At 36.2% G+C, this 50,864-nt stretch overlaps 4 protein-coding genes, 1 long non-coding RNA gene, 1 other non-coding gene and 2 pseudogenes across 16 annotated transcripts; 1 reads left to right on the top strand and 7 right to left on the bottom strand.

Annotated features, from left to right (window-relative positions):
* Positions 1 to 536: 536 nt before the first annotated feature.
* LOC113284894 lies at positions 537 to 640 on the bottom strand. Its single transcript, XR_003328421.1, has one exon. It is a non-coding gene; the product is annotated as a small nucleolar RNA R71 (small nucleolar RNA).
* A 20,974-nt stretch (positions 641 to 21,614) lies between these two features.
* LOC113284035 (F-box protein PP2-B10-like) lies at positions 21,615 to 22,841 on the top strand. The gene has a single exon (XM_026533433.1). The coding sequence runs from the start codon at positions 21,679 to 21,681 to the stop codon at positions 22,585 to 22,587; it is 909 nt and encodes a 302-aa protein (XP_026389218.1). The 5' UTR covers positions 21,615 to 21,678; the 3' UTR covers positions 22,588 to 22,841.
* Positions 22,842 to 22,913: 72 nt separating this feature from the next.
* LOC113284032 (uncharacterized protein At3g49140-like) lies at positions 22,914 to 28,160 on the bottom strand. 8 transcript variants are annotated; one of them, XM_026533427.1, is made up of 13 exons: positions 27,979 to 28,160; positions 27,490 to 27,614; positions 27,181 to 27,409; positions 26,740 to 26,842; positions 26,574 to 26,638; positions 25,977 to 26,081; positions 25,797 to 25,895; positions 25,321 to 25,468; positions 24,616 to 24,672; positions 24,403 to 24,512; positions 23,750 to 23,899; positions 23,387 to 23,482; positions 22,914 to 23,118 (listed from the first exon to the last, which is right to left on the bottom strand). In XM_026533427.1, exons 2-13 carry the CDS (start codon positions 27,591 to 27,593, stop codon positions 23,005 to 23,007), a joined length of 1,380 nt encoding a protein of 459 aa, XP_026389212.1. In that variant the 5' UTR covers positions 27,594 to 27,614; positions 27,979 to 28,160; the 3' UTR covers positions 22,914 to 23,004. The 8 variants fall into 8 exon arrangements, 7 of the variants coding, with proteins under 7 accessions (XP_026389212.1, XP_026389209.1, XP_026389210.1 ...); XM_026533424.1 differs by having other exon boundaries at positions 27,181 to 27,415; positions 27,795 to 28,159; XM_026533425.1 differs by having other exon boundaries at positions 27,181 to 27,415; positions 27,854 to 28,159.
* Positions 28,161 to 29,170: 1,010 nt separating this feature from the next.
* LOC113284036 lies at positions 29,171 to 29,658 on the bottom strand. The gene is made up of 3 exons (XR_003327881.1): positions 29,592 to 29,658; positions 29,386 to 29,458; positions 29,171 to 29,297 (listed from the first exon to the last, which is right to left on the bottom strand). It is a non-coding gene; the product is annotated as an uncharacterized LOC113284036 (long non-coding RNA).
* A 1,307-nt stretch (positions 29,659 to 30,965) lies between these two features.
* On the bottom strand, positions 30,966 to 34,001 carry LOC113284033 (poly(A)-specific ribonuclease PARN-like). 4 transcript variants are annotated; one of them, XM_026533429.1, is made up of 7 exons: positions 33,644 to 34,001; positions 33,415 to 33,545; positions 32,275 to 32,597; positions 31,994 to 32,113; positions 31,655 to 31,769; positions 31,378 to 31,560; positions 30,966 to 31,289 (listed from the first exon to the last, which is right to left on the bottom strand). In XM_026533429.1, exons 1-7 carry the CDS (start codon positions 33,985 to 33,987, stop codon positions 31,147 to 31,149), a joined length of 1,359 nt encoding a protein of 452 aa, XP_026389214.1. In that variant the 5' UTR covers positions 33,988 to 34,001; the 3' UTR covers positions 30,966 to 31,146. The 4 variants fall into 4 exon arrangements, with proteins under 4 accessions (XP_026389214.1, XP_026389217.1, XP_026389216.1 ...); XM_026533432.1 differs by having other exon boundaries at positions 33,415 to 33,565; positions 33,644 to 33,776; XM_026533431.1 differs by having other exon boundaries at positions 33,415 to 33,565; positions 33,640 to 33,729.
* Positions 34,002 to 34,388: 387 nt separating this feature from the next.
* On the bottom strand, positions 34,389 to 37,770 carry LOC113280364 (annotated as a pseudogene).
* A 15-nt stretch (positions 37,771 to 37,785) lies between these two features.
* LOC113280363 lies at positions 37,786 to 39,620 on the bottom strand (annotated as a pseudogene).
* Positions 39,621 to 39,926: 306 nt separating this feature from the next.
* Positions 39,927 to 47,370, bottom strand: LOC113284031 (phospholipase A(1) LCAT3-like). Its single transcript, XM_026533420.1, has 15 exons — positions 47,017 to 47,370; positions 46,503 to 46,598; positions 46,217 to 46,420; positions 44,430 to 44,685; positions 44,153 to 44,244; positions 43,528 to 43,576; positions 42,868 to 42,946; positions 42,567 to 42,702; positions 42,417 to 42,468; positions 42,233 to 42,333; positions 41,888 to 42,067; positions 41,534 to 41,691; positions 40,588 to 40,642; positions 40,344 to 40,397; positions 39,927 to 40,252 (listed from the first exon to the last, which is right to left on the bottom strand). The coding sequence occupies exons 4-15, from the start codon at positions 44,653 to 44,655 to the stop codon at positions 40,085 to 40,087; spliced, it is 1,350 nt and encodes a 449-aa protein (XP_026389205.1). The 5' UTR covers positions 44,656 to 44,685; positions 46,217 to 46,420; positions 46,503 to 46,598; positions 47,017 to 47,370; the 3' UTR covers positions 39,927 to 40,084.
* Positions 47,371 to 50,864: the final 3,494 nt, after the last annotated feature.

The following is a 50,864-nucleotide window of genomic DNA, read 5'->3' as shown; positions in this document are numbered from 1 at the left end:
GGCTAAAAAAAAAAAAAAAAAAAAAGAATTGCTTTTAATTTCAAAAACCAAATTTTTGCTCCCCATCTTTAAAAACCAAAATGGGCTTTGCCCCTTGCCTTTAAAAACCAAATTTTCATCAACCAAATAGTGGGCTTTGTGTCACACTAGTTTCCTTTTTTTCAAATATGGGTCAACCTCATGCTCTCCATGAATACATGTTTCCCACAATAAAAACTCCATTATCATGTATTGTTTTACCTCAAACCGATAACTTTTTTAAAATAAATGCAAGCATGATACAAATACTTCCTTTATTTCGAGGGTTCGATTCTGAGAACCCCTATACTCATGTAAGAGAGTTTGAACAAATTTGTCGGAATATGCAACCTGATCATATGTCCAAAGACTCTCTGAAATTGCGTTTGTTTACATTTTCTCTAAAGGAAAGGGCCAAAACATGGTTTTACGGTTTGAGACCACAATCAATCAACACTTGGGACCAACTCACAGATCTATTTTTTAAAAAATTCTTTCCACATCATAGGACCATCGCTATTCGTCAAAATATCAATTGTTTTGTCCAGTTGGATGAGGAAACTGTTTTTGACTATTTTGAACGTTTTAATGATTTGTTGAGCGAATGTCCACACCATGGATTTGAGAAGTGGAGACTTGTCGCTATCCTCTATGAGGGACTAGACTTTAAATCTCGAGTCATGGTTGAGTGTATGTGTAATGGTGAATTTCTTGATAAAACTGTGGACGATGCATGGAAATTTTTAGCTGAGATTGCAGAGAAAACCCGTCAATGAGAATCCATTAGGGAAACTGAGACACTGCCACATGATATAGGTGATAATGAATTGAACTTTGAAAATAGCATGTTTAGTCCTTCCCATGTGTATGATATTGAATATGAACCTAATCTAGAGGAACATGAGTTGACTAATGACACCACAACTGCTAATAGGGACAAATATGCATATTACTATGATGATGATGATGATAATGTTATGTTAGAAGAACATGTCTATGCTGAAAATGTTGTGGAACCTTTGGTTTCAAATACATTAGGCTTTTCTGCCCCGACCTTCATGAATGATATTTCTTCTAATATTCCATATGCATGTGATGTTGATACTGATTTAGATATTGTGCAATTATCCTGTGAAGAGCATGACTTAGGTAAATCTTCTGTTGACACTAATGATCCTATGCATGAAAACATAGTTGATGTGTCTGATTCCATACTTAAGCCACAATATATTGCTTCTGTTGATGATAATTTGAATATATCGGATAACCATGATTCTGAATTAGGACTTGTGCAAATTTTTTGTGATGAACATGCTACACATCTTGAGTGTGACTTAGATAATGCTGATGTGACTGATATTATTGATACTCTTGATCTCATGCATGTGAGACACTTAGATGTCACTTTCTTGCCTAAGTCACAATCTGATAGCCTTGCACCCTACCTAGATTTGGTTTGTAACAATATTTTCAAGCCAATTTTCATGAGAATACCTAATCTAGGCCTGGAACAGTGTGCCTCTCAAGTCCTCTTGGACTATTTTGCATCCAAATACAATACTTTCGAGGAGCCACAGTTAGGATATGCATGTTTGCCCGTCCCTAGCAAAGTTCACTTTGAGTTATACCTTGTACATGATGAACCCCCAAAACTGCGAGATTTTGTTTCCAAAATTTTATTCGTTGAAAAATCCAGGTTTGGGGGTAGCTCATTTTGTTTCACAGCTTCACTTGCATGCCTATCATATTATTATTGTGTGAAGCTGTTTAAATGTCTACATTTCGTCTTTTGGGTTGATCCTCAACTCTTTAGACTGTATGTATATAGTGAATTGTTTGTATATAATCCGGTAGGTAATGTTTAGTGGAATCATATGTTTCTTGTATATATTGTGTTAACCCAATGTGAATTCAGTTGAGTTACTGTTGGGTTTTGCCCTGAATAACGGAGTTCTAATATTACTTTCGCCGAAATCGGGTATTCTCTTTCCTTTTTCTCTACTCAACATGATCCTCTTCATATGTTGTATTATAATTTTGTTCATATTTTGAAACATTGAGGACAATGTTTAGTTTAGGTTTGGGGGTTAAAAGTAGATACTTTGATAATATGCCATAATTGAAAACAAGAACTCCTTCTTTTTGAAAAAAAAAAAATTCCAAAAAAAAAAAATTAAAAATAAAAAATTAAAAAATCATAAAAAATGGAGCTCATTTACCTTGAAATGTTGACTCTTGTGCAAATATGTAATTTTTAGGAGTCTTAGTCTAGATATTTAGGCACCCTGATTCTAGCACAATTCACATAGTGATAAGAAATTTGCACGCGCACGATCTACCAATACATGTATAGCCTCGATCTTCAAGGTGTTTGATAGGAAGTTAGATTGTCAATCACTTTAGAATACTGAATGAGACTTGACTAGCTTGTTCTTTGGTTGGCTGGGATAGAAGTTGGAGGATATGTTAAGAAAAGCAACCATAGAATTTGACCGGATGCATTCGATAAGGGCCACCTATTGCTAAGAGTCATGTAATTATGTTTTTATTTTTGTTCATGTATCAAAAGTGTCACTATGTTGTAAAGATCAAAGTTATTTCTTACAAAAAAAAAATATTCAATCAAGTATTTATTCCATGTTTTGTCATGTTAAAGACAATATTCTCTCTTGTTCCAAAAATAAAAGAGAGTAATCAATGTAAATAAGAGTCATGTAAAGAGTCATCTTTTTGTTGTAAATAGTCTTGTAATAAGCAAGGAGGGTGCAGCCATCGATGTATAACGCGGGTAAACTGAAATATCACCAACTCATTGGGTGAACATTCACAATTCTCGTAAAGCCGGACAGCTAGCTTGGCTTAGAATTCGGTTCTTAGACTAAAAACTATCTCTTGGTGGTTAGTAGTCATAACTTCAGGTCATTCTAGAAACATGTGTAGATACACTTTACACTCTTATCACATGTCTTTATTTGTTATCAGTGCTAGGATTGTGCCTTTGATAGCTAGATTGACATCTTCATTTTGCTGTGAGCTTAAACTGACTTGCACATGTCACATTTGATGGAATCTGAGCTTATATTTTGACCTAGAACTTTGTATGTACGTTCTAAGCAAACCTTCACGAGACTTCACTCGTCCACTAGGGACACTTAGTGGTTTAAAAGGCTTAGTGCATACGCTAAATGCATTCGAGAGACCAGCGACAGTGGTATAGGTAGGATTTCCTTAGTTTTGTTTTACTTGAGGACAAGTAAAATTCATGTTTGGGGGTATTTGATGAGTCCTAAAAAGTGCATATTTCTATATCTTTTTGTTGGCATTTAACTCATCTTTTGTGCATTAATTCTACATTTTATCCCATATTCTGTATTTTCTTTGTTTTCAAGAATAAATATTTTTATTAACTAATTTTGCATTTTTAGGTAATAAATAAAGTTTGGATGAATAGCGGAGCGAAAAGAGCAGAAAAGTAGTGAAAAGCCGGGAGGAATTACACAAGGAAGCCGCGAAGAATGTTGTGCACAAGACCAAAAGGCTAGAAGTGGGCTTGAAGAGGAAGAATTGTTCTTAAACAAGATATGGGCTTGGCATACCCAAGGCCCAAAACCCTCACCCAAACCCATTACCAATATCCATACCCGCATTCATCTTCAGCCGTCAGATTGGATCATCTCAGCATCCTACGGTCGCTTCATCGTCGTGCATCGAAGTCTGAAGCTCCTGTCAAACACTACAACACCTAACTCCATCTTGATCCGTCAGTTTCGTTGTATCAGGCATCCAACGGTCGCTCAAGACCTGCTTCCATCTTGCCGTTAAATCCATTTCAGAAGTGACAATCCAACGCTCATCTTCATTGTTCATCAAAATTTTCTGCACCCGCTCAACACCACAATACCTAACCCTACCCAAAACAGAACCAAACACACCCCAACCTAATTCCCATCGAGTTTCCTTCTTCTCCATCTCTTCTCCCTCACCCTCAATGCATAACCCATTTCCACCACCTGCTCTGCCTCTGCCACCACTACCAACTTCGTCTGCACCTTCCATACCTCCACCACTATAAACCATCATTATCAACACGTTCACCATCCTTCTATCAACTTTTTTCATCATTTCCAAACCCTATTTTTCTCTGAACCCCTAGGATTAGGGGATGATGAAATAAGTTAGGTTAGAAAATCAATTGGGAGTAGCAGGAGACGCAGGAGAAGAAATTGAAGAGTGGGTGAAGATAATTGATTGGATTCAGAGATTAGGTGAGACCTAATTTCACTTTTCATGAAACCCTAGTTTTCTGATTTTGGGTATTTTTTGGGGGAAACTTGCATGTATAAATTGGGGGACTTGGGTGTTGATTTTGGGGCATGCCTGGATTAGCCAGAGCACCACCTTAGAGGCCTGGACTAGCCAGTGCTCTCTACTGTTACTTCTTGTTTAATTTCAAGTTCAGTAATTTCAATTGTATTTGTTCACCATGTCTAGTATGTTCTAATTACTCTTGCTAGGGTGTAGATGAAACCCTTAGTCATATGTTGAGAAAATTTCTGTTCAATTTAATGTTCTTATGATGTTCACTGTTGTATGATGATTACTAGCTAAAGCATTCAAATGCACTTGTGATGAGTTGTACTGTGAGAAGACAGTTCATGCTAGGAGTGAATTAGATAACATAGCTAGAATTATTATCCATTTTATCCTGTTAGGGATGATAGTTAGCTAAATTGATCAAATGAACCTGTGATAGGCTGTACTGTAAGAAGACAGTTTATGCTAGGGGTGAGTTAGTGAGAATGGTTGGCATATTATCCATTTTATCCTTCCCTGGAAAGGAACAAGAACATAAGTTGAATAGGTATTGCCTTAGCTTAGGATTATTGGGTGGATTCAAATGCCCTAGTGTTTTTAGTCACTGTCACTAGAAAGATTTAGGAAACAACACCAGCTCCCTCCTTGTCCCTGTGGACTTCCCCTGCTTATTCAGTATCTACTATCTGACCCTGTATACTTGCAGGTGTAAATATAACCATAGTTTTAGGACTCATTCCTTGAGCTATCAAGTAGCACCTAGTCGTGTTTAGTCGTGGAAAATTTTAAATTGATCGTGTCCCAGCTATTTTGTACAACCGTTGACCTGGTAAAGAGAGTGATTTCTAAGAAACAGCACCTAACATGGTACGAGTTGCAATATACGCCGGGAAATACGAGTTACAACCGCTTTATACACCAATCCAACTCAAAGATCATTTCAACCTATCTTCCCGAAATCACTTTTAATAGCATTTTAGCTACTCATCATCGTCATAGTAGATTTCCATGCATAATTTCAGTTTCTGGAATTTCATCGTCGTCCAATGTGTTATCAACATTTGGTTCATATATATATATAGTATGTCTGGATACCAGAAATATATATGTTTTTGCATTATACAGAAGCAAAGATTTTGCGCCTTTTGTTTGTTGAAATCTTTTCTGAAGTTGTATCACCAAATTAATTTTGGACTTTTGTGTGGAAATCTGTTAGAAAAGTAGCATATAAATAATAGCATGAGTGTTCGTGTGTGTGAATGTGGAGTGTGTTGAGAGTGTATTACAGATTGTGAGTGTGTGCCAAGTGCACGTGAGAGTTATAAGAGAGTCCGTGAGTCTGAGAGTTTAGAATCTCAATATATAATACTCCCTCCGTTATTTTTTAATAGGTCAGTTTTCTTTTTTTTGAGAAAAATTAAGGAAATTAAGAGAACTAATTATTGAAAGTGGTCCTCTAGACACTTGTCAATAAAAGAAGTGAAGTGAAATGGTCCCCATGACACTTGTCAGCCAAAGAAATAAGTGAAATGGTCCACATAACACTTGTCATCAAAAGAAGTTAAAAGAAAAGTGGTCCCAGAAAATTAAAGTAACATTTGACTTTCCCAATTAGTAAACTGGCCTATTTTTTTGAAATATTTATTTATAAAAACTGGCCCATTAAAAAATAACGGAGAGAGTATATACTATATATTGTTAGAGCATTAGTGTTAACTTGTTCAACAAACATAAGGAATCCCTTAGTGTTGAGGAAATGTATTTTTGCCCGTCATAACAAAATTCACCAATTTTAGATCACTTTTTTCCCTCTAATCTCTGCAATTTGAGAGCTCAAACTGTTATAGCTTTGAAAACCTGAAATAAATTTAAGAAAAATTGATCAGAAAATCAAATTAAACCATGTGTTCATTGAAACTGAATATTTATATGTTTTTTATATTTTTGTGTTGACATGGTAAAGTTGAGCCGGTCAGTCGGTCACCCGGAACTGACCAAGCTAGCAATAATAAAACAGCGCCGCTGCTAGGCTATTACAGTTGATTTGAGCAATAAACAATAGTGGAAATTGAATTATTGTCCCTTTTTCTAATATGCCATCATAAATATCCCTAACAGACTTTATAAATATCCCTAGTGGTATAATGGAAATTTTTATTAAAAAAAGAATATCAGTAATTCCACATTGAACCTTCGATGTTTTTTTCTTCTGTATCTCTGATAACAGAAAAGATAAAGCTCTGTCGCCTCCATCGCTCTCACCACCATCATATTCATCGTTCTCATCACCACCACCATATCAATCGCCGCCACCACAACTAGCAACACCAATAGGTATATTTATTAGTAAAGTTGATCAACATTTTCGTTTTATTTTCAGATCCGATACAGAAAAATCCCTCTATTCTCTTTCCTCCTCTCGACATCAACCATCACCACCTCTGCAACTACCACCACTTCGCCCGCACCGTCACCTTCACCTCCGAGAAACAAAATGATCATCCAAGTAAATCAATTATATTTTAGTTCATCAGATTCATATAGATTGAGAGATCTGGTTTTTTTGGTTTCGATTTTGGTAATTTCGAGTTGCAGATAAAGAGAGTATAAGTTTTTCATATTCGGTTCATCGAAATTCAATATTGATTCAGTTCATATGTTCATCATTTTGGTTGCATAAAATTTTGATTTCAATTTTTGAGGATTTCTGGTGATTTAGTTTCATTTCAAATGATTCAACAAATTATATGGGTTCAGGTAATGATTCAAATTTGTGGTTTTTGATATTTTATTTTGGTGTGTGTAGTTGATGTATAACCATTTTTTTAATGTTTTTGAATGTGTTCTTATTGACCTGTATCTGTTGGCGGCGGCGGGACGGTGGTGGTGGCAGCGGACTAGCGGTGGTGGCGGCAGTGGTGGTGGTGGTGACGGACTGGTGGTGGTGGTGTAATGGTGGTGGGGTGGTGGCGGTTGGCAGGTGGTGGGTGGTAGGTGGTGGTCGTTGAACGGTGGTGGTGTAATCGTAGTTGAATGTTGGTGGTGGTGGTGGTGGACGAGTGGTGGTGCTAGTGGTGGTGGTGTGGGTGAAGTGGTATAGAATAAATTTTGTTCCATTTTTTGAAATAAGGAATAATATTATATGAGTGAGGGTATCAAAGTAATCTAATATTAAATGGATAATGTTATTAAAAAGTAGGGATATATTTATTGGTGTATAAGGATATATTTGTAGGATGTTAAAACTTGGGATATATAACGTGCCAGTCCGGCACTGCCCGTCACAAGAAATCGCGTGCTTCACGTGCCATATGTCGTGTTGTGCCAATGATTTAAACGTGTTGTGCTTTACTAGTCAAAAGCTGGGCACAACACACGAATAAACGTGTTGTGCCATGCTGGCACACGTGCTATAAACAATTTGAATCACTTAATATATATATTACCTGGTTAAATTGGGGCCTATGTCACTTAATTGGGGCCTATAGCTACATGACAAAATAGGGTCATTAGGAAGTAATTCATAGAAACCTCTTAACCAACTATTTTTTAGTGGCTAATTTACCCCTGATCAATTAGTGTTAATTCGGCTGATTAGTGGTAAAATATCGTGTTAGATGTGAAATTAACTTGTGTTAATGAATAATCTGAACATCAAAAAAATTGAAATTTTGAATTTGTTTTAAGAACACCAACTCAGAATCGATATATGTTGTCATTGGTATCAACCGATTGTAACCTCAAAAACATACATAGAATTTCTGAAACTTGCTTCTACCCAGAATCAGTTTAGATGGACATGAAAATCAACCGATTATCCAGAATCGGTTTATATGGGTATGAACATAAACCGATTGTGAATAAATTTTTATGTGTTTTTAAACATCAAATAAATTAAAATTCATTATTGAGTATGACTTCATACTCAAATTAAGAAGTTGTACTCGTTTTGAAAACGAGTATAAAGTTATACTCAAATTAATAAGGTGTACTCGTTTTGAAAACGAGTATAAAGTTATACTCATTTTAAAATCGAATATATAGCTATACTCGTTTTCAAATTGGGTAAAATCATGCAGAATTATTTTGGGTTAACCAAAATCGGTTTACACGATACATATATAAAAACCGATTCCTAACATTGCATAACAGGAATCGGTTTTTATATATGTGTCGTGTAAACCGATTCTAACAAAAAAAACACAGGAAAATTCCATACCAGAATCGGGTTATGTGGGCGTTAACGTAGACCGATTCTGGTTCAATTTCTTCCAACCAGAATGCCATCCAGGACAATCAGTCTTTGTGGGCATAAACAACAACCGTTTCTAAATGAAATCGGTTTACAAGTGCATTAACGTAGATCGGTTGTTATAAACCCAAAAAACTTTGATTTAAAAAAATTGGATTGTTTGAGTGATTACATGTTATTGAAACCTACTCTAGGGGATTGGGTTAATAGAAAAGTACATGATTCGAGCTAAAACGAAAAATTACCTATTCTAGTGATTATCAACAATTTTTTCATTTGATTTTGAATTCTTAATTTTGATGAAAATGGAAATGGAAATGAAAATGATTTTGATTTGATTTGATTTGATTTAGTTTTTTTTTTTGTTATTAGGATTTGATGAGGATAAATTAGTAGTATTTAAATTTCATAGAGGGTAAAATGGTAATTTCATCAAACTTAGACACCCCTTATCATTCTCTTTGGGGTGGATGAAAAAATCCATAGGCCCCAATTAAGTGGCATAGGGTCCAATTTATCCAGGATATATTAAATAGGACATTATCACAAGAATTTAAATAGACAACATATCATTTGAAATTGTTTCAAGTAAAATTAACAAGTTTATTGAATAAAAAGAAAAACTCATCAAATATATAAAATTGGATCATTGCCATGTAAATTAATGTTCTAATCAAATATAGGTAACGACATTATAAAAAATATATTTTCCAAATATTTAGGTATTATATGTGTCATTATAAAGATATGCCAACATAAAATGTCAAAATTAGCGAGAATAGTGACTCTTTTGTGAAATATACACAAAATATGATGTATTATGCCTTATTATATGGTGTACTTGTGCATGCTATGACGTGCTTTCTTAACGTGCTGTGCTGGGATGGGCCACGTGCTAATCCGTACTGCGTGTTGTGTTGGGCTACTGTGCCAATTAGTTAAAACCAGCATGTCCCATTTAACTAACGTGTTGTGCCGTGCTGGGCTGAGTTACATGCTGGGTTGGGATGTGCTCATATTTTGGCGTGATGTGCTGGGTTGTTCTCGTGCTGGCACAGTCCAATTTACACCACTAGTTACACCCGTTGTTAAAACCGATACACCCCAAAGATCGTTTCTAGCCTCCGAGAGGCCAGAACAACATAACATGTTACAAAAAATCACTTAGCACGTCATCGTCACGAGAGATTTCCATACACAATTTCAATTTCTAGAAATTCATCCTCCTCCTAGGACTTAAGAAGACAAAAAAAACTTATGATCAATGGAAGTGTAATATATACACGTTGAGAGTAAAAACTATTGTGCACGTGACTGGTGCACGGATCTTCTAGTCAATCTGTCTGTTATGACCCCGGCTCTTCTTTCCGAAATTCGTGGTTGTTAATTTCTAGTGTTTGCTTAGATCTTGTACTAGCCTTGGTATATGATCACACTAATATTCATGTAATCCCAACTTCCATGATATTGAGTTCAATGAGATGGATAGTATTGTTGGGATATATGTTTTAAAATAATTTTTTTATACATTTATATTAATAATTCGAGTTTGGTCCAGTGGTTAAACATTTTGGGTATGGAGGGTTAGGTTTCAGGATCGAATCCCTCCTCCTACTGATTGTGTGCATATATATATATATACATATATATATATATGACATTAGTCCGGGAGCGAGGTCTTGGGAGGTCTCTTGAATTTGGAAAGTATTTTTGCTGTTTTTAAAAGATTTTTTTCAAACTGTTTTTTACTGCACTTAATTATGTTTTAATTGCGCTAATTATGACATGATTTATTTGCCCGTTTTGACTGTTTCGAATGGAATTTTAATTACAGCAATTAATACAATTTATTCTCCATTAATCTGCATTGATTGCCTGGTTATAAAAACAGTTTTGAGAACAGAAAAAAGATACAAGTTTTTACACTATTGTTTTTCTGAGAATCAAGAGACCGAAAATACTGAGCAAGAATAGAGAGAGTAAAAGTAATCGATTTCTCATTGTGTGTGTGAGAGATCGAAAGAGATTTTTTCTCGGCTGTTTTATCCTGGAGGCGCTGCGACGGAAAAGAACTGCTTGCAAAAAATTCAAGGCAGAGCCACGAAACGTCCTAAAGAGAGCGACCTGGTCGTGACTCATCCTTCACTTTGTTTTTTGTTTTAATCTCTTTTTTGCAGGTGTGAAATCGGCAATTGTTCCAACAATTTTAGGACGAATCTTTCTGCCATGGAATCTGAAAAGAAAACAGTTGCTGATATCAACAAGTCGTTCAAGTTTGAAGGACTTCACTTCAAAAGATGGAAGCTAAAGTTGTTTTTCTACCTCAAACTGATGAAGTTGCACATGATGGTGACCTCCATCAAACCAGCTGATCCACAAGATGCAGAAGCTGCAGAAAAAACATCTCCATCCGCAACAAGTGCAACTCCTCAACCAACTGAAGAACCTGTTGTGACCCAAACTGCTGAAGAAAAACAAAAAGCCTATGAAAAATGGATTGATAATGACTTTGATTGTAAAAACTATATTCTGAATGCTTTGTCTGACGATCTATATGAATATTACTCCACATTTGATACTGCTAAAGATGTTTGGGATGCCTTACAGAAGAAATATGATACTGAAGAAGCCGGATCGAAGAAATATGTTGTAAGACGCTACCTGGGATATCAAATGGTGGATGAAAAATCAGTCGTTGCTCAGGCTCATGAACTTCAGAAAATAGCTCATGAAATTATGACGGAAGGTATGAAAACTGATGAACAATTTCAAGTATCTGTATTGATTGATAAATTACCCCCATCTTGGAAAGGTTTTCGTAATTCTTTGCGTCATAAAATTAAAGAATTTTCTCTTGAAGGTTTGATTGTTAAGCTCAGGGTTGAAGAGGAAGCACGGAAACAAGACAGAAAGGAAGAGATTCTTATCGTTTCCAATAATAAGAATCAGACTCAACCGAGTTTGAAAACTAAGAAAAAACCGATGAAACCTGACCAGAACCAAAAGAAAAGGAAACCTAATCAAAACAAGAACCCACACCCATCAAGGAAATTTCAAAATTCTGATTCTGAGTTCCTTTGTTATACTTGCGGTAAACCAAACCACATGGCTAGGGATTGCAGGAATAACAAAGGAAAAAATAACGCACAAGCTAATGCTGCTGAAAGCGTTATAATTGCCATGGTTTCTGATCCAGAGATTCACATGGTTGGTGGAACCGATGGGTGGTGGATAGACAGTGGTGCTTCGCGCCATTGTTGTTTTGATAGTTCCCTATTTAAGAGCTATGCAGAAATCAAGGATAAGAAAGTATTGTTGGGAGACTCCCATACCACTATTGTGAAAGGTTCTGGTACGGTAGAACTGAAGTTTACCTCTGGGAAGACAATTATGCTGAAAGATGTCCTCCACACTCCAGAAATGAGAAAGAATCTTGTTTCCAGCTATCTTCTCAACAAGGCTGGGCTGTATCAAACTATTGGATCTGATGTTTACACAATTACTAAAAATAGAGTGTTTGTAGGAAAAGGTTATGATGCTGATGGAATGTTTAAGCTTAATGTTGAAATGAATAAAATTGCATCTTCTTCTTATATGGTGTGTACTTTTAATGTTTGGCATGCTAGACATTGTCATGTGAACAGTAGATCAGTAGATACCATGAGCAAGCAAGGTATTATTCCAAAACTATCCATGCATGATTTTGAAAAATGTGAATCTTGTAGTCAAGCTAAGATAACCAAGAGTTCCCATAAATCTGTTATTAGAGAATCTGAACCATTGGAGTTAGTGCATTCTGATTTTTGTGAATATGAAGGTATATTAACTAGAAATGGAAAGAGATATGTCATGACTTTTATTGATGATTATTCTAATTGTACCTATGTTTACTTGCTAAGTCATAAGAATGAAGCTATTGAAAAATTTAAGGTTTTTATTGCTGAAGTTGAAAATCAATTTGGTAGGAAAATTAAGAGATTTCGTAGTGATAGAGGAACTGAATAAGATTCTAAACCATTCACTAAAATTTATGAATCTTCTGGAATTATACATGAAAAACTGCTCCGTATAACCCTGAAATGAATGGAAAAGCTGAAAGAAAGAATCGTACATTTACTACTCTTGTGACTGCATGTTTGCTGAGTTCTGGTGATGCCCCTCATTGGTGGGGAGAAATTTTGCTGACTGTTTGCTATGTTTTGAATCGTGTGACAAATTCAAAAACTAAAATTTCACCCTATGAACTTTGGAAAAACAGAAAACCAAATGTATTTTATTTTAAAGTATGGGGTTGTTTGCCTTATGTTCGTATTCCTGATCCTAAAAGATCAAAACTAGCTAGTAAAGCTTATGAATGTGTTTTTATTGGGTATGCTCAAAACAGTAAAGCTTATAGATTTTTTGATCTACATAATAAAGTTACTATTGAATCTATTGATGTTGATTTCTTTGAAGATAGATTTCCTTTTAAATATAGAAATAGTGGGGGTTCTCTATCTAATACAAGTTCTGAACATAGAATAGAAGAACCTAGAACTGCAGAGACTAGATACGCTGAAATTGAACCCAGACGTAGTAAAAGGGCTAGGGTTGCGACAGACTATGGTTCTGACTTTGAAGTTTATACCCTAGAGGAAGACCCTTCTAGTCTTCAAGAGACACTTAATTCTCCTGAATCCGATTTTTGGCAAGAATCCATAGATAATGAAATGGACTCCCATAATCTTAATGGGACTTGGCATCTAGCAGATTTACCCCTTGGTTGCAAAGCAATAGGTTGTAAATGGGTACTTAAAAGGAAGTTGAATCATGATAGTTCAGTAGACAAACACAAAGCTAGGTTGGTAGCTAAAGGATTTAGACAAAGAGAAGATGTAGATTTCTTTGATACTTACTCTCCCGTTACAAGATTGACTTCTATCCGTGTTTTGATTGTTGTTGATGTTGTGCATAATCTTGTTGTTCATCAAATTGATGTTAAAACAGCTTTTTTAAATGGTGAATTAGAAGAAGAAATTTACATGGAACAACCTGAAGGTTTTATTGTTCCTGGTCAAGAACATAAAGTGTGTAAGTTAGATAAGTCATTGTATGGTTTCAAACAAGCTCCTAAGCAATGGCATGAAAAAATTGATACTTTGATGATTTCACATGGTTTCAGAATTAATGAAAGTGACAAATGCATATATTATAAGTTTGAAAACAATACATGCATCATGATTTGTTTATATGTGGATGATTTGCTTATTTTTGGTTCAAACTTGTCTGTGGTTGAAGAAACTAAGAATATGCTTAAGTCTAACTTTGAAATGAAAGATTTGGGTGAATCTAGTGTAATTCTGGGAATTAAGATTACTAGAACTAATGATGGTATTTCTTTGGATCAGTCTCATTATATTGAAAATATTTTAAAGAAGTACAACTATTTTGATTGTAAACATGTGAGTACTCCTTTTGATGCCAGTGTTAAGCTGTTTAAGAATACTGGTGATAGCATTATACAATCTGAATATGCTGGTATAATTGGTAGTCTTCGTTATGCAACTGATTGTACCAGATCAGACATTGCATATGCAGTGGGGTTTTATGCAGGTTTACCAGTTGTCCTGGTTTGGAACACTGGAATGCAGTTGAGAGGGATATGTGGTATCTTAAAAAGACCGTTAACCTAGGATTACACTATAAGAGATTTCCTGCAATCCTTGAAGGATACTGCGATGCTGATTGTAACTCTCTTTCAGATGACTCCAAGGCCACTGGTGGATATTTGTTTAATATTGTTGGTGGCACTGTGTCTTGGAAGTCAAAGAAACAGACAATTCTGGCTCAATCTACGATGGAGTTTGAATTGATAGCACTAGCAGCAGCTAGTGAAGAAGCAGGATGGTTGAGAAACTTGCTTTCTCAAATTCCTGTATGGGATAAACCGATACCAGCTATTATGATCCATTGTGATAGTACCGCGGCTATTGCAAAAGTACAGAATTGTTTTTATAACGGTAAGAATCGACAAATGCGTCGAAAGCACAGCACAGTTAGATAATTTCTCAAAACTAGTGTTGTACGTGTTGATCATGTTAGGTCGGAAGAAAACTTAGCTGATTCTTTGACGAAAGGATTAGCTATGGAAAAGGTATTATATACCTCTAAAGCCATGGGACTTTTTCCCACTAGAAGTTGAGTCATTTTGTGATGGATACCCACCTAGAAATAGGTTCAAAGGGAATAACGATTCACAAATGATATAGAGATAGAATCATGCACCTTTCCTATGACATGATATCCTGAAGCGGGTTAAGGTTGAGTTTTCTAACTCTTAATGAAGTCTATAGCTCTGTATAGAGTGGAGTACCAAGCTACAGGAGTACCTTTGATAGACTCACCTATGTGAATGAGAAAGTGTGGCCGCTTTCTATGAGAACATGGGAAGTTCTCTAGAAATTTCATTGAAACTGGGATAAGCACAGGGTCGTAATGTGCTGGCATTTAAGACTTTACTCTTAGTATAGTTGTGTGTGTGTGTTAAGTAATCTGTTCTCTCCATAAAGTTCAAAGACATGTGTTCACTCTGTGACAGAGTTCAGAGAATTTAATACTATGTAAAGGTTCAAAATCGAAAGATGCCTTTGCTTATGCACATAACTATACGAATCTTGCTCAATGATTTTAAAAATATAAGTGCGGGATTGTTGGGATATATGTTTTAAAATAATTCTTTTATACATTTATATCAACAATTCGAGCTTGGCCCAATGGTTAAGCATTTTGGGCCTGGAGGGTTAGGTCTCAGGATCGAATCCGTCCCCATATATATATATATATATATATATATATATATATAACATTAGTCCGGGAGCGGGGCCTTAGGAGGTCTCTTGAATTTGGAAAGTATTTTTGCTGTTTTTAAAAGATTTTTTCAAACCGTTTTTTACTGCACTTAATTATGTTTTAATTGGCTAATTATGGCATGATTTATTTGCCCGTTTTTTGACTGTTTCGAATGGAATTTTAATTGCAGCAATTAATCCAATTTATTCTCTATTAATCTGCATTGATTGCCTGGTTATAAAAACAGTTTTGAGAACATAAAGAAGATACAAGTTTTCACACTATTGATTTTCTGAGAATTAAGAGACCAAAAATACTGAGCAAGAATAGAGAGAGTAAAAGTGATCGATTTCTCATTGTGTGCGTGAGAGATCGAAAGAGAGTTTTTCTCGGCTGTTTTATCCTGGGGACGTTGTGAAAGAAAAGAACTGCTTGTACAAAATTCAAGACAAAGCCACGAAACGTCCTAAAAAGAGCGACCTGGTCGTGACTCAGCCGTCACTTTGTTTTTTGTCTTAATCTATATTTTACAGGTGTAAAATCGGCAATCGTTCCAACTATGAAACTGACACCCCTTGGATATGCAAACTTGCTATATGATGCATGGTTGCATACTTGTGACATGAATGGTGCTATCTTTTTATTTTTTTTTGTGATAGTAAAGAATTCGGGAAGACATTACCAACCACGAATTTTTCAAATGTGTACATGATTTACAACCACTTCTCACTGTGGGACAGTTGGAAGACTAACTGCCCGCCATAACAAATGTCCTACAAAATTGAAAAAAAATAAAAGTCACCAATTTTAGATAAAAAGTTTTCTTGAAATCTCTGCCATCTGAGAGCTCTTAATTGTATAAACTTAAAATTATTCCCTCTCCTTTCTCCCATTCTGGTACGGGCGATTTCCGGCGGGAAGAAACTTTTTGGGATGTTAGTTTTTCTTCTCATATCTACTTCTTTTGAAGTAGATCTGAGCAGTATTAGAGTTTAGGTTTATATTTAGGGTTCTATTTACTGTTTTCATAGGATTAGAAGTTAGGGTTTGCAATTTCCTTTTGATTTTGCCGTTTTCCAGTGAGATCTTCTTCCTGCCTTCCTGCAGTTTGACTGCACCTTCACGGCGTTTCTATCTACGTTTTTCGAAACATTCTTTAATAGCTATTCTATTTTGGTTGCTTTGTGGTTTAAGTTCTCCAACGTCAAGCTCCGGTCACCGGTATATGAAGCTCTCAGGTCAAGAATGAAGCTAAAATACTACTGTGTTAATGGAGTATCTCTTTCTAAAAAAGACATCTTATCAAATGGTCTGATTATATCTAAAAGACCATCCTTTACCGATTTAATCGGTTTTTCCATACTTGTAATTTATCGATTTCCGGTGTTTTTTCTCTTCCTCTTGTCGAAACACTCGGCCTTATACGTTTTACAGTATGTTTAGCTTGTGCTTCAATGGTGTATCGATGTTCTTAACCAGCCTGTAATCATGGTTTGCTATTAATGAATGAATCTTTTATAAAAAAAAAAAAGCTCTTAATTGTTAAAGGAGCTCTAAGAAAAGTTATAATAACACCGCTGAATTGGGGGCCCTGGAAAATAATTAGGGGCCTCTAGCTACAGGACAAAAAAGGTCATGAAAATGTAAATGATGGTTATCCCTTATCCCAATTTTTTTTAAATGGCTAAACTACTCCAAATCATTCGTGGTAATTAAGTTAATTAGTTTAGTTAGATTCAAATCAGATTTAGGGTTAAAATTTTGATAAAAGAAAAATTGTGTTTTTATGTTGTGGAGAAGAAGAAGGTGAGTTTTAGGGGGGAAACTTAGGGTTATTTGAAATGAGTGATTCTAGTGGAGGAAGTGATGTTGGTGAAGGTTTAAACAACACGCATGATTGTGTTGATGGTAATGGATTGGATATACGATGAAGACATGTTAATAGAGGAAGCTTTGAATAATGGTGCACATGAATATCTTATTGCTCAAAATGAAGGAACCAATCCTCAAAATGAAGAACTCGAAGCTCAAAACAATCAGGTAAACTTCCTATACTCTTCAAATTGTATGAATGATGCTCCAAGTTGACAATTCATGTACACTATGCAACTACTCAGAGTGAGAGTCTTTAAGTCGAGAGGGTAATAAACGAACGACTTTAAGGAGTCGTCAATTACTTGACACAACCTTTGACGACTCAAACCTGCGACTTTTGCAGGTTATCAAAAATCGTCAACCAGATGTGATATAATTGACGACTCCAGCTAGTTAGGTCACATAGAGTCGTTAACTTAATATGTTTAGAATCCAACTACTCTAAAACATTTTACTCTCTGAAGATGTTACTCTTAGGGTCGTTAATTTGGCATTCCTATATGCTGACGACCCTAGCGAGCCATTTCATAGTATAGTCGTCTTTTCATAGATCAAGGGTCGGCAGGAAAAACTTATAAAACCAAACGACCCTTCAACATCGTTAACGACTTCAAAAATCTGATATGACGACCCTTCAACATAGTTAACGACTATAACCATTTGACATGACGACCCTTCCTATTTTTTGAACAGAGAAAAAATTTTGTATCATATAGAGTCGTTATTTTCATAAAGGGGTCGTCAAACAAAGAATCGTTAATGCTTTAGAAATATATTGACGACCCTATCACTATTTGGGACAGAGAGGTGGTTCTGCATAAGACAGAGTCGTTCGTATTTAAAAAGGGTCGTCGAGAAGAATCGTTAGAGATTTAGAAATTCCTGGACGAAACTATACTAGGGATGAAAACCAAGTTTAAGGTCGTTATCTACTACACCCTAATGGTTAACGATTTTTCATCAATTGAACATGCATATCAAAAATCGTTAAGCAATAAAAAACCGTGGTTAACGACCCTGGAACTGTAACTGCAATTTTGCAGTTGAAAACCTAATTTTTCAATCAACAAATCAAATTAAACGCAAACCCAACTTAGATTAGGGGGTTTTAGTTCACTTACGACGATGAATCGGTGAGAATTTTTTTTCTCAGAAGTTGTTAATGGAATGGGAGACAGAGGGAGGGAGCGGAGAAGAAGAAGAAGAAGAAGAAGGAGGAGAAGAAGTTTTGATTGAAATGAAGATTGGGGCCAAGATTAGTGGTTAATGAGATTTTTAAGGTAGTTATTAGAGAAGGCTAAATTGGTGTTTCCACCAACATTTTAGAAACCCTCTATCTTTTATGAGGTGGATATAAATTGGATGAGGCCTCTAATTATTTTCGATGGCCCCCGATTAAGCTTTGTATAATAAGTAGAATAGTTGAAATTTTGCATAAGGAACCGGGTCAAAAGCGTGTATAGAAGAAAAGGTAATGCGTCAGGTTCCATTATTATGGGGATGATAAGGAAAGTTCGAAGTAAATGCTATTGGAGTCGGAAGCACTTGTATCCGCTGCTACTGCTAGCCTTTTCATTCATGAGAAAAGATAAAAAGGCAATGAAAACAATAGAGAATGAATTTAGCAAGATATATAGGCCGTGAATTCAAGCGGCAAATGATAAACATACGACTATATGATAATTTCCATGATACAATTAAGCCGCATAAAATATTAATAGTTCAGACAGAACTACAAAATACATTGGTGGTTTGAAACGAAATACACAATACAAAAGCAGGGAAGAAAACTTTGAACTCATGATGGATCCAATTGGCAATTTAAAACAAGTTAGCACTCTGGTAGTTAATAAATAACCTCATCCAGGAAAGCGATTTGGCCTACTGCAATTATTTTCGACCGAATGGCTTTGTGAAGCCGTAAAGGTTCCATCAGGAGATTGTACATCTGTGTTATAGGTATCCATCGATGGTTCACAGTCCTGTGCAGATACCATCTCTGACAAACCATGCGTATTTACAAATTTATAAGAGAAAAACCAAAAGAAATATAAGAAAATCCATATACTTACGTGAAAAAACCGCAGTGGTAATCAACACAAGGAATAGGAACTTGAGAAAAATACTGATGATCTTTGCCATAACTGACTAAATGATTATTATTTCTTCTTCGGTGAATCGTTGATCGATACTAGGTTTTGTTTCTTGAATAAGTTTTTTATTTTTTTATTTTTTTTATACGAAAACACCTTTTCATTACTAAAAGTTTAAGCACATAACTTAAAGTGACAGATTGTAATCAGTGGATACTAGTTTCCTAAGATCTTCTGGGAAATTACAAGTGAACTAACTTATAACCTATATTAATAGGACGAGTACGATGATTCAAATATTCTTAAAAAATGGGTAGTCGTGCTTTGGTCGTGTTCCCAACCATTGATTTTAAAATAGAGAATGATTTCTAAGAAACAGCTCCAACCTGATAGCGAGTTACAATAATGCAAGTAAATTCAAAATATGCATTATAGTGGTCGGTATTTTCTATCCTTGCATTTCTAGTGTTTGCTTACTAGCATTGGTATATAATCATACCACTCTATTATTCTTAAGAGTTTGTAGTTCCAAGCTAACGGGAGCATGAATAGGATGAAATCGAAACCCCTTTAAATAATTATTGGCGTATGGTTGCCAACTGTTTTGTTGGTGTTAGGACATGATGGGGGATAATGCTACGAAACCAGACCAAATTAACAAAATATTTTTTTGAGTTTTTTTTTAAAAAAAAAAAAAAAATTTTAATGAGTTAATTTGTTTGACAAGTACAAATTAAATTTTGTAGTTTGGGGAAGTGACATTAAATTTTTTTTTCCCCTTTTTGGAGAAACAATCTACTGATCTAGATATTAAAATTGAAGGTAAACAGTCAACAATGGAAAGAGCAGAGAAAAAAAGAGGCAAATATAAACAATCTCGAAAGACTACCGGAAGAATGTATATCTGACATCTTAGAACTTAGACCCAAGGTGGACACATATATACTGTGAAAGTACTACAATTCCTATATTTATACTTCGGTTGAAAAAAAAAAATACAAACATATTGTGGAAATTTTATTGTAAAGTGTCTTCAAGAAAAGTACCTACGAACTGTGTTTAATGTTGCGAATTTTGTCAGTGAAATCAGCTGAAAATTGTGTTGGGCTGCAGACTTTTGTTGCGGATACCAATCAATAATGACCTAAGTTCTGGTGAAAAATTGGCAGTGATTTATGATCTCACGGTCGACAGTTCACGATCTGCTATATGGTGGCCAGTATCATCAGTAAAGAGAGATAGATAGATAGCAAGCAATTTTAACTTGAGCAATGCTAGGTTGACCGCAAGTTTACACCGTGGAATGTACCGGGAGGAAGTGAAGGGCACCCATATACGCGTTCTTAACATCAAGATGGTGAATAGTCAAAATTTTGTAAACCCTCTCCTCCCACGGTGTAAACTACCGTTTATCAAGAAAAAATTTAGTTTTCTCTCCCTCGGCGGTGCCCGACACCAGGATCATTTCGCAAAACCAACTGGCAGTCAAGCAAGTTCTAAATCCAGTGGACCAATACTAAACCTGAGTGCGCAACATAGGAGGACTGGTCTAATCATAGCAGCTCACTTTCCAGAGTTTAATCTCGAGGACAATGATGTTTTGAAGAGGATAATGTCTTGTCCCTTTTTAGGGAGGAGTGATACGCTTACCGAGCTGTATCCCGATCTTTCATCCCGATAGTGCAATCGACGGTTCTGGCAGCGTTCTTAGTATCAGGTTTTTGCTCGGGACTCTTTCTCGGGCAAGCTATCATTTCTCCTTTTTAGGGGCTCCATAATGATGTTTCCTAATGACATTAGTTAAGATAATGATTATATATATATATTAAATTCAGGTGGATAAGATGACACCTGGTGTAGATAAGATGACATGTTGAACAGTAAAGTGATCAGATGATTATGATTTAGGATGTTTTGCAACAACAAAAATAACAAGCTGGGTTACTGTAAACTACAGCCAATTTTACGTGAAGGCACCTCAACTATGCCAGAAGGTTAAGGTGCATTAGAAAAAACCTTGTCATGGTAGCCCAGCGTTGAGGACTGCGGAAAAACAATTCAGTTTTTTGTTTTAGTAGTAGGTAGGAGAGCACACCACTGCTCTCTTAAAATATGTATTTTCTCAGCTGGCCAACCATGTGGCAAACATGTTTAGAACTCCTAATAATAATATGATGATAATATATATATATATAGTAATAATCAGCAAATGTGATACGCGTTTAGTGGCAAAAGATAAATGTTACAGTTCGATACGTGCACGTCTTCTTGTAGACTTGTCTATCTATATCTGTATATATGCCAGCCAGAAACCATCTAGATAACAAAGAACCCAAAGCAAAGTCAACAATGGGAAGAGCAGAGATAGAAAAGATGGTGGAAAAATCAGAAGACATTAACAATCTGGAAAGACTACCGGAAGGATGTATATCTGACATCCTATCTCTAACAACACCGGCAGACGTGTGCAGGTCTAGTCTACTTTCAAACCTTATCAAATCTGCTGCTGATTCAGATGTTATCTGGGAGAAATTTCTGCCGGCCGATTATCAGGAGATCATTTCAAGAGCATTTTATCCTTTTCCGTCAGCTGCCGCAACATCTAAGAAAGAGTTATATTATCGACTGTGTGATGACCCACTTCTCATTGATGGTGGTCTGAAGAGCTTTCAGTTGGAAAAATCTAGTGGAAAGAAATGTATCATGCTTGGAGCAAAGGAGCTTGCAATTGATTGGGGAGATAATCCTCACCACTGGTATTGGCGAGGTTACCCTGGCTCCAGGTTTGCTGAGGTGGCCGAACTGAAATGGTCATGTTGGCTGGAAATCCGCGGGAAGCTCGAAACTCGATTGCTGTCACCTGAGACCTTCTATGCAGCTTACCTTGTGCTGAAGTTCAAGCAAGACGTTTATGGATTTGATGACGAACCTATAAAGGCCAAAGTCGAAGTCGTTGGAGGAGCTGGTGGTGACACCAGCCAAGAGAGACTTATCTACTTGAGTCCCAATGGTGGCAAGGATCAGTATGTTGCACGGAAGAGAGGAGATGGATGGATGGAGGTTGAGATGGGTCATTTCTATAACGAAGGAGGACCGGACAACGAGGGCGGGGAGGTGCATATGTCTGTGATTGAGACTGAGAATTTAGAAGCCAAGTATGGCATTATTGTGCAAGGTATGGAACTTAGACCCAAGGCGGACACATAAATACTGTAAAACATGGAAATGCACTTCATTGTAAAAATGTATCAAAAAAAGGTTATTGCTTAGTAATTGGCAGTGATTTGTGAACTATGTCTAGCGTGTGAATTTTGTTTGTCAAAAGGGAAGCTGTGAATTTTCTTGGGCTTGTCAATAAATTCGCCAGAATCAGTTAGTTATACGGAGTTCACATTCTCAACTCAGAAACAGGCAAAACCAGTTCACAGGAAAAAGAAGAAGAGAAAAACTGAGCTGATGATTCATGGGCAAGGGTGCTCAGCCGGTCAGTGAGAATTTGGTATGTGGCCTGTCATGCAGTATCATCAGGAAAGAGAGCAAGGAATTTTACTTCTATTGATTTATTAAGAAAATTTTATTTCGAAACTACACCAAACCTAGTTATCAGAAGCCGAGGGCAACATGTCAAACAGAATCAGGGTCGCATAATCCATCAGTATGCCTTTTAACATTTCTCCGTTGGTACCTTGGGAATAACATCCGCTCAATCTTTTTTTCTGCTGCACTTTCAGATTTAGCCTGCACATTTACAATATACGTTTAAGTAAAAACAAAAATGTAACCAGTATTATCTTCAATTTTCAATCATGTCAAAGAAAAGAAAAGACCAGTAAGTGTTTTGCTCTCATCAGTAGATCCAATAAAATCTGACGACTTCTTTACTACCAACTCTTTTTGAAATTTTACGAACTGAAAGTGTGATGCTTTTAACAAAGCACTATAAAATGATGTACCTGTACTCCAAACAAGATATACGTTATGTAAGTGAAGTTAATTAGGTCCATACCCGAGCTTTAAATGGAATTCGAAGAGTCTGAACCTCAGTCCCTGAAAAAACCCTCACATCCATGCCGAGACTGTCCACTCCAATAAGATGAGCTCCCTGCATAACATAAAAGCTTTTCTCCGATTAGATCTCGAAGACTCTAAAGAAATAAATAGCAAGTTAACATGTCAGCGTAAACACTTTAAAGCATCTACACTATTAGCATATACATTTAAGTAACATTGAAACATGACCGCCATAAAGACATAAAAATTTCATGTGTTGCTCTCGAGAATACAATGAAACAACATTTTACATTAGCCACTCACTCCTTAATTAGGATACTTGCCAATAACCCTTAGGAACCACTTAGAAAGTATTTACCTCAACATTTAAGCCTTTCTTGCGACAAAGAGTTTTAAGTGCAATGTCACATGCCATCCCCTTACCACTGAAGTTCTTTATGATTTCTGAAGCACTGTGTGCGAGAACATCTGCTCCAGCATCTTGGAAATCTTGCACACTGATTAAACACTGCAGAATATCAGAAGGTATGATTACAACCAAACTGTTAAGATATATGCAATAAAAAACAATATTGAATTCTTCACAGCTTGGAGACAACACCAAGTTGCCTACCAAAATTATCTGTTTTTTAATCCATTATACGTGGAAAGATGATAAAAAAAGTTGTTAAGATCCAAATGCAAGTAGTTGGGCTGCTCTGACTGTGCAGAACCTTGTTGCATAGGATGCCTGCTATAAAGCCAGTACCTAGAGGTTCCAGCTTGGAACCATCCTATGTTAAATATCGTCTGGAATAACCATTCAATCCATCACACAGTTCTTACAAATTTCTCATAGTTGAACAAAGATGTTACGGCTGCTAGTGAGCTCAAAATTTAAGGTTGGATGGTGGATGGTTAAATTCCCCATCTGACACTCAAGTGTCAACTTGGAGAAGACGGACTGGATCTTGTTTTTCCTTTGGCTCATCTATTAGGAAAATCGTCACCAAGATAACACAAGATACTTGCCTGAGCACCATACACAGAGAACAACTCCATTCTCACTATCTCCAATTTGTATAGCGTCGAACTGAAGTTCGATCCATGATAGTTAGAGTTAAAGCCCAAGGGTTCACCATCTTCACAAAAGATAGACAAAGTTAAATGACTTAAGACAGGCATGGAGAGGCGAGATACTCGATCTCAGAAAAATAAGATGAGATTATTACAAAGGCCTTTTACCAGTTAAGCTATAAGCTGCAGCTATTTGTTGTTCTTCCCCTTCAGTTTCTGGTTCTTCTGCACATCATATGTTGAATTTAAAGCCCTAATCATCATAAACATAACTGAATTAAGGGAAACTACAGTAAAAAAAAATAAAAAAAATAAAAGGAAATGTACGATATATAAACTACAAAGGAATCATTCCAGACTACACCAGTGATGATCCCGAATAAGGTTCTTTAACTTGAGGAGATTTGTTTACCCAGACATTGATTCAAGATGTCACATTTGTTATCCTGATCCTGAAGATATTCCAAAAGGGTAGGTCTATTTTGGACTAGGTTTCCTAGATTGGGAGTACTGCCTCAGATTAGATATTATGCAAGGAACAGCAAATGAACTTATAACTTCATACATATAACCTTAAATTTCACAGTAATAAAGCTTTCTTTAACATCATTTTGTTTTGAGCACCGTTACTTATTTTTTTCTTCTTCCCTAATTTCATTTGTCAGTGTAGGCAAACTAAGTTCAGTAAGTGAAACCCAAAAAAAAAAAAAAAATTGTGCAGGCAACCAAAGTTTAGTTAACGTTACACCCAAACTAGCACAGACAGGATCAGTATCAGACCTGCAACCTTCCACACAAAGAGTGATGCTCTCAGCTGTAGCTTCAATAGATTTTGAAAACTCTATTAGAAATTCAGAATAGGGGGCGGAATACCTTTCCAATCGGAGAAATCATCGCTTTCGCTGTGAAGCAGCCCTCTTAAATAAGATTCTTCATCCAAATAAGCAGGCCTAAGGCACCCCATGATAGACAGCCCATTCCCTGGGTAATCCATCCTTCTTCTGATCTTCGTATTAATTGCCTACATAAAATCAAAGATAATACCTTATTACGAAGTTGCAAATATTCCCAAATAATGAAAATTCGAGTGCTTCCAAATTATTTGAGGTAGGGACACTGGCAGCAAGGAAAATTTTCCACCTCACAATCATGAATATATTAACGAACATGTGAAGTGTGGAGATGTGTGTATTACGACAAGTGTGGCCAACGTACGCGACTTAAAAAATGAATTAACAAGCAGTTTCAATTAAAAATTAAGTCAATCTTGAAGCCTTTCACACAATTGCAGCGAAAATATAATAGAAGTTGGGTATGATGATCTTAGCGCAAAACTATTAGTCTATCACCTTTGTCAAGCAGTTTGCAAAATAAATAGGATGAACCCGACGAGAGCGATTTGATCTTCCCCAGTCCGCTGGAGTGTCTGAAACTTCGAGACCCAAAGCCTGTTTGAATAATAAACAATGAGGAACACCAAAATATTAAGCTGAAAAGAAGGTTTCATGGTGGATGAAGCAGTTACTGACCTCAAAATGATCGGCATAATAACTTATATCATCAATATTGCCTGTGTCTCCAATACTTTTATCAATATTCACCTGGGTTGGAATATCCCTCCCAATCAAAACGTTCTGCAAATAAAGGACCAATATCAAACTAGCTGCCTTCTGCTTCCATACGAACCGAAAAACATTAAATAGAAGGGAAATAGGTTACCAATTGGCGGTATACTAGGGTAGATTTCTTGGAGTAAACATCCTGATCAAAAATTTGTTCCTGAACTATGGGGATTATACAAGAGGCGCACACACATTATCAGCACAGCCCAAAATATACGGGGCAAAAAGAACCTCCCTAGTGAATATGATTAAACATTCCTAAATAGGGATAAGACCTAGCATTTGATTGAAACCATTCAAAGTTCTTTGAGAAAGAAAAGATAACAAAAAGTGGGTCGATGCCCCAAAACAAATGCGACCAGAAGACCTATTATCTAATGCCTAAAATCAAGGCTATTCATTTTAATTCCTCGTGAATCACATCTAAAAGCATGCATAGTTTTCTATACTAGTTTCAACCACAATAGGAAACCTAAAAGAACATAGATGTGTTTGTGTACTCACCACAGGATTAATCGCCCCCTGATCTCGCATGATGTTTTCATCATCGTAAATTTCAAAAAACATATCTGCAAAATTGAGAAATAAAGTAGCCTTTTACACATTGCATGGTTTGTTTAAGAGTAAAAACGCTATAGTACAGGGACATTTTGAAAGGAAACAAACCAACCTCCATTGTCATCAATAAGATATTGAAACTCAGCCCATGAGATATGCTGATGCGGTTGAGAGTGGACTGCTCCCGGAAATACCAACAACGCACTGCTATTAGCCTAAACAAAAAGAAGCCAGCTTTGTCTTTTATCACCATAATTCAAAAAATTGAAGCCTTTGTACTAAATTCTCGATTTTCAGTAGCTTTGTCTTGAATTGCATAAACAATAGTTTCCACAATTTAAATCACACATTATTACACAAATTTATTGAATTTGGGTGAATGTTACTCATTTAGTATTATTCATAAAGGCAACTAAAAACTGGGAGACATACATAAATTTCAAAAGTACGGTGAATCTGTGAATGTGTATCTGATAACTGAATGTATATATGGAATGTCAAACTTAAGCATTACAGACTCTTAAAGGTCTATAATAAAAAGTTCAGCGCTCACCTCAGCGGTTGTCCTTGCTATTTCAGCAGGAGTAGGCAAAGTCTCCTTTTTTCTTTCGTTGACTTTAATTTCTTCGAGAGGATGATATCCTCGACTACCTGTGTGATTCCATGAATCCGGAACCGAATCTGAGTAATCCGCAGCAACCCATACTTTGGACAGACAATTATCTTGTCCAATTGGTAACCAATAATGGTATTGCTCGGCTCCAAACATTGGGTTCTTGCATCTAAAACTAAACAAAAAGAGCAATTACACTCCGCATTTCTCTAATAACAATAAAATTTGAAAATGAAACTGAAATCATACCTAATGTTAATGGAATCGGAAGATGTTCTTCTACTGTCAAATGAATGTTTAGGTAAACTAAGAATAGAACCACCAGATGACATTGGATTATACATAACCTCCATATGTCAAGCAATTTAGTCCCTCTGAAAGAAAAAGAAAAAAACACCATCAATCAATCAATTATAAATCAAAAACCCACAAAAATATATGCAGACATCAAGGTTTTTGTTCATAATTTTTTTGATATATCATGAATCAAATTAAACATGCAGAAAACATTTGATCCATCATCAGAAATCAAACATTTTTAAGAAGTTTCATACTGTACTGAGAATAAGAAGAAAGATCATAGCTTTGTATGCACAACAATGGATCTACGAACCCACCAAAAAAGAAACTAAAATTCCAAAAGTTCCAGTATGAATGTTCGAATCTATGTAAGGAAAATTCTAGAAAAAGTCAAAATTTTGAAGATCTCGAAGTGGGTACTAAAGAGAAGAACTCAACTGGAGAGAGATAGAGTTTTTAGGGTTTTAGCCTGGTTTTCTTTTTCTTATGTTTGAGGAGGCAAGAATCTCAGCTCAGTCTAGTCTGTCAGAGTTGAGAGAAAATGTGTCCTTTTTTCTTTAACCAGTTCTATTCTGTTCAAAATTTTCAGCGAGTTGTAGTGTGCGGGGAAGTGGTGCTGAGCTTGGACCACGACCTATGAGTTGCACTCATCATCCTTATCGGATATGTTACAACGGTGGTGGAGATAAGCTCGAATAAAAAACACTTTCCAACTACAACTATTGGTTACATTTTGTATATTGTTATTATTAGTTGGGTCATAGTTACCTTGATTGCACTAGGCAATCTAAACTTTAAAAACTCAAGGACATGTTGTTTACATGTTGCGAGGAACATTGGATTGTACTCTATCTTGTCATTGCTTTGTGCTTTGGCACATTCTGATTTTGAAATCAGTTTGGCCCTATATGTTTGGTCCTCTCAGGTATTTTGAAGCTGTTTTTAATTCTATAGGTGAAAATTTGATATGCAAGAATCGGTGGAGATACTATAACATGGATAGATACTATAACATGGATGACTGTTTTATGATTTTGAACAACCTATATAAGATTTTTCGATTAACTAAATCGGCTTTATCAATATAAGTTCGAGGTTAGCCTCTTTTTCGGAAAGAAAAAAAAAACAACATTTTCAATTTCTTCTCAAAGTTCATTTTAAGTTCTTAAAAACTAAAAAAACAAATCAAAATGCTAAATCACATGGCAAAATGAAGGGAAAAAAATCACTTTTCCCTTGACCAGTCGAGACTAATTTCCAAAATTCCATAAACTAGCATCAACAAGAGTCATTGACTAACGGACTCATTTACTATGATATATATCTACTCCCTCCGTTCCTTTTTAATGGCCAGTTTTGTTTTTAGAGAAATTTAAGGAAGTTAAGAGAACTAATCATTAAAAGTGGTCCTCATGACACTTGTCAATAAAAGAAGTGAAGTGAAATGGTCCTCATGACACATGTCAGCAAAAGAAGTAAAGTGAGATGGTCCACATGACACTTATCTTAAAAAGAAGTTAAAAGAAAAATGGTCCCAGAAAATTAAAGTAACATTTGACTTTCCCAATTAAAAAAACAGCTTATTTTTTTGAAACATTTATTTATAGAAAAAAGTCTATTAAAAAGGAATGGAGGGAGTAGTTTTCAAGAAGACGGACTAAAATGTTCCATTAGTTGTTTCCGGAGGAGGAAACCAAGTACATTGATGTTTCATCTTGTCGAGGAGCTGAAGACAATTTGCGGATCTTCTCCTCTAGCTGCACAAACAAAATACATGAATAAGGTGGTATGTCTCAAGTTATAGTTTTTTTTGTGCTGATGATGAAAGAGAAGAATGTTTATTACCTCTATGATTTTCTTGAAAACCTCTTTTACGCGGTTGAACTCTTGAACGATCTTCATCAACGCCGTTTGACGCCTAAGGATCAATAACACAGACAAGTAGAAAGGTGAGGAGAACAAGAGAAGTAAGTCTTGAAACACAAAACCATCTCTAGCTAGCAAAAAATTTCAAACTAGATTAAAAAAAAAAAAAAAAAAAACACTCTTACCCAGCCATGTCATTTCGCTCACTAGCATGGCGGAATTCATTACAAGCTAGCGTGATTTGATAAGATCTAACACTGCAACACCAAGATAATCAAGTAATTAAATGAATACACCATATATGCTTAAACACACACTATGCCTAACAGCTAAAACTAAAGATGTTCAATGCTATATAGCTCGCTGAATCCTCCTAGCTAATACATATATCATTTCAGTTATTATATCGTGCAGCAGCAGGCATGGTACCTCACGCTGCTTCCTTTAAGACGGTGAACGTAGGATTCAACTTTTTGGATTGTCTGTGATTCCAAGTCAACAATTCTCGGCATTTTCTTAAGTTCTTCTATCCTGCAGCGAAAACAAAATTGTCAAAATAAGCTGCAAACTCTTGCAGCAACCAAAACACAAGAAATTTATTACCAGAGTCATAATGTTAAACCATAAAATGTACACTTACATTGTTGGGTCTATATTTTCTAATATTTGCTTTTCTATTTCATCAATGAACAATTGCACCATTTCCGCGACAAACCCTGGGTTATCAGCTTCTTGTATTCTCTTAAGCTGTTCAAATTGTGTATCCAGAATTTTCTGCAAAGAAAAAACACACAGACTCCATAATAAAATGATAGCTGGTAACCGTATCAAATGCAATCCAAGTATAATTAAGAAGAGAAAAAATCTACTACCTCCTCGTATTTCTTAGCCAGGAAACAATCTAGCTCCTGTTTAAGGGCCAAAGCTGCCATAACTCTTATATATCTTTGAAAGAAAATGAAGATTATTACGAGCTATAATCTACAAGAGAACTCTCAGATTTAGAAGAAGAAAAAATTTGATACTATGAAAACGATTTTGGAGCAAGAAAATATTGTAAAACGATTTTTATGACTATATAAAAAGAAAGTGTGGACACCGATGATATCCCTAGTAATTAATATTTAAGATCATGTATAATTAAGGCATAATGTTCTCTATTTAAGGAAGTAATTACCTATATTTAGTGAGTGCTAGAGTTATCATTTTAGCTAGCACCATGTTTGTTTGCATCTGACTCGATGTCTGGGTCTAAGTCAATCCCTGACTCAACACAAATCAGATGTCAGATCGTTTGTTTTGTTTTTGTTTTTTTGAGTAATAACATATTTTAGAGTCAGATTTTACTCGAAAAACAAACATATTGATTCAGATCTAGATGAGTCAGGTGATTTCAATAGGATCTAGGTGAGTCGGATCGAAAAGAAAAAATGAAAAAACATGGTACAGGTTTCTTTCTCAAAGGGGAGGTTTGAGGGTTCGAACCCTCATATTAGCATCTATGATGCCTCCTTAAAGATCAGAAAGTAACAACAGCAACAGATAAATGAAAGAAAGAGTTGAACAACCAAATTTCATTTATCATGATTATATTACCTTCATTAAACTAATTTCCGTCTAATAATATACATCCGTTTAAATTTTAAATGAATGAATGCAAAAAGAATTCCTATACTCAAAAATTAGAATTCCAAGTTACTGCAATCTTCAAGGAGAAAGTGATCACAGAGCTCATATAGGTCACATCTCGGCCGAAGAAACTAGATCAGCGTTGACAGTTTGATGAGGATCATCACTGGCTTTTAATAAAGAACTAAGTTGCGCAAAAAAATGTGTCGTATGAAGTACGTCGTGTCCCTGGTTCTTGCCATCACTGTCCTGAACTGATAAATTACAAATGGTGGTGTGAGAGGAACAGGAAAGTCAGCGAAAGAGAATGAAAAAAAACAAAAATTAGCGAGATAAGCTTACCTTCGTGAGGAATTTCCATATCAACCAGAGCAAGTAAGTTGTTTGCATTTCTAAGAGAGCTGATTTCCTTCAGCAAAGTGTTCACATCGAGAATGTGGGGAAAAGCCATGCGTAATGAACACGTGAACTCATTGAAACTTTGAGGCAATGGACCAAGGAACTTAGAATGAAGAAACGTCAATTCTGCATCAATTAGACAATTCAAAAGATTCAGGGGAAATGAACTGAAATGTGTCAACCAATCCAGGATTTACAGAAGGACTAAGTAAATATTCACCATTCAAGCAGTTGGAGGCAACGATTGGTTTTTGAGAAGCAGATATTGCATCAATCACCTCTCGAAAGCCGCGAGTTTTCCTGTTCTGTTCATCTTCAAGATCTTGAAGCTCCCGCTGTAAGTATAATCAAACAATACGATACACGAGTTTATCAGCAAGCACTTATAAGATGCTCTGCTCCAAATCCAGAGGTGCAATTTCGTTGATCTGCCTAGTGTCTTGTGTGGGTAAAGTGGTTAACTGCACCATTTATCGATACTTATGTCATTCTAGTGCCCAACAAACATGAGGTTCTACTTCTTCTAGACAAGTGGGTCAACAAAAATGAACTTCCTTACCTCGAGGAGATTCTTGTCCTCCTTTGAACTCGTCAGCACAACTCGTACTGCCTTAGGTACCCCCCTTCCTTTGTCTGGGACAACTAAAGGTACAAGATCATCAAAAAGCTCTCTCGACATCTGCAGATGCCAAATATATTTAGAATGTAATTAATAAAAGCAACCACTGAAGCACCAACTTTTAGTGACTACATTAAAAGTAGAGCAAACTACTATCAATAACCGAAATCAATACTCTTGCAAATTTTTCCACCCAACAATATTCTTGTAATCTAATATACCTTTACCACAAGCTGCACTTGACGTTCATTGCAAACATCTATGCTCATGCATGGCCTTGAACCATAAAGCTCAGCTCCTAAGATAAGTTTCCTCAAGGAACTGATAAGCGCTTCTGCAGGATTTTCCTTATCTTCAGACCCATTGCTCTTACTCTTGGTAACACAAGCATCCCTCCAGTGCATAACTCGTGTTTTAATTCTTTTTGTGAAAATCTCATCAGCAACTGACGGGGTTGAAGAGGAATTTACTGAATATCCACTGGAAGGATTTGCATGTCGACCTTTGGTGAGAGATTCTTGAACTCTAGACAGGTAAGAGATTCCTGTATAAAAACATAGAACATCTGTTTAACCATCGCATGAAAACGAATGCGCTTACATCGGAAAAACCAAATTCATGTGGCTCTGAACCTTGAATATTCCCAATATTTTTTGGGAAAACAAGTTTGAGAGGTTTTGGCCACACAGTTTTACAAAAGATTCTGTTCGGCCAAAAGATCTTAATTATCGCCACGGAGAAAGAGAATAAATTCAATGTAAAACATGGCTTTGGAGGTAATTGCCAACAATACAGCAAAGTAGCGAACTAAATTTCTTTGACCCTTTATTTCATTCTTCTGATATAGGCAGCAGGTTTTAGAAACTCTTCCGTAGGATTTCTGATTCTGATAATGAACCCCAAAGAATACGAACTCAATTATAAGGATAGAAAATTCAGAATCAAGTGAACGCTATGTGTTACTTGAGCCGATTGTCGCCAACCTGAAAATGCTAAATCTTGGACTACCCGAAGCCCACTTAGATGCATAAGCATCAAGGCATCGATTTTTGGCTGGAAGCTATGACTGTGTGAATTAGAAAAAGATTCTAAAGTTATTCGTTCAGCTTCTCAATGAGCAGTTTAAGGTCTTTTCGTTTTTCATCAATAGTAAAACTACAAACAATCAAATATTCAAGTGGTGCGAGTATGATATATGAACATACTAATTGAACCATAAACCTAATAGGCTAATACAGTTTAGTGCCATTCACCATCAATTCAACTGCAACGTATAAAACACATGTAGTGTCATGTATCAAATTTTATGTTGTACCAAAACCTAAACCAGAGATCTGTGTAGCTAATAAAAATATCCTTACCATCATATACGCAGACATTGAAATCAAAGCCTTCGTTCGCCAATGCCGTCAATTGCGATGTTTGACACGAAAAGGTGTATTGTGGCATTCCTAAATTCAACTCATCCCTTGGGAATAAATGAAAATTGTACCTGTAAAAAACAAAGGGTTTCTACTGAAAATTCAAACTAAATAGTGAAAAATCAACAAATTTAAATGCAAAAAGAAAGAAAGTTAGGCACAAACTTACGGATGAGCGACAACTTTAGTAGTACTACCAGTAGATTGAGTTAGGGTAAAAGGGCAAACAACAAATTGCAAAAGCTGAAACCTTTCTGCAGCATCTTTAGATTGAAGATAAGAAATTTCAGGTGTATCAAGAAAAGGAAGAACCTTGTTACATGGAGACGAAGAGATAACACCAGTTTTCTTAGATGATATAGCTATAAAATCTGAGTTTTGTATATGGGTTTTCAATTCTGAAAGTGATTCTTTGAAATTTGATTTTGTAACTTGTTTTATACTCCAATCCTTCCATTGTTGTTGGTTTGTGTTTGTGCAGAGAAAACGTCTCTGCAACAATTTTGCCCTCATTTTTTTTCTTTTGTTTTCAGCTCTTTTCTGTGAACTGTAAAACCATTCAAGGAGGTTATTTCGAGAAGAACTACAAGGACGGATAGCTGAAACCGACAGTAATTGGGATACCGTAATAGCCGTGTATAAGTACATGTACGGTCTAGTGGCGAGCCAAGATTGAGAGGGCATTTGCCCTCAGTTGCTTATGGTTGGGGCAAATTTAAGATGATGTTGGGAAAATAACATAGACAGGCTTTGAGAGCTTCTTGGAAAGTGGGGGCATTTGCCCCACTTACCCGTATTTGGCTCCACCAGAAGACTGTTGTAATGGTTTGGCAAATTAACCACTCCTTTGAAGGTGCACTCAGGCCCAGCCTCTGAGCAAGTCCAAATCAACTATTTTCAGACATAAAAAGTACTTGATATTGCAATAATCTTTTCATAATATAATCTTGTCGAATATACACAGGAAAGTCCCAAGTAAAAACCAAACACATTAGCATTGAATTTTGTTTTTCCTGGTTCCAATCACTTGGTGGATGCATCCACTACTTTAGAAGTCTTGGCACGTCGACTCGATTTTTTCGGTTCAATTCCTAACCATTGTTGAATGAGTTGAAAAACTGTTTCATCGCTTAATAATCCGCGATGAGTTGCCCTTACTCCTACTCTTTCAGTAGCTGAAAACCAATCACCCTGTATGAAATGGACAAGAAAAAAAAAGAGGCGGGGAATTAGATGAAAACTGAAAGAGGACTCGAGGAATGAAACGGACTGCATCTCGGAACAATTAGGCTTGCAGAAAATAATATCACCTTAGCTGATTCCAATGGGACAGTCCCGTCTCCATTCACGTACGAATACTGGGGCTGGAAAAGAAGCAGGGAAGTCAGGAAGAATCCAATTACACAAACATTTAGATGCGAAGTAGTAGACTGTAACACTGTTAGTACATCATGACTCACTTATCAAAAACAAATGAAAAAATGAAGAAGCAATAAATATGAATTTCTACGAGTTTTTAACTTCACAGTGTACTTACCATTGTGTTGCATATTTGGGGCATGTCCTCAATAGGTGAAGCTTCTGTCCCATAGCTGGATTGATGAAAAAGAAAAAATATTATCGTACCAAAGAGATGTTTCAGCATGGGATGCACAGGATTTACCAAGTGCAGCTGTGCATCCCAAAATAAGTGTGGATTCATAGGAATTTCAAGATTACAGCAAAAAAGGTCTACTAGTTGGCTTTAATGGTCTTAAGTATTCGCATCTATTTGGACCGACAGGGAAGAAAACTCATGGAGTTTGGGGTTATTTTTAAATTCTTCCCTTTTCTGCTCAGTTTTAGTCCTTGAATGAGTTCAACAGCCAATGAAGGTACAAGCACAGATACAAGTTTTTGCGATGCTTTATCTGCAAAGAACTATAGTTCATGGTTAAGATGGTATTTTGGGAACATACCGAACATCAAAAGGTGATTCGAATGACACTCCAAAAATGTTATAGAACTTGACACTAGCTGGTAGTTGAGCTTTATTGAGAATCTCCCGAGTCCCAGATGCCCATTTAAGAATAGATTTGTTAAACGGTAACGGGATTGATTTCCCACCGTAATTGAGCTGTATATGAAACCAATTGATGGAAACAGTTAAATCATGAGTAACATTTTCTAAACTACGCTGAATTTCAAGATCATTTTTTACTTCTTTGTGCTCATGGCATTAAGAAGTAGTACCATGTATAAGATCCTATGGACCTTCAATTTGGAAATTCGGAAAAGCAATAGCATATAATTAAGCTTGAGGAGGATACCTTATTATTTTTCAAAGCCTCTTCAAAGAGAGTAATGCTTTCTTTAGGGCCATGTGTCTCCAACTTTACTGAAGTTTCATTACTATGTGATTGCTTTCGCCAAACTTGAATTTGAGGTTGCTTTATCCACTTGAACTCTGGATTTGGCAACATCTCATAAATTGATGGGCACTCAACCAACTACGAATGGAACCATAAAATGTTAATGTTAGACTACATTCTTACACTCCCAAGTACTAAAGACACCAAACACTTAAGAATCTTGAGAACGAGAATTTACAGCATCAATAATGAGTAATAGAAGGTAAGTAATGTTCCTTGAGAATTACCAGTTAATGCATTGTCCACCTGGATATGAAAAAGTAGTTTTCAAAGCCTTCAAGGAACTGAAAACCCGTTAAAAGAATCTCATTGATACAAGGTGCACCTGGTAACCGTAAATTACAACAGTTAATCAGAAGCAATCTATTTAACACATAGTTCCTCTAAAATCAAGAGAAGGCACAAGAAAAAGGAAAGGAGAAGTATCCTGAAATGGGCAGGCTATGCAAATCCACTTGTTAACATACTTTTCGAATACCTGTAAGTTCATGTCAAAGAAAATATATTAAATTCTTTAAAGAGTGAATGATACAAGCAATTCTGGAAAGAGTTAAGAGAAAGCAAAAAAGGAGTATCTCACGTCGTGATAGAGTGAGAGGAAGCACGAAACAAGCAATCCGCCCATCGAGTGCGAAATTAGATTCACTTTTCTACCGCCTGAAGCTTTATAAGCATTCTCAAGTTTTGCGTTTAGACCTTCCATCCCTTCATCAATTCTGGAAAAATGAGAAGCAATCCAACGCTGAGAAATTAAAGGCTACATTACCGTGTGCAGGTTTAGGAAACTCTAGTCTAACGAGTGAGCAGCAAGGGCTGTGAAGAGAGAGTCACCTAAGTACCATAAAGTTAAATAATGAACTTCAACTAGTTGGCAGATAACTACCTGTTACTCTGTCGAAAGTCATAACCGTATCCAAACAATGTAGCTCCTTTTTTGTACCCACATTCAACAAGCATATTAATCATATTATGAAATTGATACATTTCTTCAACCTTTAAGCATCTCACAATCTGAAAAGCAAGAAGATAATACACAGTGAAGACAAAGTAAGCAAGTGCAGAAACATGCCATGCTTTGAAGTAAAAGAAGAGATGTTTTTTAGAAAGTTCTGAAAATGAGAAGACGTAAGCCAAATTAACAAGGCAGGTTTATTCCACCCTCCCTCCTTTTCATGTTCTAGTCCCACACGGCCGTGAAGCTTAATTTAAGACGACCCATAGGCTGATTTTCTTTGATCTCATAATGCAGATAAAAACCAGTACATCTAAGCTCGACTTCTAAATATGTACAATGATGTTAGTATTGGGTAGCCCTCCGAAGCTTGCACCTTTTAGGTGCACTACTGTGTCAATGTCACACACATTGTAAGGAACAAATATGCGTCAATGCTCTTAGACAGCGCAAATACTCAATGAAACACTGTTAACAAGCTACGGTTATACAAAAATAGTTAAAGCACAAGCTTACCGGTGAGGGATCCAAAATGTCAATCGCATAAAGTCCATAATCATCATCTGGTACTACAATTTCACAATTCTTACCCAATGACTCTGTATAACCTGCAACAAAACAATCCAAAATCCAATCAACATTCACCTCCAATACATATATGTAAAAAATCAATCAAGAAGAACATAAAGTGGTAGCAGTAGTAGTACCTGTTTTGGGGTTATAGATAGACAAAGCTTTCTTTCGCAACTCCCAATTAGCTAACAAAACTCTAACCCAGACTCTTATTTCACATCCAGTTCTTTTATCTTTCGAGTTTATAATTGAACCTCCCATTCCAGTTACTAATAGTACTGGATCAATACAATCATCATCATCATTATCAACAAATTATTTGTTTCCAAAACAATCAGAGAAACTCCAATCTCTAATCATCTTCGTCTTCACCACTCAATTCTTGACAAAATTGAGCCAAAATGAGAAAGTTAGTTGTTCTTGCTTGGATTTTATACTGATAGAATGTAACTTTTTGTATTGTAATGAGTAGGAAAGGGCCCATCCCTTGGGAACAAGTGAAAATTGCACCTGTATTAACAAAGGGTTTCTACCGAAAATTCAAACCAAGTATTCAATCAAGAAATTGAAATGAAAAGAAAGAAAAAAAAAGTTAGGCACAAACTTACGTTAGTAGAACTACCAGTAGAATGAGTTAGGGTAAAAGGGCAAACAACAAATTGCAAAAGCTGAGACCTTTTCAGCAACATCTTTGAATTTAAGGTAAGCAATTTCAGGTGTATCCAGAAAAGGAAGGACCTTTTTCAATGGTGAAGAGAAACCATCAAAAAAAAATCTGAGTTTTGTTTATGGGTTTTCAATTCTGTAAGTGCCGCCATTTTTTTTTCGTTTGTTTTCAGCTCTTTTCAGTGAACTCTGAAAAGGAGTTTTCTAGAGTGGAACTACAAAGGCGGATAGCGGAAACCGACAGTACAAATAACAGCTGGGATAGATACCATAATTGTTGTCTATGAGATGGTGGACCTGCATATACGGTCAACTGGTGGTGCTAGATTCAAAATATAAGATGATCTGGAAGGGGGCATTTGCCCTGTCTTACCCATGTTTGGGGCAAATTTTAAGATGATTTTTGGAAAATATATGCATAAACAGACTTTGGTAGCTAGTAATCATATTCTTGCTCCCTGATTCCTTGTTCTCAGCAAACACAGTCAATATACCATCTGCGTTAATATCAAAGGACACATTGATTCTAGGAACAAGGAGGAATCCCGTTTAACGTGAAGCTACCCAACAAGTTATTGTCAATAGTTCTAGCTCTCTCAGACTCTCACCCTCATACACCTTAACCAGTACACTAGTTTGTCCATCGGTGTTAGTAGAGTACATTCATGACATCTCCAACTGTCCGAACACCAAGAGAAAGCGGAGTGACGTCCAGCAGCACAAAGTTTTGCACCTTGTCCCTACTAGCATCACCACTCAGAATAGCAGCTTGCACTGCAGCACCGTACGCCACAGCCTCGTCAGGGTTGATGCCCTTGCAGAGCTCCTTCCCGTTAAAGAACTCCTGCAACAGAGATTGAACCTTTGGGATTCTGGTGGATCCACCTACGAGTACAATTTCGTCATGTCCATCTTAGCATCAGTCAAACATTGGACAACAGGATCCATACATTTCTTGAACAAATCCATGTTCAACTCTTCGAATTTAGCACGGGTTATGGAGGTATAGAAATCGAGACCTTCGTGCAAATAATCAATCTCACATGAAGTTTTCAGCCTCCTTAACGGTTGAACCAAGGTAAGCTTGGGCTGTTTCTCGCATCTTTGCGAGAACCATGGACGAGATTTCCTCAGCTGATAACGTTTTAGCCTTGCCCATGTAATTCACTTGTATCATTGGTCTCATGACTTTGAATGGCCATAGCTGCATATCACTCTGAACAGATGCATCATTGATTTTTCTACCAATCAAACGTTTCGCATCTATAAAAGGAAAACAAAAAAAATCAACGAACTATAAAAAAAAATATTAACAAACATGCATGATGATGAAAATCTTAGGTGTTAGTAGTATTCGTAGCAACTTGATTTAGAGCAGCATCACCGATAAAACGTTGATCATCTGTAAAAGCAACATAAGAATGTGTAGTACGATTTCCTTGGTCTTTAGGGATAATCTCAACTCGGCCGTTTTGCCATACTCCAACACATGAATATGTCGTTCCTAAATCAATCCCTATCGCTCTTCCTGATCCATAAACCATGGTAAAAAGATGATAATAGTTGATCGTTAGATTGGTGATCAGACACTTTAATTAAATCCAAAACTTCAATAAATAAAACGGAAACGAAAGAGTATTTATAGGAAATCATATGCAGCCATGCAGGTCCTAGGACTAGTCCTAGGCAGCCGATTGGCGGTGGGTTGGATGTCTTCTACAGTCCTACATGGGCTATATAGAACGGATACAGGAAACCGACAGCATAAATTAAAACTGAGATATCATGCATAATAGCTGTCTATGAGATGGGGGACAGCATACGAAGCCAAGATTGATGATTTCGAAGGGTGGACTGCAAACATAAGATTTTCTTATTCATCTTGTAACAATCTTCAGATTGGATTTCATAATGTATAATGTTGTTGAATTAATATATACAGGAAAGTTACAAGTAAGCATCAAACTCATTAGCATTGAATATTGTTCTTTCTTTTTCTGGTTCCAATTCACTTGGCTAATGCATCCACCACTTTAGAAGTCTTGGCACGCCGACTCGATTTTTTCGGTTCGATTCCTAACCATTGTTGAATGAGTTGAAAAACTGTTTCATCGCTTAATAATCCACGATGAGTTGCACTTAGTCCTACTCTTTCAGTAGCTGAAAACCAATCACCCTGTATGAAATTAATAGAGAAGAAAATTGATCAAAACGGAGACTCGTGGACTGCCTCTCAAAGCAATTAGATTCGCACAAATGAATATCACCTTAGCTGATTCCAATGGGACAGTCCCGTCTCCATTCACGTACGAATACTGGGGCTGGAAAAGAAACAGAAACATTTAGCATGCGGAGTAGTACAGTGCTAGTACAACTTCAACCACTTATCACACATAAATGAAGTTTTAAAACTGAGAACAAGAACAAACTATCACAATAAAACTGTCTATTGATAGTCGAAGAACCAACTAAGATGAATTTCTATGGTGTTTGTAACTTCAGTGTACTTACAATTGTGTGGCATATTTGGGGCATATCCTCAATAGGAGAAGTTTCTGTTCCATAGCTGCATTGATGAAAAAGAGAAAATATTATCACACCATAGAGATGTTTCAGTTTCAGAAGCATGAATTAAGGTAGTTCTGGTCGTTAATGAAATAAAGGGTTGGAGTTTCTGATAGGATGAAAGTCATGAGTTTACACTTGTGACTTGAAATCAAAGCAAATCATTTTCACGAGGGGGTGCCGTGAAAAAATTCATTTAAGGTGTACAGTATTTACCAAGTGCAGCTGTGTATCCCAAGATGGGTGTGGATTTATGGAATAAATACTTAGCATCCATTTGGGCAAAAAGGGAAGAAAACTGGAGGAGTTTGGTGGTTATGTTTTTTAGTTCTTCCCTTTTCTGCTCGGTTTTAGTCCTTGAATGAGTCAAACTGTCAAATGAAGGTACAAGTAGAAATACAAGTTTTTACCTGTGTTACAACGATACACCTAAAAAAAAAATTGCCGTATCGATACGTATTTACACGGATACGCGTACTAATACTCCCAATACTTCAAGATACAACTCAGTTAGAAAACTTTGACTAAATATCAGAAAATTTAGATATTTTACTAGATTCTATGAGAAATTTTAACTATAGTGACAAATTATTAGTTCCGAATCTGTCCACAGGTCTTGCTCTAGACTTTCTTCCTTTTTATCCAGACTTTTTTTTCTCTTCATTGAGGTTAATCATACAGATTATATTTTAATCATGCAAACATATGTATGTATTTTGTTAAGTTTCTATCTTATATATAATATTTTTATATTAAACTACTGATCAATATTGAGTATGTCGTATCGCTGTATTTTAGTTTTCAAGTTGGTGTATCATAGTAGCGTATTGGTATCTTGTATCCGATACAGGTTTTTACCATTTCGGCTGAAATGGTTTTCTTGCATACATACCGTACATCAAAAGGAGACTCGAATGACGCTCCAAAGATGTTATAGAACTTGACACCATCTGGTAGTTGAGCTTTGTTGAGAATTTCCCGAGTCTCAGATGCCCATTTAAGAATAGATTTGTTAAACGGTAATGGGATTGATTTCCCACCGTAATTGAGCTGTATATGAAACCAATTGATAGAAACAGTCAAGGCATGAGTGAGATTTTCTAAACTAAGCTGAATTTCAAGATCATTTTTTATTAGTTCTTTCTCATGGCATCGAGAAGCAATGATAATATCTACAAGATCCTGCGGACCTTCAATTTGAAAATTTGGAAAAGGAATACCATATATTTAAGCTTGAGGAGGATACCTCATTATCTTTCAAAGCCTCTTCAAACAGAGTAATGCTTTCTTGTGGGCCATATGTTTCCAACTTTACTGAAGTTTCATTATTTTCTGACTGCTTTCGCCAAACTTGAATTTGAGGCTGCTTTTTCCAGTTGAACTCTGGATTTGGCAACATCTCATAAATCGATGGGCACTCAACCAGCTACGAATGGAACCCACAAAAAGAATGTTAGAGTACAATCTTACAATCTCAAGTACTATAAACACCGAACATTTAAGAATCTTAACAAGATCAGGCTACACCAAACGAGAGAATATACAGCTTCAATTAATGAATAAAAGGTAAGTAGTGTTCCTTGAGAATTACCAGTTGATGCATTGACCACCTGGATACGAAAAAATAGCTTTCAAAGCCTTCAAGGAACTGCAAACCCGTTAAAAGAGTATCATTGATACATCCAGGTGCGCCTGGTAACCGTAGACTACAACCGTTAATCAGAAGCAATCTACTTAAAATCCAGAAAAGGCACTGGGAAAGGAAAAGGAAGTACCCTGAAATGGGCAGGCTATGCAAATCCACTTGTTAACATACTTTTCGAATACCTGTAAGTTCATGTCAAAGAAAATATTTGAAATTCCTTAAAGAATGTATTATACTACCTGAGAAAAGAGTTAAGAGAAAGCAGAAGAGAGTGTCTCACATCGTGATAGAGTGAGAGGAAGCACGAAACAAGTAATCCACCCATTGAGTGCGAAATTATATTCACTTTTCTACCCCCTGAAGCTTTGTAAGCAGTCACAAGTTTTGCTTTTAGACCTTCCATCCCTTTATCAATTCTGGAAACATGAGAAGCAATCCAAAGCTCGGATTGTCAAGGCTACTTTTCCATATGCAAGTTTAAGAAACTCCAATCTGACGAGTTAGTAGCAAGGGGTCTGAATAGAGTCACCTAAGAACCATAGAGAGAAATAATGAACTTTAACCAGTTGACAGATCATTACCTATTACTCTGTCGAAAGTCATAACCGTATCCAAACAATGTAGTTCCTTTCTTATGGCCACATTTAACAAGCATATCTAGAGCTGCACATGGACCGGTTCGGACCGGGTTTTTGGTGGAACCGGTACCTGTACACGGAGTTGACCGGTTCCTCAATTTGTGTACCTGTACCTGTACCTGTACCTGGACTTGTACCTGTACTGGTAAGACCGGTCCGGTTCCAGACCGGTACCGGGTTTTTTACCCAAATTTTGAAACACAAAGGCTAACAACAAACTAACTTAACATATAAAGTTCAACATTACAACTTAAGTTCAAAATAACGAAGGTACCTGTACCTGTACCTGTACCAGGACCAGGACCAGGACCAGTACCTGTACCTGTACCTGGAGTTGAAGATGAGACTAAACCTAAAAGGGACGGCTAGGATGTAATATCTTAAAAGATATCAATGGCTCTAATTTACCGGGTTTTTCGGTTCGGTACAGACCGGGAATAGCCCAGAACCGGTACCTGTACCGGTCTATACCGGGTATCAACATTCAGAACCGGTACATGTACCGGTAACTCCGGGTCCGGATCGGTTCGAGTCCGGGTCTTTCGGGTCCGGGTCGGTACAGGTAAATCGGACCGGGTCCGGATCGGTTCGAGTCCGGGTCTTTCATATCATGATATTGATACACTTCTTCCATCTTTAAGCATTTCATAACCTGAAAAGCAAGAAGATAATACACAATGAAGACGGATCAAGTAAATGCAGAAACATGTCATGCTTTAAAGTATAAGAAGAGATGTTATTTACAAATTCACCCTAAGAACAAACTCGCTATGTAAAATTCATAAGTCAAAGGTGTACAAGATATCGATAAACCCTTTTTCTTAATAGATCTCTAATTATGCCGAAAATGATAAGACGTCTGCCAAGTCAATTGTGCCACTGTCACACACCACAAATGAACAAGGCACCGTCACGGCCACACCACACACATTCTCAAACTCTCCATGAAGCTCATTTTTGAGATGACCCATGGGCTGATTTTCGTTGATCTCATAATGCAGAGAAACTAGTGTATGAAAGCTCGGGCTTCTAAACAATGATGTAGCAGTAACAGGAATTATAAATGTAGATATCCCTCCAAAGCTTCCAGCTTTTAGGTGCACTAACACATTGCAAATAACAAATTTAACTGAACAAATAGGCGTGATGAGGACGATAGCTCCTACCTACTGGAATAATCTTAACTAGGGTATGAATTATACAAACAAAAGAAAAAGCACAAGCTTACCACAGACGGGTCCAAAATGTCAATTGCATAAAGTCCATAATCATCATCTGGTACAACAATTTCACTATTCTTATCCAATGACTCTGTATAACCTGAAACACAACAACAACAACCCGATCCAATTCAATCCAAACCCAGTTCACATTCATCTTCAAAGCACTAAACAAAAATCACTCAAACAAAAAAAAAAAAAAAAAACCTAAAATCTCCCATTCCAAAGCCATAATACCACTACCCATGATTGTAATCTACTATCAAGAAGAACATATTAAAGTACCTGTTTTGGGGTTATAAATAGACCAAGCTCTCTTCTGAAACTCCCAATTAGCTAATAAAACTCTAACCCAAACTCTAATTTCATTTCCTGATTTTTTATCTTTTGAGTTCATGATTGAACCTCCAATCCCAGATACTAATAGCACTGGATCAATACCATCACCATCATCATTATCAACAGATTCTTTGTTCCCAAAACAATCTGAAAAGCTCCAATCTCTGATCATCTTCTTCTTCTTCTTCTTCACCACTCAATTCTTGAGAATGAGATGACAAAATTGAGTCAAAACTCAAAAGAGATATCTAGTTCATCCAAGAAAAATATTTTAAGTAGTTTGGAATTTGTAGAGTTACACGTGGGGAAATGTCATTGTTAGGATTTTGTACTGACAGTATGTCACTTTGTGTATTGTAATGAGAAGGATTGTGGCCTACTTTGAAATGATCACGGTCAGGATGTTTTTGAAATGATTTTGTTTCTAGAATACTCCGCTTGTTTAGTTAGGAATTTTGGTGTGTGGTTTTAGATGGATGTAGGTTGTATTTATGATGGGATGGGAAGGAGGGAATCATGTTTGAGGTGGTTGATTGAATTTATGGGTGATGATTCCACGTGGCTAGGAATTAAGTAAGAGTTTATCCGATTACGAGAAAGTGACCATTGATTGAAATAGATGCTTGGAGTATTTTACGCAAATGATATATATCCCGATTGGTATATGGTATCTTTACAGTTACTAGTATAACACGCATGCCCGATGCGCCTGCCTTTCCGCATCTGCCTTTTCGTTTGCTCCGTAATTTTTTTTTCGTATAGTAGTCAACGATCAATGTCAAGCGGTAAAATTCATTTTATATCATTGATGTTATCATCTATTAGTTCACTGATTAAGTTCAACTATCCATGTGTCAAACATACTTAATGGCGTCATATAATGATAATACACATGCTTAGGATGAATTGAAATTTGTGGAGAAACATGACCTTAAATGATTCCTCCATCACGGGATTCGGAACCAACAAATGATTCAAACCAAATGAGAACAAAACTGAAGGGCCAGGAGTTGCATCCCATTTACACCCAAATGTGGGATAGAATAATAAACCAATGATCTTTGGATTAAAATGCTATGATATAAATCAGTTGAAGAAATTGAAAAAAAAATTCAAACTGGGCCTAAAATGCAAATCATTTATTAAGAAAAGAAAATTCAAACTCCATAAGAAAAGATAATAAGAAATGATAAGCAAATCATCATTTTTAAAGAAAAAGTAAATCAAGTTGACATAAACTTGTGTTAGAAATGTGTGGAAAATTATATACAGAGGTGGGGATGTGCAGAACAACAAAAGGTTGATCTGGTTTAGTTCAGTTCATACAAAGTAACTGGTTGGAGGGAAGGACATCACATGACATTAACTTATCGACACTCCAATATAAAGCCTGTATTTTGAAAGAGACGTGAACCATTAGTCAGATCACCAGCTCTCAGTGATCCTTGCTAGCTAACCTAGTCCATCAATTAAAATCGTTCTCCAATTGTGACCCTAGAAGCTGGGGCAGTGCACGATTGTAGGATATGTAAAGTTTGTCATGACTGATAAGAAATATAAGTAATTGGTGCTTCAGAAGAGAGCATTCTAGGGCATCTCCACAACAAACCTTTAAGCAGATGTCTGCAATAAGTACGTATAAGTGGGGAAATAAGGAATGGATTTGTAGAATGGGCATAATAACAGAAAATAGAAAACCATCTGAATATAAATAAGCTTCATGCCTCACTCACCAGAACATGTTGATGCTTCCTTCCCATCTTTATTCGCATGTCTACCTCGTATTATCCGCAAATAATAAGCATCACGTCGTTTTTTAAGAATCTCTTCTCTTTCCGCTTCACTCAATTGTTTAGCCTTTTGTGAAATACGGCGATTGTGTAACTGAAGATCTCTTTTTACCTTCCATTACCACCGATTCTTGCTTCAGCTGAAACCTAAAAGTAAATTAAAATTATCAAAACGATAAAATTTGAAACTTAAGCCTTGGAATTTAATCAAGGTTTAGCTGGTACTCACTCATGTTTTCATGTCCTTGCAACCTTGGTTCTGTAAATCTTATCCAGTGATCATTATTACGAATTGAAGCCGATGTCAACTCAGGTTAGAGAATGTCTGAAAAAATGGATGATATAAATGTTATGGTCTTGTCTTTTGAAACATTTCAGACATAATTAGATTCAAAAGAACCTATCTGAGAGGATTAGAGCAGACTTCTATAGAAGATAAATTACCAAAAAAAAGAGAGGAAACTAAACAGATTTCTAAGACATACTAAACTCCCAATACATGGTATTGAGTGGCTCTGAGTGACAGACTAAGATACAACGTGTAGAGACACCCATAGAATAACACATACAACTACTACAACTAGGGGTAGATGGGATAATTTTTTTGGGAATCCTAAACTGCACTAACAAAATTGAGATTTTATGATAAAATTTGTAAACCCAAAACTGGGTATACTGATTCTTATACATGCATTATGATGTTTTCATCTACTTATCTGAATAAGTAATTAAATCGGACTTACCTGAAGAACTCTGATTTGGGGAGTATGTCGAATCCTGTCAATTTAGGGTTGATGGAGATTGAAATTGGGGAAGATTGGAATTCTGGAATTTGAGTTCCCAACTGCAATCGACAGATGGGGTTTCTTAAACGAACCTTTGATATGTTCAGTTGTAGATCAATGTGGAGTGTTGATTTCGTAAACTGCTACTTCTTCTCTACTGCTACTTCCATTACAGACTTCTTCTCTTCTGCTGATCCATATTCGGTGAATGTACAACTATATTCTTCTCTAGATCGACGGAGAGTATGTGGATCTGTGAATTACCTAAATCGAAACTCCAATCAATATTCTGTAAAATCAGTGGAGTCGATTAGAGCATCCACACTGGGCGAGTATAACCAAAAATTTCGGATGAGATCGTAACACAGTGGGACGGAGTAAAGATCAAATCCCAACCAAAGATCAAATTCCAGACCAAATATGGTCGCGACCAAATCCCAAATTCTAATATAGTCGGGCGTAAATTTAAAGTACGCTTGTTGCTGGGCGTAAATTTAAAGTACGCTTGTTAACGGGCGTAGATTTAAGTTACGCCCGATGAAATTTTAATTAAATAAAAAAAAAAAGAATGAGACGGACTTTTAAAGTCCGCCTGATGAAAGTTACAAAGAATGGGGCGGACTTTTAAAGTCCGCCTGATGAAATTTTAATGGGGCGGACTTTTAAAGTCCGCCTGATGAAATTTTACAAAAAAAAAAAATGGGGCGGCCTTTTAAAGTCCGCCTGATGAAATTTTAATCATGTACCGTTGCGTTACAACACGGACTAAACTCAAATTTTGGTCTTTTTTTTGATCTTTGATCTTTGGTTTTGATCGCACCACTGCAGTTGCTCTTAGGGAAGAAAGGTTAGGGGAAAAACTGATAGAAAACACGATTGAGATTCCATAGATTTTGTTTTGGTTTTGAATTATTACGCTCGCTTGTACCCCTCATTGTGACTGATATCTACGGAAAAGCGGGCGTTAAAAAAAACACGGAAGGGTGATTTGGTAAATTCCTGTAGGACGTGTGAAAAATGCCTCTTTTCTTCTCTTTTTTTATATTAATAAGATAATTTGAATTTCGTAGGTATGGCACTATTTTACGCAAATGATATATGTCCCGATTGGTTATCCCCACTGGTAGTTCCGACGGAGACAATCGGTGGGGAAATGACATATATCTCGATTGGTTATCCAGACTAATAATTCAGACTGAGACGATCAGGGACTCATTTTGCTCGCAGATATCTCAATACTAAGAATATTACCCTTCTGGTTATTAGATGTCCAGTCGGGATTTTCCTCGAAAAAATCACTTGGTCGATGTGACAGTTCTCCTATTTGTATTCAAAAAGATACACTCGTTTCATGTGGGATATTTGGGACTGATCCAATGACATACGATCAACTAATTCATTGAAGGATTAATTTGGCTAATAGGAAGGGATTAAAACTATAGCGTGCCAAATAAGAATAAAAGTAAGTTTAAAGAGTTTTTAATAAAATCATATTGTGTATTTACAAACCTTTGAAACCCGGTTGGCAATTGAGGGAAAGTTATACTCACTTTCTCCCATCTACTACATCTTCCCATGCTCTAAAACCCATGATATAACTGAAGGATGGTGAGGATTAATTCTAAATCTCGCTCACGCGTATGGTAGTATAATTACTATTATCGCTAATTTTATAAAAGTGTACTATCACTTTTTCATTCCTGTTTTGCAGAAATGAAGAGAGTATTATCTTTTTCTTGCCAAAAACACGCGCACATGATATCTTGCTTCTAATGTCGTACATACCCGGAAAACCAAAATAAATTATCTTTGTAACTATTTTTATTTTTTATTATTTTTTGGAATAAATTTTACAAAGAAAAATAAACAAAATCAGTAGATCATGGAGAGCCCAGACTGGATAAATTTAAGAGACAAAGACAGGAAAACAGATAGTAAGTTCGAGGAGCCTAACATTCAAATAATATATCCCAACCTAAAATCCAAAAACCAAAGGTAGTTACAGTTTATTCGCTAATGAAATGCTTATAACCATGAGAAGACTGTAGCTTTGATGTTACATGCTAGTTGACAAAGATTCTGATTTTTTTAATGAAAATTTTGATGTTCTGCTCCTCTTAGACTATGACACCATTATGTAACAGCACCTTTCAGATTGTGGCACCATTATCTTTGAGACGAACCTTCTCTCATAGTCTTTGCAGCTCAATGATATTGTTAAGTTTCCTCTATTTGCCATCCAGAAAATTGAAACAAACGAGATGGATTCAACAGCCGCATTACAAAGCCTTCATAGATATGATGTAATAATACCTCTTCAGTTGCATATTACTTTTGTTCCAACTTTATTAATAATTGTTTGTCAGTTGTATTCTATTTTATACTGCAACTACGCATCACCCCAACCTACGTCTGGGACTCAACCTCTTTGTAGTTAGTTGTGGACTACAACCTCGACATAACTAGGTTAAGGTTAGGTTAAGATACTAATTTTTGTTACTTCCAATTTGTGGGTCAGCCGGGGGCCAGGGTAGTAAGGTTATGTTAAGCTAATAAGTTTAGTTGCTTTTAATGTTAACCAGAATCGTATGTCTTACCGTGGTTAAGTTTTTAGGTTGTGTGGAATGTAATTAGGTTAAGGTGAAATGGTTAGGTCAATGTTAAATATAGTTGGGAAAAAGCATAATATTTGTGTTCCACAATATTGAGCGATCAATCTGAACCGTCATTTATCCTTGGTACATATGCAGCACTCGTCCTTATGATATTGATAGATAGAATACATCACACTCTTGATATAATCATGGGTAGATAGTGTTAATAATTTATTCGTTAAACTCAAGTTAGGTTGAAGGGTATGCCTGTCATGAATTAACAAATATGTGTAACTTGAGTTTTTTTTATATAGCAACTAATTACATGTTTGTTCTTCCTGTAAATGCAAAATAGTTATATTATTTACACCAAAAATAATAAAATAGAGATATTGTTGTTGCTTTCAGTAACATGAATTTTTTTTATTCAATCATAATAGGATATTGCAATCTTTTGAAAGAAAACCATAAAATTCTAAATATTTGTTATTTATTCTTGTTTTGTTGTATCGGCGGTATTGGTATCGTATGTCATTCCATAATTGTTGTAACAAGAACACTATCATCTGGTTCCATGTCACAAAATCAATTTCATCATACAATTCCTGCAAACAAACAAAGAAATACATATCACCATTTGAACAGATAAAAATAATGAAACTTAAAAAAGGCACAAAGAATCAATCCAGATTTGGTTGAAAAGTATGTCCAGGTTGAAGTCCTTGATTCAATAGAGGATCACCGAACTTAGGTTCTTCTACAGGGGGAATTCAAATCCATATTGAGTGGTTGAGGTACACGAATTACTGTTGAAATGACCACTTTTGGTCCTAAATCCAAGAGGGTGAGTCCTTGATGGAGGTCCAGATCACCAAATCAGGTTCTTTTAAAGGTGGAAAATTCAAATCCAAATTGAGCGGGTGTTAATTGACTGGCTAACTACGAATATAAGGAAACTGTATCATATATGTCATTAATAATGAAAAGGGAAGGTACCAATTACACCATCAATTTTTAAATTTCGGAACTTGATAAACAATTCATTTTTGAACTTTATTCAAATATAAAAGAAGATTATTGGATCACAAGGATGATTTATATACAAGTTGTAATTACTTTAATTATATAAATTAATCAAATATAATGCGAAAATAAAGGTAAAACAACATACCACAAGTTATGTAAACGTGGAAAAGTACAATTGCAAAAAAA

Source organism: Papaver somniferum, chromosome 5 (genome assembly GCF_003573695.1).
Source record: "Papaver somniferum cultivar HN1 chromosome 5, ASM357369v1, whole genome shotgun sequence".
NCBI lineage: Eukaryota > Viridiplantae > Streptophyta > Magnoliopsida > Ranunculales > Papaveraceae > Papaver > Papaver somniferum.
This window is presented reverse-complemented; position numbering and strand designations above follow the sequence as displayed.

What these genes read in the sequence shown, in the direction of transcription:
- LOC113284033 (XM_026533429.1), bottom strand. Translation starts at nt 33,987, where the DNA reads ATGAGGGCAAAATTGTTGCAGAGACGTTTTCTCTGCACAAACACAAAC. An exon ending in AGGACAAGAATCTCCTCGAG is followed by an intron (nt 31,770 to 31,993) that starts GTAAGGAAGTTC and finishes TTATACTTACAG; the next exon opens with CGGGAGCTTCAAGATCTTGA. An exon ending in TATGGAAATTCCTCACGAAG is followed by an intron (nt 31,290 to 31,377) that starts GTAAGCTTATCT and finishes GTAATTTATCAG; the next exon opens with TTCAGGACAGTGATGGCAAG.
- LOC113284032 (XM_026533424.1), bottom strand. Translation starts at nt 27,593, where the DNA reads ATGGAGGTTATGTATAATCCAATGTCATCTGGTGGTTCTATTCTTAGT. An exon ending in TCCGATTCCATTAACATTAG is followed by an intron (nt 27,416 to 27,489) that starts GTATGATTTCAG and finishes CTTTTTGTTTAG; the next exon opens with TTTTAGATGCAAGAACCCAA. An exon ending in TGATTTCTCCGATTGGAAAG is followed by an intron (nt 24,673 to 25,320) that starts GTATTCCGCCCC and finishes TATGATGTGCAG; the next exon opens with AAGAACCAGAAACTGAAGGG.
- LOC113284031 (XM_026533420.1), bottom strand. Translation starts at nt 44,655, where the DNA reads ATGATCAGAGATTGGAGCTTTTCAGATTGTTTTGGGAACAAAGAATCT. An exon ending in AGGCTTTGAAAGATAATGAG is followed by an intron (nt 41,692 to 41,887) that starts GTATCCTCCTCA and finishes TTTCATATACAG; the next exon opens with CTCAATTACGGTGGGAAATC. An exon ending in GAGTCTCCTTTTGATGTACG is followed by an intron (nt 40,643 to 41,533) that starts GTATGTATGCAA and finishes TCATCAATGCAG; the next exon opens with CTATGGAACAGAAACTTCTC.
- LOC113284035 (XM_026533433.1), top strand. Translation starts at nt 21,679, where the DNA reads ATGCCAGCCAGAAACCATCTAGATAACAAAGAACCCAAAGCAAAGTCA.